Here is a 72,089-nt window from a genome sequence, read left to right as displayed (position 1 = left end):
ACGCTTGAGATTGAGTTTTTTCAATTTTCTGGATATTTCCTTTTTTTGCACATCGATGGACGAATTCAATAACGAGGAAAACGGCTTTTCTGGGGTGACTCGTTTAATTCCCGATTAACGTCTGCCGATGACAGAAAGCGTCCTTATTTTCCCCCAGGGTTGATTCATTACGGAATTATTCATTACCCGGTCGGGGGTCGACGTGACCGGAACGGGATTAACATTCGTCCCAGCTGCGCATCTGCGGACAAGCATTTTCCGTAACAACCTGCAGCCACCTTTTAATTAACCCTCGGAAGTACAAGAACCGGAACTCGCTTCAAACCGTCCGAATATAAATGAAAAAAAAAATTGATTTCAGAGTATCGCCCTTAAATTTGAGATTCCCAGGATGAGGTGCCACCGGGTCGAGTCCCGCGGAAGCGTGGAATCTCGAGATGACCCTCGAATTTGCTCTCCGAATTTCGGTCCTGAATTCAACTCCCTTGGTTTGAGACCCAACAACTTGGGTCCCAAAACTCTACGGTCCGTCCCAGCAGCCGGTGGGAGCGTACACGGTAGCCTATCTAACATCTTAATACCAGAATTCAGCACCGCATTGGGAAAGGATCTGTAAAGCAAACAGACCGCGCAAACTCTGCTCCTGGGGGTCCTTCCGGCCGAATCCGAGGGTTTCCCTCTCTTTCCCGGTCCCTTTTCTCCGTAGGCGCACACAGGGAAGGCCACTCGACGTATCGTTGCCACCAATGCGACAATCCAAATATTTGCCAGTCAGATTAGCCACCCTCCGGGATGTCCCTTCTGGAGTCCGCAATGGCCGCGCGAAAGGAGCGCATTCACGCACCGGGATGTGCATCTGCCGTTGGACCGTCAGTCCCCGGCTAAGAGGGACCGGCAAACTCTTTCCGATTAGGACGATAATGGCCCCGTAATCTCGCCCGATGATCTTATTTCGCGTCAAAGCCGAGCCGAGCGTCTCGGCCGACGTGCATTCTTGCCAGGTGCATCCAGCTCGACCGTCACCTTTCGCCCCGCCATTTCGGCCCAGCACTCTTCGAGATAAATCGATTTTCGATCACCGCCATAGTTCGAATAGATGGACGAGCCAGAAATCCCCCCAAAAATCCAAATATCCCGTCTGGACCACGAATAAGCTCCCATTACCCATTTTTCCAAGATGGCCGCCTCCTTCAGCGGTGACTTCGATGCCTGGACGCCGAAGAGAAGGACCTTAAGGTGATATGAAATGGAATCTATACATACAAAGCGTCAAAATATTTATCAAACTTTCCTCCAAACTGGGGGCATCGAATCATTTAAAGCTACACGTGATTATGGAGGTTCAATGAGATAACCTGATGACACATGAAATTTCACAAAAAAAAATGTGCCCTTGGTTCTCTTTGGGATAAATGAAAAAATCTTTGAAAAGTGAAATTTCATGAACATAGCGTTCTTCCTTAGGGCCTCCGTTATCACATGCTGAAGCTTTCATTTCATTTAATTTCATTCAAAGTTTTATAATGATTTTTAGGTTTTATATTTATAGAATGACCCTTATAGAAAGGTTATGTCATCTTGAAAAAGGCACTTCTTTTTGTATGTGTAATTTGTCCGAAGCTTTGGTTTATCACTTAACGTGGTCGATTGTTAAATTTCAGGTCTCGTTAAAGGAAGGCGTCGAGAACCAGGTTTTCGTCGCGGCGTTTCGCGGTCTTTGGTCTCGCGTTTCCAAATCGGATTCGACTCGCTGTCAACGGCTGTCACCGATTGCCGGTTTCCGGAGGGGATTACTCGAAAACAGCTCGGTCCTGGTCGATATCGCCACGCCATCGCGAAATGCAACGCTTTGGTGAAATCCGCATCAACGATTGCAGGTATTCACCCGAGGGAAATTTCTCGGGGCGGAAATGGTAACGCGTTGTATCGGGCATTGTAATTGCCGAAGATGTTATCAGGGTAACCGGATCGAGTTTCGGCTGGAGGGAAATCAAGTACGGTCTTGCCGAACTCGAAGGGTGGTTGTCGAGGAGATCGAATTTCCTGCAGGACAGCCTCTGGAAGGGTTAAGCGTTGAAAGAGGGAGGATCCAACCTGGCACCGTTGTTAAGCCCTGAAGAGCCGTCTTCCGTTTCCGGATTGGCGCGCGAGCCGAGGAGCGCCCTGAAGAGGGTGTTCGTTGTCAAGGCTCCACTTGGGCACGTGGTCGCCAATGAAGGACCTCCGAAGAGACACCGAATCCCTCTGGATGTATCCCTTACGGGGAAGGTCCCTTGGAAAAAGGATACTCACGTTGAAGGAGCAGGCAATGCCCTGAAGAGCGTAAAACTTCCTGCCTATGGTGGTGCCGACTGGTTCTTTCTCCAAAATGAGATTTAATCCCGTTTACTTGTCAATTTTATTCCGGATCAATTTAGCGATTCAATGTTTTGCGACTACCTGGAGTTCGATCTTCTTCGTACCGCCAGGATCTATCAGGATCCACCAGGACTTCGTAAGCCCGAGTCCACGATTTCGTCCTGTTTGCCCTGCGCACGTGTCGCAGAATCTCGGGGGCTACCGGAACCTGAAAAAATAACAGGAATCTAATTATGTAAATCCCAATTTGAAGCACTCGACGGCCCGACAATGGCCACGGTGGAGCTTCTTCGAGAGGGAAGTCTTATCAAAATACTCGGGCGCACGTTCCGTGTGTTATCCCGGACTGACAAACAAATCTTCGTCTCTCTTCCAGTACTCCGTCAGATGGCTCGGTCTGGTGGCTGCGTTTCCAAAAACTTTAGGAACCCTTCCTGGCCCACTTCGGCACGTCGACCTGGCACGCGTTTTGAGGATTCCCTTCCGTCAGCTGTTTCCAAAACCACAAGCGATCATCTTACCCCGAGTCCGTCAGAAATTTCCGGTATATTAATATCGGTACATCAACTCGCGAATTACCACTTGTAATTCCGTTCAGTCCGAGCCCTGCAACATGAAGAAAGTTGTTCAACGGCGCAGCGAATTTCTAGGTAGTTCCTCTTCTGGTGGGGTACAACATCCGTTGTCAAATCGACGAGGAAGCAACGCGTCACAAAGAAACGCCAGTCACCATGGTTAATTAATGAACGGTTCGCGGTGCTGCACGCATATGAGCACGAGAGACTGACATGCACTCGGGTAGAAATTTCCTCCCGGGCCCGAGTGGGCCCAAAGTGGTCCTAGAGTGGTCGGATGTTCCCTGAAAAAGGAAGAAGAAATTAACCCTTGTTCCCATGGGCTTTGTTTCCCGGAAAGCGCGGGATATCGTTCGTCCGTCCAGGTGTCCGGCCCGATTCCGGGGCGTTCGATCATCTGGGCCCTACGGGCCCATTTCGGCGGATAGCCAATTACTCGGCGACTCGGCGTGTAAAGGCCAATCCTATTTGCATAACGCGTCGCGGGCCCCCGAGGAAGGATATCTTCATTACACGCTCTCGGGGGCTGCGGATCGGCGCTCGGGGCCTTAGGACCCGCGGGATATTTATTGAGCCGGGCCCTCTCCGACGGCCCCCCTCCGGGTCTCTGGAGTCCCCCGGGTTCCCCGGGGCCAGACCGGCCGCGAACTGGCCCGCGAACTGGCCGGGCCCTACGGGCGGTCATCGGGCCCCGTTCCTTATGACGTCATTTATTCTCGCACCTCGGACGCCCCGAGTCGCGTGCAGCGCGCCCGCTAATTGCAAACAGATTTATTGGCCGAAGAATTCCCTCGGAATTAATGTACCCATTGAGCTCTCCTTCTCTCCGACGATACACCTCGCGAATCGATCGCCAGAATGGGCCCGGAAACTACGGGCCCCGCGAAAACCCCGATTATTCGCGACACCGCCGAGGAGATTCACTCAGGAAATTATGGATTTTAACGCTCGGAATTATGCAGAAATCAGCTGAAAATCGTTGGAAATCATCGAATACTGTCGCAATTTTAAGGCCCAATGTCACTTGTTACTCAATCGCATTGTTGTTTATCATATGAAGTCAATGGCAATCAGCTCATAAAGAAGGAAATTGTTTTCACTTATTTCCAAGTGAATAATCCCTCGCCACCGCCGCCATGGGAATATCCGGTCTCGAGATATTTCTTTGAAATCGTAAAAAAAATTCCCAGATATTTTCTCGATATGGCATAAAATTTTGAGAGTCACGGAAACTCGTCGGGCCCCGTTAGATAGAGTACGGACAGAGTGGAGAAAAATTCCGACGACGTAAGGCCCAGGTCGGCCGATGATGCCAGGACGCGTTATTAGTGATTTGCAACGGGAATAAATATCTCGATCTCGATATTTCGTCGATATTCCATAAGATTTTGGGCATCGCGAAGACTCATCGGGCCCCGTTAATCTGTCGTTAGATAGAGTATGGACAGAGTGCAGAAAATTCCGTCTACGTAAGGCCCAGGTCGGCCAATGATGCCAGGACGCGTTATTAGTGACTAGCAACGGGAGTAAATATCTCGATCTCGATATTTTCCCAATATGCCATAAAATGTTGAGAGTCACAAAGACTCGTCGGGCCCCGTTAGATAGAGTACGGACAGAGTGGAAAAAAATTCCGTCGACGTAAGGCCCAGGTCCGCCAATGATGCCAGGACGCGTTATTAGTGACTAGCAACGGGAATAAATATCTCGATCTCGATATTTCGTCGATATTCCATAAGATTTTGGGCATCGCGAAGACTCGTCGGGCCCCGTTAATCTGTCGTTAGATAGAGTACGGACAGAGTGGAGAAAAATTCCGACGACGTAAGGCCCAGGTCGGCCGATGATGCCGAGACGCGTTATAGGTGTCTAGCGACGGGAATAAATATCTCGATCTCGGGCCTCGTTGGGCCCTTTCTGGGCCCGTCGGGGCCACGCGAGGTTGTGTCCCCTGGTGGGGGATTAAAGAGAGTTCGAAGACCAGCCGAGGATGAGGGAGGTGCGCATTAGCGGCTTTGATGTGCCGCGGGTCCGGCATGCCTCTTCTCATGCTGTGGCTCATAGCTTGTCGCTCAAACTTCGTACGAACAAGCCATTGAACTGTGTAACTGGATGTCTTACTTTTTATTAGGCTCTCGAATCATTTTCACGTCAAATACCTCGCGCTCCAGCTGCCCGCGGACCTTTCGGTGCGCATGATCATGCAATTACGATAACCAGCGACGCCGACGGGCCTCGCCCTCTTATCTCCGTTTATGCACTTTTCAGCCAACCGAGAACCACCCGGGAACCGCCTTATCACCTGTCTCTTGTATTTTGACGGGTTGCCTTCCTCGACTCCCAGGAAAAATCTGGAAAAGGCCCAGTTATCGTCACATCCGATATTTCGTTACCTAGCCTCATCGTTACGATACGTCACCGAGGTAATGAAGATTAGGTAACTTTATTAGGTAAGATTAGGCCATTAAGGTGATATAAAAGGGTCATTCTATATACATAAAACGTCAAAATATATATGAAACTTTTCTCCAAACTGGTGGCTCCAAAATCATTTGAAACTTCAGCGCGTGATTAGGAAGGCCCTAAGGGAAAACGTGATGCTCGTGAAATTTCATTGAAAAAAAGGAAACTTTATTTATTTAGCCTAGACTAGAACCAAGAGCATATTTTTTGTATAAAAATTAAATTTCACGAGCACCTCGATTTTCCTTAAGGCCTTCATAATCACGGGCTGAAGTTTCAAATGAATCGGTGCACCCAGTTTGGAGAAAATTGTTCTAATTTCTCTTTTTATTTATCGTCACATCGAAATAATCAATGATTGAATATGTAAATTTACATGGAGATTTTTATATATTTACGTTGTAACAAATGCCCGATTGTCGGAAGAGGATGGAAGCAAGAGGGAAATTGGGCCCTTCGTCCGTCCGCTCAGAAATCGGACACCGAGATTCGCGGTGATAATTGGGCCGTAATAAATTAATTCGCCAACAATGGCCGGGGCCCGAAACAGCCGGGGAAAACAGAACGCGGAGCTCAATGGAGTCTGCGTCGACAAAACTGCACCGGGGCCTGAGGCCCCGAGGGCTGAAAGACGTCGGGGCCGGCGCGGGGCCTCACGACAGGGATATAAGGTTACTTGTGGGAAAGACGCCTACGTCTTATTATGGCTTGTTTTGAGCCCTACCAACTCTTTGGTACTATAATTACGCGGTTATTGATAAGTCGATCAGGTTACCCCTACCGTCCTCTTTTCGGGGGGCGCACAATGTCTCGGACTCATTTCGGTCCGGTTCCTCCGGGAAAGAGCGGGGCCCACAATGGGGCCCGTCGCGCCGGATGGTAGATGGGCCCGGAGGGCCCAAAAATCGGGCCCGAAATCGGCGGAAACGCTATCACCGGAAAAAAGCTCAATGTCGAAACGGGGACGCGAGAGCTCTTCTTTCGCCTTATCATGAATTAATCATGAGGCCCATCAGCCGCGAGATAGCGCTCCCCTTTCTCCTCGCGTCTATTAAGGCTAATGGAAACACGTATAATTTTTTTCCTGCGTTCTCACGAGAAGGACAACCCCCGAGAGACACGGCGGGCCTTGGGGCCCCTTAGAGGCAGGCCGTGTCGACTTATCGTGCGTTAAAAGGATTTCTCCGACGTGGCTGCCGGGAGAAACGGACCGCCCCTTTGTTTCTGCGCCAGGAGATATATCCGTCCATCTCGATAAATCGATAGTGCTATTAACAAATTGAATTGTATAATGGGCCCAAAGGCCGCGAGCCGCGTTCTCGGGCACTCTCGAGTATCCGTGGGCTCCCTATCGGCGGGACCATCTTCGGGCCCTCCGAAGGGGCCCGTCAGCCGACGCACGACCTTACCGAAAGTAACAACGAACCTGCTAATCATAATGACGCTTCCGAAATCTACCTACGATAGCTTATTTATACCCTTCGTGACGCGCCCCGTCCGCTCGATTCATCTTCTCTTTTTCGGGACCGCCTTCGGGAGGTCCCGCTCGGACAACAGGTGGACATAAGCGATCGCTCCGAAAAGTCGCGATGTCGACTCCCGCGTCTCGTTCTTTACGAAATTACGAATCTTAGAAATAAATATGACGGTCATTCCGGTAGTTAATGTTTAACGACCTTAAAATCCTTTTCAGTTTGGTCTTGCTCGGACAACAGGTGGACATAAGCAATCACTCCGAAAAGTCGCAACGTCGATTGTCGAGTTTGGTTATCGTTCTGTACGAAATTACGGATTTTAAAGATAATAATAATTTGTTGAGTTTGGTCATCGTTCTGTATGTAATTACGGATTTTGAAGATAATAAAAAAAAATAAGGCGGTCATTCCTGTACTTAAGGGGGTGTGAAAGTGGTACTTGAGGAGACAATTGTTCATGAGACTTTTCTCTAAACTGAGTGTACCAAATCGTTTCAAACTGTACAACGTGAATATGGAGGCATAAGGAAGGTCCTGCCGCTCATGAAACTTCATTTTTTATAAAAAATTTTGAAAATGCCTATAGGCAAATTTTGAAAAAATTTAAATTTTAAAGGTGTCAAGACTTTCTTTACAGCCTCCATATTCACATTGTCAAGTTTGAAACAATTCGGTACACCCAGTTCGGAGAAAAGTTTCATAAACTAAAGCTCTTTGACGTCACTTTCAAATCATCTTAATGTTAACAATGTTAAGATCCTTTTCATTTTGATCCCGCACAGACAATAAACGGACATAAGGGAGCTTTTCGGAAATTCGCGACGTCGAAATCCAAGCCTGCTTATCGTTCCGTCCTAAATTTCGGATCTTAGATTTAAACAAGCCGATCATTCCGGTACTTGATATTTAACAATCTAAAAATCATTTTCATTTTGGGCCCCCCGGACTCGAGGGGGCCCGAGGAGGAAGAGAATGCGCGAAACGAAAGATGCCCGCGGGGATGATGGATGCCCTGCCACCTTCCGCCCTCTTCGGCCGAGGATTCCTGAAGAGGTCCTCTAATCTGATCCCCGAGTATGCGCACAGGTCGTCTCGGATGTGTCCAGGTCCCCGTTACCTCTAAGCCTGTGTAAACGCGTCTTTGTCGTGTCGCTCCTACCGGTGGACGTACCCTGGGGAAGAACTAGTCGTTAATTAATGACGGGAACCGAACCACCCGCGGAGAGAGATCATTGTTTAAAAACGGTTACCTTTCTCTTACTTCACCGTGGGGTCATTAATCACGCTATCGGTAGTGGGGCGAAATTAAGTTGCGACCATTAATAAGCGTTTCGGCTCGATACGGTCAAAATATTGGCTCCTGCTGGAAAACGAGGCCGAAGGTCCTCCGCGCTTCGGGCGCAACCCAAGATGGCGGTACCGTCGTTGGCGCGGTCTTTGAACCCCATATATGAAATAAAATCATCTCGGGTTCGGGGGCCGTTTTTCCCGCCCCCGGGTTTGGACGAGCGAGGACGGGCCGCGGTTCCTCGGCACGATCGATTAGCTTCTTTATTTGGGCCCGGTGCGTGAAAAGCGGACAGTGAGCGATCAGGTGTCGGCGCGTTTGACACCTCGCCATGTCGCCGGCGCGTCCTGGCATCTCGCACTTTGCGGCCCTGTGTCGGCACTTTTTTCGCCGCTCCACCCACGAAATAGGCACGCCATGGGACTCGCGATAATGGAACGAGACCATGAGCCTCTGAACCGTGACATCTCCTGGGCCCGACCTGTGTCGTGAGGAGATTTCCTCAAACTCGGGCGAAGGCGCAACTCTTCCCTCGCACCCGAACAGAAAGTCCCGCGAAGTAATCCAAGCTGCATTTCGGAATCCGTTACGCCTTGTAACCAAGGACTTACTAGAATACGTCATGTCGTTTACCGAGACTTTTCACGGGTATATTTCAACGTATACGTCCCTAGTTTCCACGCGAGCGCGATTAAACAGGTAATATTATATCCGGTTAGAAATTTGATATTAAACGGGGTTCATTCGAAAGGATTTCGAACACATGCGGCAAATTAATTATTCCTCAGAAATAAGTTTATACCCTGATGGATACATATATCGTGCATCCGCGACCTCTGCCATATTCGGAACGTAAAATTGTAAACAATTTTCAACGCAATCGCGAGATTAATTTATTATTTTCTTACGGATATTTATGTGTTTGACATTGTGGTAAAAGACGTTTACAAGGTAGCGGGTACAGTATATCGTATGTCGGTGGCATCCTTCGGATTGGAAACGTGATTTACGGGTTTTCTACGGTTTTGCACGGTAAGCTGCGTGGTTTCTGTGATATATGTCTAAAACTTCGAAAAATGTGAAATTACCAGGGGTGCTTGTAACGAAAAGGGGTGTGATTTAACGCAAGATGTGAAAAGGTGAATTCTCGAGACGTTCGGAGGCAAGATGGCGGCGGATGGGTAGTCGAGGGGGTCGAGGTGCGCACATGCGCCGGCAGGGCGCAGCATCGGCGCGCCACTCGACCAGGGGAGATGAAAGGCGCCGCCGAGAGCAGCTCCCACGCCTCCGACCCGGACCGCACAATGGACCCTCGTGATCTCTCGCTCTCACGAACTCGAGGAAACCTCCACCGGCCACCCGTCGGCCGAGTTGTGACTTCATTTCGACCGATCGCCTCGACTTTTCATTTTCCCGCCGACCCATTTCAGGGAAGCGACGCCATTTTGAATTTCGCCTTCTTTTGCAGCACCCGCTACGCGTCTCGTACGATTGGCCCAAATTACTCCGAAGAGAGTATGTATATACATGGAATAAAAAGTAGAATGGTAAGGACCATGAACTAGTATAAGGATATGTAACTCCAATTATCTATTCCACAGAAAGAAACCCCAAAGTCGGGACCCAAAATATCAGATCCTCCCTGATCTAACAATGTGAGCGCCACTTGCGGAAATTGAGGGAACTCCAACCCTGCGCGACTAAGGCATTTCCTACCGTCATAAATGACCTAAAATGCATTTAAGTCTGCAATTAAGGTACGCAACGTGTAACTTCACTCCGTATAATATACAGAATGTGGCGTTTTTAACGTGACAAAGACTAGCAGACGACATTTTTTAATTGTAAAATCTAATCGAGGAGGCGCTTTCGCTAAAGATCTTGGACTCCTAAAGTGGGAACGATATCAATGCATGGCGTTGTATTACCTTATACTTATAATAGTCAGTGGAAACGTTCCGATGTATCCATATGGTCAGACTTCGATGGACGATATTCCGACCTAACCTAGAGGAGTCGGATAATTTCTATCTACTCCCGAGATGGATTAACGTATTATACCGTTGAACGTGGCAACTGCCTGTATTTAACCAGGTGTTTTGACCGCTATTAAGTCGTTGTAGGTATAATGCTTCTTATTTGTCCCATTGGCCAGGTGGCGTTGTGTTTAGAATACAGATATACCCAATGCAGGCGTTAACCTACAAACGATTCGATCGCGCCAGTTATTAGGCAATTTATAACGGCGGCCGTAACATCGCGTCATGTTTAATATACGGACACTCAATGCAGACGTTAACCTACAAATGATTCGATCGAGCCAGTTATTACGCATTTTGTAACCGCGGCCAGAACGTCGCGGGGCGTCCGGAGGTCCGGGTGTCCAGGTGTTGGAGTTGTCCGTCAAAAAAGACAGGATCTCAGAGGCGTTTATCCGTTTTATCAACAGTCCGACCACCGCGGCCGGTATCTACCGAAGGACCACAATAAGAAGAGGCCGAGAGGAGCAAGGAACTCGGGAACGGACACAATGGACACGGTGACTTGCGAGAAGTCCTTACAAATCGACGCCGACGCCGAAGGAGCCGACTTAGAAAATGTCCTCCTTGTGTTTAGGTATTTACATAATCCCTATCTATATATTTACATAGTCCGCCGACGGGGGGAGAGACTTCCCCAGTTTTTTGGGGCCCTCCACTTAGTCGAAGGTGCCGATCGCAGGACGAACAAGTTGAAGGAGGGATCGGCGCCGAATTAAGTCGTAGGACACGGCGCATACGTTATGCGGGATACACAAAGGGTAAATATGCCCCGCGGAACGAACAAGGAGGTAAGATAAAGGACGGCGATCCCTTTGAAAATGAAATTCCATCTCTTGGAAGGGAGAATGCCCGCCGGTTCGTTTTTCTTTTTCAGGAATTATTGTGTACCTTCGTGCCATCGGCCAACCCGGTTACAAGATCGCTCCCCGGGCGACAAATGCCTGGCATACCGGGGAATCTGCATCGGGGACGAGCTTTGTCTCGGGGACAGCTCCCGGACGAGTTTTATTGGAGCGTGAGCGCGATGTGACGCGCGTAATGGACGCATTGTATCGTCCTTCGTGAGCGACGCACCTCCAATCTTGCCTGACGCAACGCTCTCTTCGTCAACCTCTAAGAGAACCTCACAAAGAACGCGTCCACGTGCCAGGAGTCGCAAAGTCGAGTACACGATAAATTCCCAACTCGATTTTACGTACCGATACGCGGCTTCCCTTTTTGGGGTATATCCCAGCCATCTCCGTTTCCATGAACGTTTTGTCGAGCACGATGCGTTGAGTTACCTCGCGACATTAAGGTGATGCGAAAGTGCCGAGAAGAGGTCTCGTTTATGAAACTTTTCTCCGAACTGAATGTACCGAACCCTTTCAAACTTGGCACTGTGAATATGGAAGCCATTAAGAAGATCCTGACGCCCGTAAAATTTCAATTTTTTAAAATATTTATTTATAGGTCTTCAAAATTTTGTATAAAAATCGACATTTCATGAGCTTCAGGACTTATCTTAAGGTCTCCACATTCACGTTGTAGAGTTTGAAGCGAATCGATACACCCAGTTCGGAGTAGTTTAATTAATGAGTTGTCTGTGATGCCACTTTCGCACCCCCTTAATGAGCCTTGTACTTCAGGGTCGAAGTTCCCCGATGGAGACTCATCGAGGACCTTGGAAGAGCGATCTTTGTCCAGAGAAGTCCGAGGAGCTAATCCGTCAGCATTGGTCCTGGTCTCCTTCAGAAGACAAAGACGAGTCCTGGCTGGTCCTCTGCTTAGACTGCGGCTTAATCCTTCGTACGATTGCACGGCAGATACCAGCTGGAAGATACGCGAGCTCTGACGGACCGTAAACCCTTTACCAGCTGCAGGGGTCCTCTTCTTCGTCCTGACGCGACTTTGACTCCTTTGGGATCCTGCCTTTTTCTTCTCCCTGGATTTCTCTCCTGCCCTCATCTTCGCCGAATCGGTACCAACCAAAAAACGCGCTCTTTGGCACTTCCAGGTGGAGGAGCCGAAAGGATAGCGGAGAAGGATGGCCCCTAGGTGGATGAATCCTTCGACCCTTGGTCGAGGACATCGGTTATCGCCCTCGGAAGAAGCTTCCTCGAAATCCCGCGCCAACCCGCGGTGGCAGTTCCAGGATCGATCGAACTCCTTTATCGATCCGCGATAAGATCGCAGACCCTGCTTGACCGTATCTATTCGACTGTGACAGGTATTAAGATCGATTTACGCTTATCCACGCGTGGATATAAATACGTAAAACTATTTACACCGCGCATATCTCTTATGCTCTAGGAAGGTTTTTCTTAATTCCAAAATGGCGGCCGGCATTCCAGCTCGAGCGCAAGAAACACTTTCCTTGGAGAGAGAGAAAGAGAGGGAGCTCGAACTGGATGCTGAAATTGGAGGATTCATGTTTTCAGCAAGGGCCCACCAAACCGGGCAAGTGGAAAGCAGTCATTAGCGGGTTTTGGCGGCGTTTACTAATAGCTGTAGCAGACCAAGACCAACATGTCGGAATTCGGTCCCGGACCAGTTTCGACGATGCGTCGCTCTAGCGTCGGCCCCTTTGAAGGCCGAGACGTCTCTCTTCGCTTCGCAGACTCCAAAAGGTCCACCGAGGGACACCTCTCCCTGGTATCTCCAGTGTGTGTCCCGATACGAGTCATCGATTGCCAACTTACTGGTACCTGTCCGAGGAGCGTCGAGCTCGGGTTCGTAATCTCTGTCTGAACGATCTCACGGACAACGAGCGATTACTCGTTATCTATGAATTACGCGTTTCCCCTTTCTCCGTCCACCATTCTCAGATTTCAGTGCCAGACGAGGATACGCATCCAGAGGGTCGTCCTTCGAGATTCTGAAACAAAGGACCCCTGATTTCGGGAATGCAATCGCCAGGGTCCTCTGTGCGGATGGAGGACTGGACGCGGCCAACAGCCGAAGAATAAGAAGCGTCTCCAGGAAAACCATCGGAGCATGGAGTGTCCACGTCCCCGGGAGGAGATCTCGCGTTTTGACAGGCTTCTCCTTTTAGTCCCGACCCGCAGGACCCTTTCCAGTCTCTCCCACAGGACGGGAGCCCTCGTCCCCCTCTGGTAGTCGGTTTACGAAATGACGAATGAACTGTTTACCGAAAAGCCTTTGGCAGGGATATCCATTACAGTCGAGGGGATATCTCGTAGGTTGTCGTCCATTAGGACTTTTTGCTATCGGACATCACCGCGAGCCTATCTTCGTCCCGCGATCTTCTTCCACCCCCCTCCTCTCGCCGTCCTTCCTCCTTGGGATCCTTGATCCTTGATCCCCGATCCTCGGTCGCGCTTCTACGCCGGCGTATGCGCATACCTGAGCCACGGTATTAAGAAGCGGTTAAAATATTTTCGCCGAAAATGTCAACTCGGCCCTGTCAGCTGGCTGGTTCCTTGACGGGAACCCCCTCGACTCCCCTGGGTTCCCACGGCGTCCTGACGGGACCTGGGACCCGGGAGGTCAGCGGTCCTCTTCGGAGAACCGCGCCTCCACCTCGACGATAGCGCCTCTCTTATCGCTCTCCTTCTCTCTCTTGAGGGCCTCTGTATCCACTCTCTTTCTCCCACCTGGTATGCCGGCCGACTTCTTGCACAACCAACGCCGATTAACCGAGGTCGCACCTCTCGGCCGGAATCGGTGGACGGATCGACTCGATCCATCCTCGATCTATTCTCGATCCATCCTCGAGGACACGCATTTCATTTTGTAATTAATTCGCGTTTGTTTTCGAACCACTCGGTGTAAACACGAGTCCAAAAAGTCCCCCCGAGTTAGGACTCGGTTTTGTTACTGCCACCCTGTTGAGAATAATCATAAAATTCATACACTTTTGGTAGATAAGATTGTGGTAAAAGTATAAATGTCGCGTCTCAAAAGTGAATTATCCTAAATTCATGATGAACTTCAAAGTGAATTCGTATTTTTGCAACATCGGATCGGAAGATTGTGAAACTTTGTAGGAAAATGAGTGGACTTATGTCTTAAATTTATAACACATGTTATAAAATTAGTATACCACGTCCGAATAAAACTTCCAACAAAAACCTTACTAAATTTCAATATTTTCTTTTTTAACAGTGCGCACTTAACATGAGCGTTTCTATTTGATTCGGTCCCCACTACAGAACTGTGTCGCTTCGGTCTTTTTTCTTGCCGTTTGTTTAAACACTGCTTTTATCCTCACCAAAATATATCGACTTCCAACAAAATACTCTGAGTATCAAATAAATACAGCCCAACAATTAATATATAGATTAACGTTGGTTAAGATTGCCTTTGTTTCCAGGAGTTCCGACAAGACGCCGAGGTGGCCAAGATGGCCGCCGTTTCCAAAGGCGCGGCAAATAGGCTGTTTTCAAAAATATTGGGAAAAATATTTATGGGATTAGAGTTCTACAAAGAGGGCTGAGGCGCTTTCATTAAGGACGATTAGCTGGACAGACGATTGTCCTGTCGGAGGTTTGCGCGAGGAGGTTAAGCCGTTTACGGGGTATTTCGGCCCCTGGCTATTTCCTACCTTCTTAGCTCGCGTGGCTGAACCTACGAAGAAGGGTTGGACGGCTGGGCAAATATTTATCGTAATTACCCGCCGGCCAGTAATTGTCCGGCGGATCTACTCGGGGATGAGGCTTTCGGGGATTTCGGAAAATCGAAAGGATTCGCCCGATACTCGAAATAATGCTCGCCTCTGAACCGGAAGTTGCCGCTCCTCTTCCCCTGCCGCCCTTACGGACTCGCCGGGTTGGAATAATAACATTATGTTTATTGTACCTCCTTTTTCCAGGACGAGGCCATTGACGAAAGGATTGCACTCTCTCTTTCTGCCAGGACCTCCTCCTGCATCCTGCCCACTCGAAATTCTCCCTTTTTAGAAAAGTCCAGTGAATTCCAATATGGCGGCGGCATCTTCCGAACGTACTCCCCGTGACTCCTTTGCATTTATTCGATCTCACTTCCTATCGGGTGCTGAATGTACGGGAAAGTGCAATTAAACGAGGGGGCGCAATTACCCCGGCACATATGTCGATAACGACGATAAGGCGCGTGTGCTGGCGGTATCAAAATGATTACGCCATCCTCGTCCTAATTACACGGCGGGCCTCGAACAGACGCGGGTCTGTTCGACGAATTTTTTATTAAACATAATTTCACCCTGGGTTCCTTTTCTCGAATTCATGAGGATTTTTTTCCGTGTGAATAGATTCGCATGAAAAAATTTTTCATTGTTGCGAAATTCATCATCGGTGAACGTTTGAAAGTCGTATACGAAATTGTGAATTTCGCATGCGACAATTCTACGGACTTTCAAGCGTTGACCAATGACGCGACTTCGCAACAATGTGACATTTTTCATGCGGATCTATTCGCATGCGAAAGAACAAAAATCCGTACGAATTTTTTCGCGTACGAATAAATTCGCATGAAAAAACATCCCATTGTTACGAAGTCGCGTCATTGGTCAACGTTTGAATATCGTACACGAAACTGTCAATTTCCCATCCGAAAGTGAATCGTATGAGCTGGAGAATCGGCTCCCTGATCTGGATTTTCAAATATTTAAATAGCTCCGGATTCGGGAAGGATTGACTCGTAGATCGGCGACGGCAGGTCGGATCGCTCTTTTTTTTCGGGGCTAAAAAAGTAGGGAGGGGGAAATCATTGCGATCGAATGATGATCGAGGACGACAGGCCGAACGGGCAGTGGCATCGCAGTCATCGAGTGCAGCGCCGCCATCCGGCGAGAGTTGGCAGCTAAGATCGATCACCGGCCGGCCGAGCGGCTCCGACTCCTCAAAGGCCGGATAACTCTATCCATTATTATAACCTCCTTAACATTTTATTGTACATTCGACAGGGGACCCGATGGCACCGCGGACGAGGCAGATAGGACTCCTCCACCCGTTCCCCCAGGACTCATCCCAAGACCAGGACCACGAGAAGACGATTCCCCGCAGCATCGAAAAAATCGCCAGTCGACATAAAACGATTGAAATTGAAAAAGTTCAATTGTACCATTTGATAGTCTTCGAAAAAAGAAAGGAAGAAGAAAAGACGGACGACTAAATGCAATATGCAATTTTTGTCAATCTCTTCACGTCACGCCAATCTACAATGTTTATACCCACTGGTTCGTACTGGCACGTGCGATCGAGTCGCGAAAGTGCGACACGCGCGAATTACGCACTCCTCGACTTTGAGCCGGCGATACCGATTGGGTGTAAATATAGAAGGCTCGGAAACGCGTCGCTTTCAATAAACAAATTAAGATAGGGACGACGACGACGCAAATTGCATGTATATATTCGATATGCAATGTTTATACGATGCACTTCCCACCCTCGTCCGATCGTCGCGGCCGCGCGTTTCGGGGGGAGCTCAAAATTAGGGTGGAGGGTCATGTCGGAATTTGAATTCGCGTAATAACCGACAGCCGATAGCACCGTAATAGTAATGGTAATTGGTGTAATGAGAGGCGTTTCACGCCCTGGACGCGTTATCCTCGCGGTCGATCTCCGACATCGGAGGGTCCATGTACTAACAACCGTTCATATATTAGTCCATATCGGTCCACATTAGACATGTTCCCGACGTATGTATATATACATCCTGCCCCTCCCCCCATCCACCTCGGTGAATTAGATCTCCATCTGTTCTCGCCCCGTAATGCTCTTTGATTGCTTTAATTGTAACTGCCGCTTGCGTGCTATAAGCAAATACCCTCCGTCACTATGCACCGCAAATGTTATACAGTCTACTATAAATCCTCTGAATTATGAAAAAAAAAAAAAAGCAATGAGAATTACATTTACGACTAAGATTTGTAGGAATTTTTAAAACTAGATAAGTGCAATTAGGGCGAAACCTTTTCTCCGATCTTCTTTCACGTCGTCGCATGGTTTTTCGCATTTTCCTCGAAAGCAGTTAGTTAAACAAGGAAAAGTCGTGGGAAATAATATGCCCATTTTAAACAGATCTACAACCTTTGTATAAAGCTTTTCGGCATATAATAAATATTTTGCAAGATAAACAAATAAGATTGATTTTCTTTCTTTAATTTCATGGCTCTTCCATTTTCACGGGCCCTTTCCCTTTGTCCGATTAAGCTGAAATTTTACAGGAATTATTTTGACATACATTCGAAGCAAACTTGGGGGTAGCGTGAAGAAAATTCAAGTTTTGAAAGTGTGAGATACATTTTCATATCACCTTAGTCAAGTTTGGACCGTGGTGGCGGTTTGTCTAACAGCCCTTGGTAGATGCGAGTCGCGATTTTCGGGCCGGAAACCACCCCTTTTGGGAAGGCCCGAGGCCTAGGCGCGAGTAACGATTCCAAGCCCGCAATTAAAGCGGTTTTGCGGTAACGAGGGAGGCAGAGTACTCCTCGCGTATATATTCGTTCCGGAATGTATATCCCATGTTGCGTGTACATACAGGCCGACATGCGTAGGGCCTCGGGCAACCCTTCTGCCAGCTCGTTTCCCGCTGTTTCTCTCATATCCTCGCTTATCCCCAGGGTGTCCACCCGTCCCTACGTATGTCGCTCCGCGTAAGGGGAGAGCCGACCCAAATTAGGACAGTTGTCACTTAAATATTTTTCCCCGCCGCGTCTTCGTCAACGAAACATAACTCCAACTTTTGACTATAACAGTATGGTCTGTAGCTTCCAACTTCCAACTGAGATAGCAGCGCTATCGCGGACCAAGAACAATCGATTTCGTGTAGGTACCCCGGAGTTGTAATTTAAATTCACGAGACAGATTTGCGTTTAAGATGGTATGAAAGGGTCGTTCTATATACATAAAACGTCAAAATATATACATAAAACATTTCTCCAAACTGAATGCACCGAATCATTTGAAATTTCAATAAGTGATTATGAAAGCCCCGAGGAAGAACGCAATGCTCATGAAATTTCATTTCTCGCAAAAAAATGTCTCCTTGGTTCTAGATTTGCATACACGGTAGAGGTCTTACATGCCACGAGAGAAATGACAATGTAACGTTAAATTTCATGCAAGTAAAACTGCACTAATGCAGGAAATATACAAGGTGACGTGCATTTATACATTTTCCATTTTAGATTTTTTTTTTTTTTTTCATGTAAAACTTCAGTTACGTTGTGTGTAGAAATGTACGTGAATTGCCATGGATTTTTTTCAGAGGGTAGAGTCAATGCGTCCAACGAATTTCCCACCTGTATTACTTTTTTTTTTTACAAACTGGAAGGAATATTCGCAGAGGGGCGACCGACCCTCGACGACGTCGTTCCTCGCCATTAGAGATCGAGGGTGTCCTCGAGAGGCGCTAGGAATTGGTTCCGGGGAATCGATCGAGAGTCCCCGTATCGATACGTATCGATACGCGATTCCCTCTCGGAAATCCTGCGGGGCCATTGATGCCCGATCACCCGTTAATCGCGAGCTCATTGTCGGAAAACAGCCCACTAGCGTTTTCTCACAGTGATCCCTCGTTAAAGGCACTGCCTCGATCTCGAGCAGTCGATCGGGAGAGTTCAACGAGTCGCTTATAAATCTTTCATGAGTTGCCTCGAGTAACCGTAAATTTTACGCAATGCCTCCCAGGGTACTTTTTCTAGGGAGCCTGGAAAACAATTACTCCACTCTTTTCGAAAATCCCTGGGAACGCGGAAAAAGTAAGAAATTCGCACTTTCAGAAAAGGACAGTATTGCGCTATGAAAAAAATAAGTTTACTGATATAAGTGTATACATAGCACATATGGTTGTTTGAATCATATATAATCCCAAGGAACAATTATTCTGCTGAGGCGCAAAAATCCATATCGTTGTTTTAAACTAATTGTTGATTTTAAATAATTTTCTTTACCCTTCCTGACATTTCTTTCGACGTATTTCATCGCAGGCTCTTGTTGTCGCGGTGCATATTTCTTCGAGTCGAACATCTTTATCTTCTCAATATGCTGATAAAGTTTGATTCCTGGAAGAACGAAATTCGCAATCATATTGAATTGTGGCCGTAACCATTGTTTTAGCTTCCTTTAAAGAAAACGCTTGCCGAATTAGCGAATGAATTTGTTGCAACGTGCGAAAATTGTCGTCGCCATTGTAACGAGCGAGCGAAGTACAATTTGTTGTTGCCAGAAAAGAACATAGGAATTATCAGTGGAATTTTTGTTCCCCCGGTAAAGTAGTCGCTTTCGTCGTCGTCGATATAACAAAATTGAATAACAAAAATGCTGCTGGTTCATTTTCAAGTGCTGTAGGTAAAATTTCTTGTTACAACCGTAAATTCCTTTTCCGCGCGAAGGGAACCTCAGGGTATGATAAAACATATTTCTATCTCGCTTTTTCTATCAAGAGACATGTTTACGGTCGACGGCGACGAGCGACTCCTTGCCCAAATCTTTTGACGCGTTTTGACGACGAGTCTTTCGGCGAGAGCAGAGCGACTGGCCCGAATGTCTCCTGGACGTATACAAATGTCTTTTACCACGTACACTATTGACTTTACGAGCGGGTCCGTTCGAAATTCCTTTACAAAGCCGCGGTGTAAAGATCGCCGCGCATTCTACGTTCGGGATTCGTCGAGCGAGAGGCAGGGCACCGACGTGACATCTTCACCGATCCTATTAAGCGAGGACGGTTATTATTAATTACCGGGATTACATTGAATCAACTGGACGTCCACTCTGAACTTTCGCTGCCGCCTCTCGAGTCCATTTGTCGGCGTCGAGTCGGCCCGACATGCATTGTTAAAAGAGATATTACAATTTTATAACATTTCCCCTGGATGTTTCGTTCAAACATTGGATACTAAGTTTACAATACATTTGCAATAGATTTATAAAACGTCTTTCGTTCAAATCAATTCAGTACATGAGTGTATTGAGGGGGCGTGAAAGTGGCACCTAAGGGGTCAGCTGTTCATAAAACTTTTCTCTGAACTACGTGTACCGAATCGCTTCACACATTACAACGTAAATATGGAGGCTATAAAGAAGGTACTGCCACCCATAAAATTTCATTTATTAGAAGAAATTTTAAAAATGCCTATAAACAAATTTACTAAAAATTGATATCTCATGGGAGTCAGTACCTTCCTTACAGCCTCCATGTTCACGTTGTAAAGTTCGAAACGATTGGTACACTGATTTCATAAAAGAGATCTCTTTGACGCTCCTTCCACGTCACCTTCATTTTCCGACGCAATTTCAGAAAATGATAACACGATGTCATGAAATTATACGTTTCTTTAGAAATTCGTAATAAATGTATATTCACTTTTAGATTCTACCATTTATAATTCCATTACAACCTTCCTACTAAAAGTGCATGATTGTCGTGAATATTTCAACAGGGGGGCAACTGGAATATTTAGGCCAGAATATGTAATAATTATCCATTTTTTATTCCGAGGGTAACAAGATCTCGTCGTTCCCGATTTTAGATGCTGGGTGGACCCATTGGGAATCCGAGGAGGGAGTCGTTCACATCGGTGGAAGGACCCCTTCGAGATGACTTTGAAGACGGAAATTCCACGGTCCCGATCGGAAGGAGTCGAAAGCTGGAATAAAGCGGCGATTAAGCGTTCCCTGGTGCTCACTGGAGCCGTTTTGCCGACGCATTCGAGCTCGTTCGGGCACGACGTGTCCTGTCGCGCAGGACCAGCAGGAAGTCTCGGCCGTGCAACAAGTGGGCCGCAGGACCTTCCAGATCCCCACCGAATCCGCGCCCCTCTCCAGGGAATCCGATTTCCAGGGGAGAGGAGTCATCCCGACTGGACTCCGCACTTTTTCAGGGATGTATGGGAGGCATCGATATTTTTAATAATTTTTTACGATCTGCAAATTCCTATCTGTAGTGTTGGCGACGTCGCCGGGCCGATGATCGACGACCCCAGGGGATGTCTTTCGGGTCACGACCCGACCTGACCTCGCTAACGAAGAGTCAACTTCACCCCCGAGCCGCGCCCATTCACGTAATGGGAACCACGACCCATTCATGATTCTCGACTCCCATCCTCCATTAAGTATCACCGAAGATGCGCCGAGATTAATTTACGAGCGGCCCAGTATCCCAGCGTCCTGGGAAAGTGAGTGACATGTGAGCAGGTTTCCTTTGCGATTCTTCCCGCAGGTGAGGTGTCAATCTCAAAGATGGTTGTACACAATTAAACAAAACACTACCCACGATATTTAATATAACAAAAGCATGAATTACGTGACTTTTTGCGCAGGCGCGGAGGACGAACGTGATTATCCTTCGAAGAAAATTTACATACACTTTTATATATTTCATAATTGCAAGTTTACATAGACAAACGGAAGAATGGAAGAATAACAAATAAGGAAATGTATAAATACACGTAACATTGTATATTTACCGTATTAGGGGGTTCTTACTTGAATTAGATGTGACATTGCGTTATGGTTTTCTTAATTTAGATCTCGAGTGTAGATATCAAGACGTGAAAACCATCCTAGGGTTGAATAAAAAATATAAATTTTAGTTTAACTAAGAGGTTATGTCAACCGCGACTCGCATCGGAGAGATCCGTCCACGTTGCGGCACAAAAGGCTCAGGCTTAACTCCCAGCATCTACATCTCTCACGTTCTCCGAGTACGAGCAGCCACGAGCACGCGTCTCATTTACGTATTTAAAAAAGCAAAGTACTTCGGCCCCGACACTCGTCCACCGGGAGACTTTCGGAGCGATTAGTAACGCGCGGAGATTTGTATGCTTTCGTCCCATACATCAGCGAGTCGGGACATTCGTATGCAAATTGGGCCTCGCGGAGTCGTCGGTAACCTCTTCTGGGTCTCGAAAAGTCCGATTTCACAAGGCCCTCGCTCCAGGGTTTGTTGTGATCCCCGATCGGAAATTGAAACGCCAGGAAACACGGGTTTCTCCTTCCCTCTCTATCGAGGTCCTTTTCCACCTGTGCGTGGCTGCGTTTCGCAATCGGCGTTGATTAATACACCTTCGATTAATCTCCTTTGCTTTGAATAGCTGCACGCATAATTTATCGGGAGACGGCGGTACCTGCCGACACTTTTGCGCTCCGCCGAGCGATTCGGATAAGGCTTATCACGAGAGAGAGAAAGCGGCCCGAATCCGCCACCTCCTGAGCAGTGGAACGAGAGAGGGGAGATAGTCCTGAATAATAGTTTCTCATATAAAATAATAAATGTATAGCTTGTCAAAATGTTATCCAGATTCCTGGGTTAAGGAAAATTTTCGAATAAGATAAACTGACGAGCGAGGGGGAGGGAAAAACTGGGCCGTTTCAAGGGGCAGGAGGGATTCCGCGTCTCGGGCTGCGACTTTGAGCACGAGTCGCGCACTCCGAGAGAGGCAAATTAATATATCCGCTTTTTAATCCCAATGTAGAGGTTAACTCAAGTCGAGGGAGACGAGAAAGCCAGATAACGCGAGGCCACGCGACAGGAAGACTCTCTTGAGTCGCGACCCCGTAAAAAACGCCCCAGTTGGCATAATCACGCGAGCAGCGATTAGCCAATCAAGGGGTCTTGGTAAACCACGTGGTCCAGCGACACTCTAATGCATTCACGTCGTCAACGGCCCTCAAGGATATCGTCCTCTCGGCGGTTCCTCTGCAACCTCTTTGATTAAGGTATTCTCCAAAAATCTACTTCGGGTCAAACGGAAGAAACCGTGAATTCTTTTCGAATCGGGAACGAAGAGGAATCTTTATAGCTCGATTAATACGATCCTTGGGATGGACCGTGTCCTTGGGCAGGAGTTAATCGAGCCCGGTTGGAGTAATGAAGATCCTTTCGGGGGGAGGGACCCAAGGGAGCATAAAGGAACGCGGGGCACGCACGCACGCTCACACGTCCCGGCAAAACATTATAATCTAGCCATGGGGTTTACTTTATGGCGTGTAATCTCCGTGTCGAGGTGCGAAAGGCTTGTAACTCTTTTGTTGACTCGGTGGGGTGTCCGCGCTCCCAAAGCAGCCGCTTAACTAATTCCTACGTGGATATATGGCCGACAAGACTGGCTCGAGAAGAGCGGCCATCCTTTAGGCCGACCTGCACAAAGAGCGCTTTCTCCGTGAAAGACTGCGCGTCTACGAAATTCACCTACGAGACGCATCTAAACAATTCATCTACAAAATTGGTCATCCACAAAATCCATCTACAGAATTCGTCGTCCACGAGATTCACCTACAAAACGCATCTAAACAATTCATCTACAAAATTCGTCATCCTCAAAATTCATCTACAAAACGCAACTAAAAAATTCGTCGTATACGAAATTCATATACAAAATTCACCCACAAAATCGAGCAGCGACCGTCCAGCTCGTGAGTTTCCTCCGAGTCCGTCAGTTTCAATGCGTTAACGAGCCAATTTGTCTGCGAACGCGTGTGTGAGGTACACACGTAATTCGCGGCGGTGTTATCGTTATCCGCGATGCGTGTGCGCCGTCCTGCGTTTCCTGCGAGCCCGCGAGTGGGCGCCCCTCGTCATTTCTGCGTACAAACAAAGCTGGGCCGTCTCTTCTCGTCATCGCCGTTCCATGCTACAACGAATTTCTTCCCCATGCTCGAAATCCCCGCGCCATTATTTCCCACGTAACAAAATTCCATTCGCCACCACCCCTGGCGGTGGGCGAAATTCCCGGAGACTTCGATGCGCGGGACCTGCACAGAAAAGACGCCCTCATATACACTGCATGCAATTTCTCGCGTTCTACCCTGTTAAAATAGGATTCATAAAATGTATACACATTTAGTACGTAAGGATGTAGTAAAATAGTAAATTCGATACCTTAATAAAGAATCAACATACCTTGATTATAAAATTCTCAATAAATTTAAAACGTCATAACATCAGGTTGTAATTTTGTGAGGTTCTCTATCCAAAATTCTAAATTTCATGTCCGGAAGTCATTTACTACGTATTGTTTATCATTTTGTTTAGGTGAGCTTTTAATTCTACGATTGTTTACGTCAGTTCATTTTTTAAACAAATTTCACCGAGAGAATCCGCTATGCATCTTTTGCTGTCCTTTCTTCATTGTAACTCCCCAAAATATTCATGTCTGGCCTTCATATATATATGAAAATACTCGGGACGACGGCCTCTGCAATATATAAAATTTATACGAATCGCCCTTTATGCATAATTACCATACATTTGATTTACAAACGTCTTCTAAGATTAGTATACCCTGAATAAAACTTCTAATAGAAGTGTCACCAAATTCTGATATTTCTCGTCAACGGTGCAGACGCCCTCGCGCGCTAATTCAGGGGATAGAGACCGAAATAGTTTGTCTTCGTCTTTCGTCGACCCCGAAGAGCGCAGGGGCCACGCGTCCCATCGGTCTCGGACGCGGCAATGGCCGAAGTAATGCCCGGAGTAATGCACCGACCCGAAGCGTAAAGTCACCCTTCGGGGAAGCGGGTACCGTGACTAATCGATGAATACGCAGCCGGTCTCGTCGGATCGACCAAATCCACGGTTCGAGCCGAGCTCGTGTGCGTGCACTCCATAAGTATATCTGGTGCCCGCGAGGACCAGGACCTCGCTAAACTGTTTACAGGTCACGTGACAAAGGGGTCCTGGACGCGCATCGAGGACGAAAGTCGAGGGAGAATAATGAAGAGCTCGACATGCGAATGGCGCTAGGTGCGCCGGACTGTAAGAGGTTAGGGTTTCCCATGACGACTTTAATTTCGCCCATTGTACGCCGGACCTCTTGACCGTTTGCTTTCAGACCTTATCTCCCGCCCCTCCTGGTGGAGGACCGTCGGAAATTGGAATTGGCGTCCATTTGATTTGCCTTATCGGAAGATGCAGAAGAGACCGGACGCGATGGCCTGCCAGTGATCCTGGAAAGGGAATGGGCCTAAGGGATTTATTTTTTACAGATTAAATTGTATATCTGTGCATTAAGGCGTTATGAAAGTGTCATATATATTTATAAAACTTTTCTCCAAACTGGATGCAGGAAATAATTTCAAGCTTACACGTGATTATAGAGGCCCTAAGAAAGAACGCGATGCTCGTGAAATTTCATTTGTCACTGAAAAATGCTTTTTTTCATCCCAGACTAGAACCAAGGACACCATTTTTTCTTGAAAAATGAAATTTCACGAGCATTGCGTTCTTCCTTATTGTTTGCATAATCACGTGCTGAACTTTCAGATGATTCGGTGTACTCGGTTTGAAAAAGAGTTATATATATGTATTTTTTTTTATGTTTTGGTATACATAGAGTGACACTTTCGTAACACGTTAAGAAGGGGATATCGATGGGTGTACATCGCTACATGGGTAAAGGGATTGGAACACGCGTCGGGACAAAGTGGAGGAAACGAGGACGAAGAGGTTGCCGGACGTCGAGACGCTTGGGAACCGATCGAGAGACCGATTGACGGAATTGGGTTTTAATCGGTCGACCGGGCGGAAAAAGCGGACTTCCGCGGGTCTTTCTCCGTTTTTTGCGGCGCGGCCGCCGCTTCCAATTTAACCGGTCAATTCGTGGAGAAAAATGGTGGCATCCGGCGCGCGCCTTGAGGTCAACTGGGCGACCTCGTATCCTGGGTCTTGGTTGGACCTTTCCTTCATTGGTCACTGTCCATGGGTCAACCTCGGTTGACTCCTTGACTCGCAGTCAAGACCAGCTGCCCCCTAGACTACTTCGGAATTACGCGCTACTCTACTACGCACCGAGTCCATTCATCGTTTCCTTCATTCATGTCTTCCGACGTCTTGAAGTTCTGGTGTCGTTAGGTGAAAAAAAAAAAAAATAGAAAAAAATATTCCCCACAACGGAGTAAGCTTGGAAAATGGATACCACTGGAGGTACCTCAACTGCTCGAGAAGATACACCCTGTCGAGGGGAAATCCGAAGACCTCGAGTGGATAAAAAAAAAGAAATTAAATAAAAATTTGCCTCTCGCGGGACACACGACCGAAGTAATACTTCAACAATTCACTTGCATTACGTAAAGACGAAGCTTCTATTCCCAAATTGAAAGGTCCAGCTTTACAAATTACCGAGTTTGTTTCCTTTTCACTTTCGCTTGTGATATTTATCCATTGTATATGTATATACACACTTATATATTCACCGATATATACGTGAAAGTCGACACAAAATACCACTCAGACTCACTAATGTACACACTCGTCCGGGTATGGAAGGAGGCAAACACGGTCTCCCGAGTTAGTATGGATAGCGTCGCTCCGTCGCCATGACAACGCACGTCGACCCGCCATATACTATATGCACACGTACGAGATACACGACGTACAGGCTTGGTATACGGGAAAGAGAGAGAGGATACTTTCCAATGCGTAACGCTTTTTTGTTACATCTCATCTTTCCCAGCATTTTACTCCCCGATAGTCGAGGCTCGGCGCAACATAAGATTTGCTTGAAAAATGAAAAAACAAAAATTTCAATTGAAGGAAGTGCATCCTCGAGTGCAACAAACGCACGCAACGTCCCATAGCCTTGCCAAGGCTATGACCCAGATGCCGAGGAATTGGGTGGACCGCGGAAGTGGAATTAGATGGGCCCTCGTTTCGGCTTCTTTGATGCGTTTTAAAAGGATTGATGTCAACAGGGAGAAACTGAATCATCAGCCGACAGGAAACGTTTAAACGCCGTGAATAATCACGCGATGCAGGAATTATTCTTCGCGCCCGGAACGATCTTTGTTTCCCCTTGGTTCCATTTAACCGAGCTTCTAAAAATTGAGCAAACGATCTCTTCGCGCGATCGTTTGCAAGTGGTCGGGATTCCAGGAGAATCACGGAGGAGCCGGAGGTGTGACGAACCGAAAGTGACGACAAACGCGATTCTCAGAGCGCAGGTTCAATTGGAGCAATTCCCGCCTTGAGTCACGACCCGGTCCGATCGGTTCCTCGGTCGACAGGAGACGAAGAGATGTCGTTTGCTCTCTGGAAACCCGAGAAATGCGAAAGGGATTCCTCTAATTGGCACTCGCGATAGATGGGCACGTAGAGGTCCGGTCACCCCCGAAGTCCGACCTCGACCTCGTCCTGGAGCCAGCAGCTGCACGGTCCTGCAACAATATTGTTCCAAGCGATTGATAACGGGAGCGAACGAAGAACCGCGATAATTGCCGCTTATTTTTAGTCCTCCATTCTTAAGGTGATCCGAAAGCGTCATTCTATATATACATAACAGAACATGAAAATATTGATAAAACTTTTCTCCAAACTAGGTGCACCGAATTATCTGAAATTCTAACACGTGATTTTGGAGGCCCTAAGGAAGAACGCGGTTTTCGTGAAATTTCATTTTTAAAAAAATAAATGTCCTTTCTTGGTTCTTGTCCGAGATATGTACATATTTTCTTTTTGTTCGATAAATGAAATTTCACGAGCTTCGCGTTATTTCTTAGGGCCTTCATGATCACGTGCTGAAGTTTCAAATTATTTAGTGCATCCAGTTCGGAGAAAAGTTACAGAAACAATGATAGACCCTTCGGATGTCACTTTCGTATCGCCTTAATATCTAGATTTAAGGCGAGCATTGGGCAAACGGTACCGGTACCAGAGACGAAAAGGGAATCGGGACGTCGCAGCAGCCCGAGTACCGGGATCCCGGCGGAGGGATTCGGCAGGATGACACGTGGCACGAGACACGCGTCATCCTTCCATCCATCACGGCCCGAGCCCGAAGGCGATTTCGAATTGCGGCTGTCTGCGATGACGAAAGGGCGCGTTTCCTGCTTAGCGGTCGCAGTCGCCTCCAGTGCTCCAGACGGCCGAAAGGAGAGGAGAGGAGGAGGAGAGAATTGGCCCGATAAGGCGCATCGTCCTCCTCCCTCTTATCTTCGGCCACCCCCGGAGGAGTGTGCGCGTGCTGGGCCGCTGGGAGGACGCAGAGGAGAGGAGAGCAAAACCGAGGCTGAGTGACCGATTGACACTCGGCTGACGTCCCTTCCGGCGTGTCTCGTGTTACATCGAGCCCATTAACCGCCGGCATTAAAGTTGCGGAATGGGCGCGTGCCACCTTTCTTTTCTACCTTTCCAATAACACCCGAACCTCTCTCGGTTCTTCCCATCCTCTCGTAAATTTGAATAAAATCGATAAAAATATCACTCGATTCTTTTTTACTCTCGTAAATTCGAATAAATTCGACAGACATATCACTCAATTCTTTTTACTCTCGTAAATTTGAATAAATTCGATAGAAATATCACTCGATTCTTTTTACTCCCGCAAATTCGAATAAATTCAATAGAAACATCACTCGATTCTTTTTACTCCTGTAAATTCGAATAAATTCGATAGAAATATCATTCGATTCTTTTTTACTCCCGTAAATTCCAATAAATCGATCGAAATATCACTCGATTCTTTTTACTCTTGTAAATTCGAATAAATTCGATAGAAATATCACTCGATTCTTTTTTACTCCCGTAAATTCCAATAAATCGATCGAAATATCACTCGATTCCTTTTACTCTCGTAAATTTGAATAAATTCGATAGAAATGTCACTCGATTCTTCCCACCCTCTTAAATTCGAATAAATTCGATCGAAATATCACTCGGTTCTTCCCACCCTCGTAAATTCGAATAAATTCGCTAGAAATATGACTCGATTCTTTATACTCTCGAAAATTCGAATAAATTCGATAGAAATATCACTCGATTCTTTTTTACTCTGGAAAATTCGAAAAAATTCGATAGAAATATCACTCGATTCTTCCCACCCTCGTAAATTCAAATAAATCGATCGAAATACTACTCGATTCTTCCCACCCTTGTAAATTCGAATGAATCCGATTCCTCCCACCGTCGTAAATTCCAAAATCATTTTCGCCGCATCGAGGATATCTCTTTAACGAGAAAAAAACTCCACGGTCGGGAATAATTCATCTCACCTTTCTAGGAAATTTCTAGTAATTTATTTCGCTCAGGGCAGAAGTGCCTCTGAGTTGTCCCCCCATCGGCCTCAAATATTCAATATTATTTAGTACCAGGATAAGCAGTTGTTTTCTACCGACCGCGTTAAATAATCGGGGGAAATTTCTCGCGACCTTTGGGGTCCGATTCGCAATTACGCGAGCCGGGTGGATAATGGCGGCATTGTTTCGCATCTGTGGTGCAGGGCCGCCACTTGGCGGACGCACTCATCGAATCGCTCCTCCGGGGCCCCTCTTCTTCGTGCTCGGTTTGGAATCTTTGTTCGATTCGCCGTGCTTGTTTTAAAGGGCCATAAGTGCCGTTCAAATGGGCAACGGGTTTACACGATGGGAGAACAAGATTTTGCGGGAGGGTCCCTTCGATCCGCGAGGGCTCCATTAAATCACGCGCTGATACGTCCGCGATTTGTTTGATTAACAATTAAACTCTCTTAGAGTACTCGCTCGAGCGAGTCCGAGAAAATGGCGACCGAAAAGTGGAGGGGTCGAAATTCTCGGTACCACGCATTGCAAGCTAATATCTCTCAATATATGATATTTACCCCGGCGGGCAAAAAGCTAAAAAAGAAATGGCGCGACACCTAAGTCGAGGGTGACAAATCTTAATAAAAATAACTAAGTAGTACACTATGTTATTATCGCTACTTACTATACACGCTTTACACAAAGTATTACTCTACCTGCGAAACTACTTCTCAGTCTGAGGTATTTCCCGTATAAAATTACGTAAAACATTTGTAATTTCGAGTGGTAAAACATTTTTTATGATATTACAGAGACAATGTAATTTGGCTGCATTGTATCGCGACGACCAAAGTAAGCAATAATCGAGGGTGTAAATTTACGTGGGCATTTTTGTCAGTGTAGACGGCAATTAAAAAAAAAATGAACAAATGGAAACAAGACGGAATCGTGGATATATGATTTTGTAAATTTTTGTGGGCATTTTTATCAGTGCAGGCGGAAATTGAAAAAAAAAATGAACGAATGAAAACAAAACGTAATCGTGGATATATCTCCGAGACGGGTCTGGTACAGAGGAGCTTCTTAACGCATCCCCGATAAAGGATAAGTCGAGGACCACCAACGGCAGACTCGGAAACTCAAGGAGCGACTTCCTGCGGAGAGACGAAAGGTCCTCTGGATACGAAGAGGAAGATCCCGGACCGGCAGAAATCTCAGGTGTCGATCCTCGAAGAGGAGCTCACCTCTCGGTTCTCTCGTGCGCGAGATCCGCGGCGCAGGAATTCTCAAGAAACAATTACGCGTCGTCTAACGAGGCTAATTGAACCCATTCAAGATCATGGCGCGCTTGGAGTAGTTAGTGGCCACCGACGAGTCACCAACACCACCTTCGGCCCTCGTCCTCAGCTCTTAGGAAGGCCTCGAATGGAATACACGCGAGAGCCCGGGGAGGTTGCGTCGCGCTGATACATTTCCGGCCACCACCATTCCTTCCTCCATTCACGGCGACACTCATTCATTCGTTCATTCGTCCATTCGCCCGTTCGCTCGTTCGTTTAACACTTTTGTGTGACGCGGAGATACGGGTCTTCTGTCGCCGATGGAAGCTGGGAACCTCTTAACCGTTTAGTGTCGCGTCGATGGGATAACGCGTCCTTCCTGTCTTTCCACCCCCTTAAGGTGAAGTAAAACCCCCCTCAAATCGGTCGATTCGAATAAAACACTTTTTCTTAAGATTATTGGACTAAACTTTCCGAAACATTGACACATGACTCGTGACCATCAAAGAATTGTCCTGACACATTCAAAATTTAATAACGCGTCTTTCCTGTCTGTCCACCCCCTTAAGGTGAAGTAAAACACTCTTTTTAAGGGTATTGGACCAAACTGTTCAAAACGTTGACACATGACTCGTGACCGTCAAAGAATGTCCTGACACATTCAAAATTTAATAATGCATCCTTCCTGTCTTTCTACCCCCTTAAGGTGAAGTGAAACCCCCCTCAAAACAGTCGATTCGAATAAAACACTTTTTTTAAGGGTATTGGACCAAACTGTCCGAAACGTTGACACATGACACGTGACCGTCAAAAAATTGTCCTGACACATTCAAGATTTGGATTTTGAACAAATTATTTAGATCAATCTTCTTTGCCAACGTCGATCAAGTTCCTCGACGTGTTTCACTTCACCTTAAGACGTCTGGTCCGCGATGTCGTTTCTCTGCATCGAAGAGTCAAATCGGTCCTGCCATTTTTTTTTTTCCGGCAATTTCATAAGGAAGATCGCTCTTCTGGAGGCGCGAGGGGCCTCCTCGTGGCGGTCTCTGGGAGGCTAAATCGGATACGAGGAAATTGCCGCATGCGGCGCAGGTAACGGTTAAGCGTTGTCGAGAGGACAGCATAATCATTGACGTAGGTGTTCATAGGTCGGATGAACCCCGCAAACCAGTTCGTTCCAGACGAGGTCTGAATTCGCTGCGAGAGGCGGAGGAATTGTCACCGCTCTTAACTCGAATTAGCGAGCCGTCATCGGGACGAGAATACGTAGGTACGAACTTACGTCATCCGAGTCGTCTCTTGCCATCTCGTGTTCTCGAATGCCAACCCTGTCAAAATCGTCGCCAATCGAAGTGGTCCAGTTTACCGGCGAGGACGAGGTCGCGTCGTTTGGACGCCTTCGCGCTAACACTATTTATACTTTACGGGTTACAACTAAATTAATCAAAAGGTCGATCGAACGAAATTAAATGAAATTTTGAACTAAACTCAAGTTTCGTCGAGGACGAGGTCGAGTCTTTTGGGTTGTCAAAAACGACCTTCTTTTGACGCCTTCGCGCTAACACTATTTATACTTTACGGGTTACGACTAAATTAATCAAAGGGTCGATCGAAGGAAATTAAATGAAATTTTGAACTAAACTCAAGTTTTGTGTGAAATAAAAAGTAGTTAAAGTTAAACCCATCACTTTATCGAAAAATTGGGACAATTATCGATAAAATTTCCTACACTGCAGCCGAATCTCGTGCACGAAATTCGTTTTACAAAATCATGTCCACCCGATGTTAATTTACCATCTTGGGATGCAATTCCAGCCAAATGAATTTTCCCGAAGCTTAGAAATACCGTCGAGGAGAAACGTCTCGATCGAAATTAATTTCATCTAGGAAGTGATTTAATTGCTCAGGGTAATTAAATCGCAAACATAAAAAGTCGCTACTTAAGGAAAGTAATGGACGGTTAAAAAGGCAAGAAATTCGTATTGCAAAATCATGTCCACTCGATGCTAATTTACCATCTTGGGATGCAATTCCAGCCAAATGAATTTTCCCAAAACTTAGAAATACCATCGAGGAGAAACATCTCGATCGCAAGTAATTAATTTCACCTAGGAAGTGATTTAATCGCTCAGGGTAATTAAATCGCAAACATAAAAAGTCGATACTTAAGGAAAGTAATGGACGGTTAAAAAGGGTAAGAAACTGAGTTATAAGGAGCTTCACCGAGGGAATACTGAAAACCTCGCGAGGCTCCTTTACGAAGTGCGGTGAGCAACGATCATGGGCCCTATGTGTCTCTATTAACCACAGGGCGACCACCATTACGGAACACGGTTCCCCATAGGGCGAAAATCCGTCCCCTCCCCCGTGGAAGTCCCCTGAAAGGGAGCATTTGAATCGAAACCAGTCACCAGGGTGCCGGGGCGCAGCACCCCAAGTGAAAATAATGTAACACACCATAGCCGAGGTCCATTGACGTGCCGCCTCCCTACATATGCGAGGAGGTACACAAATATGAAAACGTTCACCCATACGAAGTCACGGAGGCCCTGTAAGCGCGCGTATGGGTTCCCGTTGTCGCATTGGCTGGTGTGCCCCCGTAAACAGGCAACGTTCAAGATGGCGATGTCAAAATAACCGTAGCCGCTTTGCTCTGGACCGCTATCGATTTTTGTCACCGGGATGAACAAGTCAGCCGTGTTTTCTTTGTGGAGTCCCACCGTAGACGCGTCCACCTCTTCGGCAAAATGGCGGACTCGAAGGAAGACTCGACGGAAGACTCCACGCGCGTGGCGTCGTCATTTCCCTCGAAACTCGGCAAATTAAGAGTTGAAAATCACCGTAGATTGTCCAGACAATATAGAGAAACATGTTTCACGAAGTTTTCTGATGAACCCCGACATAACTTTAGTTTCTTTTGTTTTCGAGGTACGTCGAAGCGTCGCGGAGGACCTCGGGCGCAAGATGGCCGCGTCGAAGGTCGACAAAGGAAAGCCTGGAGACCGGCTATGGGAAATTCCGGAGCAGAGGCTGCTTTTCTAAATCGTCCCTAAACAACCGTCCTTATCGAACGTAATCGTAGGACATGTAGAGTTCGGTCGGCGTCTTGGACGCACACGCGAGCTCAATGGAGAACGCATTACGCGCCATGGACCACTCGCCACTTGGTACCAATTGCCCAACCAAGTGTTTACCGTCCCCCTCGGGCTACGTGACACTATGCAACTTTCGTCACGAGGACGTACACGGCTCGGTATCATCTTCGAGCAATGCTCCGACGTCGATAGGAGGTCCGTTCGTTTTATGCCTACACTTTTACGAAAAGTGTACACTTTGAGGTTCGTTTTGACGGAAGTGACGCAGACGACGACGAGGGCATCTACACCGAGTGTACTTTTTCTCTACACCATCTACCCTCGATCCCGAGCGAGTGGAAAATGTTATAAAAGTGTAGGCCGTGAATCCGGCGGCAAATTTCAAAATGGAAAAGACAACGTAATGTAAATATAAATAATGATTAATATACTTTTTCTTCATGTACAGAGCGATTTAGCGTTTTAACTTTCTACCGTAATCTTTGAAAGATTGTACATTATTTATTACAAATTATGTATTGACTTGCAATTTATTCATTTACCATTATCATGTATTACTGCATCATATATTATCCCTATCACCGTCATTCGATAGATGTAACGGAGGAAGCATTACATCTTCATTTTCATCATCCGATCCGAATAGCTCCAAAATCGCATACTGTCCCGCTAAAACGGACGTCTTGTACTTTCTTGAGCTTTCTGCCGTTCGGGACGTCGACGAAAGTGTATCTACCCTTCTGCACCTTTGGAGAAAAGTGTTACACCCTCGTTACCCTTGAGGGTAGGAACTGCAGACAACGCGACAAGTCTAGGGACGAAAAACAATATGGCGCGCTCCCGGAAGAGGAACCAAAGCCTGGACGCGAAGTCTCATTTCTCCCGGCCGAGTTAGGTCCTCTTCCAGGTTCCATCGGGATGGAAGTCGATATAATGGTCATCGGGGACCCTGCTGGGACCATTTAGCGAGAAGGTACTCGGGCCGATATGAGGATGCCGAGCACGTATGAGGATGGACGGGCTGGTTGGGTCACAATCCCATCTGCCGATCCGAATCGGCCGGTCTCGAGCCTCTCGGCCCTTCAAACGCTTAAACCTACTCGACGTACGCGAGTGTCCCCCATTATCTTATTTATACCTCATTGTCTCAATGTATCATACCAATATCGCGCCTGTGCCTGCCTGCCCCTCGCCCCTGCCCTCCGCCCCCTCGCAAGCTCTCGCGACGCGACGACGCATCACGGCACGAGTGTTCCTTCGATTAGGGCACAGGCATTAATGCGATTGTTTTGCGACTCGCTCAACGCTTGTTAAAAATATTTCCTGCCGGCCGCGCACCTCCGCCTCGACCAAAAGATCATGCGGAAAAAAAAGGAAAACAGAAATTCGCGCTTGTAACGCGGGACGACATTTCTGGTCATTCCTTCCCTCTTACCGTAGTACATGGAAAAAGGAAAAAAAAAAGAATGGTCAGGAAAACCTGGCTTCTGGTAATCGTTATTACGAATATACGCGTAAAAGGATGGGTCGAAAATTCTGGCGATTTTTTTCTTCTAAACATTTCAGCGGAGCATTTTAAACAAATACTAATATAAATTTGTACGTATCGCTTCGAAGACTCTTTCTATATTTGCCGTCACCTGTTTCAGAGATACCGTATAAAGTTAAACTTCGGTTTACGACGAGAGACTGTCCCAGGAAAGGGCGAGTAAAGTCGAAACGTCGAGTTCAATCGCACCCTAAACCGAAGACCAGCCCTAACTAGAAGGACCTCGCGAAGGTCGAGGACGGTTTATGGTTATCCGGAAAGCCGTAAAGTAATTCCATCGAAGCCGTCCAAGGACCTTTCGGACGTTCAGAGTAAAATTTTATACCGCATGTTTTGACAGTCGGCGGGTTCCGCCATTTACCATTTACAAGGTCGGCCAGTCGTCAAAATCCACCATTGCTTAAATCCACCAACGCGAGCCCAAACAACACCATTAATTCCACCTATCTTCATTACGCAAACGATCCAATTTACCAAAACCCCCGAAAGCTCCTGAAACGATATACAAGTGAAGGAAGGGAAGCAGCAACATCACAAGAAAGAATAGCCAGATTTTTAGAAAAAGGTTTGAACATTTATTTCTACTGACATACACATCCTCGCCGAGGTCGCCAAAGTTCCTTCGATTCATATCGATAACATTGTCGTTAGAGGTCCCGATCGAGTATTTACAAAGGACAAGCAGAATAACGATCGAACCTCGAACCTCGACCCGACGGGGACACCGTAAAGCTCTCATGGTTCATCCCGAGTCTCAAATCTATCTACAAGAATTCACCTAGTCCCGCCGTCAGAGATCACTTACTTAAAATCCTACGCCTATATACACAATATATCATTCCAGAGGCTCAAAAGCCCCCGAATATTTGGTAGAGTCGTCATCGCAGGTTTTACACCCCTTGCGACAGGGTTCCACAGTCGGCTACACCATAACGCATCGTCCTACGTGCTATACATTAATTCATATACATGTTATGTATAGATATATGTATATATTATCGTATCTACTATCTACCTAAGATGAGCGTCCATCGACAGGACCCCAACGGCCCAAGGTTAGGTCCAGACCCTCGTCGAGAGATCGTACCATCGAAGCCATGGCCCAAGTTGGCACGGATGCTCTCAAGTTGGAACCATCGAGAAACCAATTGCAAATCACGAGTTCCTGGGTTGATCGAGCACCAGGCGATACATCCAGTGGTCGCGTCTTAGGATCCAGAGCCGGTACCTAGGAAGATCCAGACCCGGTTATCCAGGACGGAGAGTCGTCGCTTCAGCTGTGTCTCCCGGTGAGGACGGTGATGGGTTTCAGCAGCAGCTGCGGTGGGCTGTGCGGAAGGGGTCTCTGCTGGACGGGATTGCAGATCGACGTTGGGGGAGAGTGTGGAGACATGGGCTCCGGACTGCTCCCCGGGGACGTCGTGCTGGACGGTGGCTGGCTGAGGATGGGCGCCTGGTTCAGGTGGTATCTCGGCTGCTGGTTGAAGAGACCCTGGTGCTGATGCGCCGCCAGGGACCTGAGCGTGGTGTAAAAGTCGTAGGGGTTCCCGGGAGCCGGGATCCCCGGAGCGGTGATTCCCGAAGGATACCCTGGTGGAGCCTGCAGTAGTCTTTCCATGGAGAAGGCTCCATGAGCCGGAGGTGCCACGGACGCCGGTAAAGGCTGAGGCTTGCAGGGTAGACTCGCGGTAGCGGTCCCGGCACCTGGGAGCAGACTGGCCGGGTATCCCGCAGGAGTCGGATAAGGACTCGTAGTCGGGGGATACCCAGCTCGCTGCAGATAAGGGAACGTGTACAACGACGCCGGCCACCCTGGAGGAGGGTACGGAGTCGGATACAGCCCGCCGAGAACCACGCTCCTCTTGAAGGCCGCCAGTCTGGACCTGGAAGCTGCGGTGGTTCTCCTCCTGAGTTTCCCCGTGGTCCCGCCGATGAAGACGTCCTCGGAGCTGGGGTCCAGCATCCAGTAGTTGCCTTTTCCCGGGTCGTCGTAGTGGCGCGGCACCTTCACGAAGCACTTGTTCAATGAGAGGTTGTGCCTGATCGAGTTCTGCCAGCCCTGCTTGTTGTTCTCGTAGTAGGGGAAGTGCCTCATGATGTACTCATAGATCCCGTTCAGGGTGAGCCGCTTCTCGGGGCTCTGCCGAATGGCCATCATGATCAGGGCGTTGTAGCTGTAGGGCGGCTTCTCGGACTTCTTCTTCTCCTCGCTCTGCTGCTCCCTGGAGTCCCTCTGCACCGGGCTGGAGGACGCGTTCCTGGAGCAGTCCAGGGGAGGGGTGTCGGCACCATCTCCGGTTACGTCCAAGTCGCTGGACTCATCACTGTCGTCCCCGTGTCCGCCATCCGGACTCATGGACTGGTTCACCGAGGGAGCTGGGGTACCCGCACAGGCCTCGGGAAGGATGCTGCGGATGCTGAAGTTGCTCTTCAGAGCGGCACGGGGCGGCGGGGGCGAGGCTGTCACTGTGTGCTGCTCGTTGGACCCTTCCATGTTCACCATGCTTCGGGACGGGCCTATGCCACCCTCGAGAACACCTCGACACGCCGGAGTCTGGAGAACGGGACCCACTCGCGATCGCGACCGGTGCTCTAATCTCTTTCCTCTACACCTTGATGACTACCGTTTAACTCACTTCTCGGAAGTCCACACTGGTCTTGATCGATTTTTTTTGCACTCCGATACTTTGTCTCAACCCTGTACGTAGAACCGTTGGCCTTACAACCCTCCTCTCTGTGCGGCCGCTACGGCAGAATCCAGCCGGGTACGATCGTGCCTGATGCAGCGGTCGCGCGTATCTGCGGGCCTCCCCGCCACCCTCCACCTTATATACTCTCGGCTTAGCCCCGCCCCCCGACCTCGGGCGCGCCCGGTCGGCGCCCGGATCTGGGCTCGACCAATCGCGACGCGCCGCCCCCGAGCCGCCGCGGAGTCGCCGTCATCCCCTCTCCCGTGTTTGCCTCCAATGTTTGACAGCAAACAATGCAAACAGAGGAACGCGGGCTGGCCGGACGGTAGTGGGGAGCGCAGCCGCAACAGCAACCTGAACACAAACAAATCCACGCCTCATGGCCGTACCGCGACAACGCCGCACTGCGCTCCTGCACTTGCCTTGCACTTTTTGGAACTCTCTCCTCTAACTGCGGGACTGGCGATGCACTGAAATAAAAAATCGATACTATCGCTGTACGTAGCTCGATAAAATGTCTTTTCAAATCACCATTTGTACCGTTACCCAGGACGCGTTACGGATTCAGTTGATAAATTAATCCGTCGCTTTAAGGTGATACGAAAGAGTCATTCTATATATATATGAAGAAAAAATATTTATAAAAGTTTTCTCCAATCCGAGTGCACCGAATCATTTGAAACTTTACCACGTGATTATGAGGGCCCTAAGAAAGAGCGTAGTGTTCACGAAATTTTACTTCAAAAGATATACATTTATGTGTCCTTGGCTCTAGTCTGCAATAAGTAAAAAAAATTGTTTTATTAAAAATGTAATTTCAAGAGCACGTTCTTCCTTGGGGTCTCTATAATCACGCGCTGACGTTTCCAACGATTCGGTGCATCCAGATTGGAGGACAGTTTTAGAAATATTTTGACGTTTTATATATGTAGAATGACTCGATATATCACGTTAAATCATTAACGATGATTCGATTCTAGGTGCTCTATATTAGTCATCTTGGGATTCGTCACCTAATTTGTTTTCGCTCGGTGTCGCCTTGAGTCGTTGACGCGCGACCGTTGTTGCGCGTTATCTGTAACGCCGTTTATAGTAAGTGGAAAATCCTTTCCGGGTAGTCGTAATCGGGGTGACGTACCTTCCTTGTAAATTGCACTTAGAGTCCCAGCCATCTGAAATCGGTCCAAACCTTGCCACCTTTGTTTCAGGGGCATTGTGCCCTAACTGGATTAACGGCCCTGCAGGAGAAAATGGCCGTCGGATTAGACCCACCTGCGTGCTCGGCAAGGCACCCCCGATAAAACGATATCCCTCGCCTGGAACTCCTTTATACCTTTCGAGGTCCTTTAACAACTGAAATGACATCGACTGATTTGTACATCCGACTCTATCCAATTCGTCGTTGGGGTTAGAAAGGCTTACCTTAGGCCGATACTTTCCTCCGAAGGAAATTTTTCTACTTACGGCTGAGTCCACTTCCTCGACGGACTCGAATGCCGAACTCTCGCACTTTCGCAATTTCGTACTTTCGCCGTTTCGTAATTTCACAATTTCGTAATTTCGTACTTTCACACTTTCGACCGAGGTTCTCGCCTAATCGAATTCAGACAGGGTTCGAAATTTCGCGGTTTTCAAGGTCGAGTCCGCAAGATTCTAAAACCGCAAACATATAAATAGACGTTGTAATAGTTTATGCGATGTTTCATGAAAAGATCCTTGGAAAATTCACCGACCCATTTCCTGAAACCGAGAGAAGGAAACCCGCGGGGGATTCATAAATCTCGGCGAGATCCGAATCTTCGGAGATAGATTCGACCTCTTGAAAGGAAAATGGCGCCGACAAAGAGGAACCTTTTCGGGATATGTGGCCTTTTAACGGAATCAACCACCCACGTCATGGCGAGGAATGGCATCGATCAGAGAATTCGACGAGTCAAGACATTCTACATGTGCATACCGAAATTTTCTGGAAATATACATGAAAAACCTATATTTGCAATTTTAGCAAAGGACGGCCTCGCCGATAAAGTTTCGCCCTTACTGCAGCAATGATTGCGTCAACTGGAAAAATAATTGCAATAGTAACGATCGTATATATATAATCATGGGAAAATGTTGTTAAGAAGAAATGCTTGCTAAATTAACAAATGAATTTTCAGGAAGAAGTAAAAATATATTCATGTCCCTACTCGATAGCATGAGTGACAGTTCGTTGTTGCTAGGAAAGAATGCCGCAGTTGTGAACAAAGTTTGTGTAATAGTTCTCTTATTATCTATGGACCACAAACGTTTATGGATAAAGGTTTAGCTAGCCCATTTTCTAACTGTTTACATTTGTCCAAGCGAGGGAAATTTCTGGTTTTCATTGGGAAGTAATTCTTCTGAGGGTAAGCATCGAAACGGGAGCGACTCGTTAGTACAACGAAACTCCCACATACCCCTCGTTTCCATTTTCCAGGAAGGGGGCAGGGAAGGGAAGCGAGAGCACCTCGTCGGCCAGAGAGAAAAGAAAGTCAAGAGACAAAGTAGCGGCCGAGGACTCGGACGGATGCTGCATCTTTGTGCCCGGGAACATCGGGAGCGGCCGCAAAGGAAAAGGCAAACGTGTCCTTTGCCGAAAGGTGGGACGTCTCTATACGACCGAGCAGCCCCCCACCGTGAAAACGTCGTCACCCCGTGGAGCCCCATAGATTTAGTTGCATCCCTTCTGCCAAGACATACTCCACACTTCCAGGAGACCCGCCGATGGGCTCGAACAGCTCACAAGATCCCTTGATCGGGCCTAAAAAAATCGCCACCCCGAAGCGATCTTCGCTTTCTTGCAATCTTCTCCCTCAAATGCGTATCATTTTAATTTTAGGCATATATTTGAAAAAAAAAAAAAAAACAAATACACGTGATTCTACCCTGATAAAGAAGTTAAATATTTCTGTTAATTGTATCAAAGGAATATCTTGGTAATTCAGAGAATAATTATTTCACTCGAATGAACTGGAATAAATTCTATGCAACGTTTCTTCGGAATTATTGTTCGTATTTGAGGTTCGTTCGACTTCATCGCTCCTCGTGGTGGGGAGCCGAGATCCAGGTAGGCGTAGCCAATCACAGGTACAGAGCACTCATTACGTCGTTATCGTAGGAGGGCACCGGATTCTCCACACCTCCGAAAGACTCGTTTTCTCGTTCCACCTCGACTCCAGACTTTTTCTCCTCCTCGACGAGACGATCACCGGGGTCCGGTTGCAGCTGCGAACAGAAATAAATTTGTCACGTATCGGGGTTATTTCTTTCGGGCGCCGTTAAGGTGATATGAAAGTGGCATCCGAGAGGACAATCGTTGATGACACTTTTCTCCGAACTGAGTGCACCGAATCGTTTAAAATTTTACATCGCGAATATAGAGGCTATAAGGAAGGTCCTGGCACCGATAAAAATTCTTTTTTTTTAAATAGATTTTAAAAATGCCTGAAAAGAAATTTTTAAAAATTTAAGGTGATATGAAAGTGGCCTCCGAGAGGTAAATCATTGATGACACTTTTCTCCGAACTGAGTGCACCGAATCGTTTAAAATTTTACATCGCGAATTTAGAGGCTATAAGGAAAATCCTGGCACCGATAAAATTTCATTTTTAGAACAGATTTTGAAAATGCCTATAAAGAAATTTTTAAAAATGTTAAATTGTCTGGGTTTTAAGACCTTGCTTGTGGCCTCCATATTCACGATGTGAAATTTTAAATCATTTGGTACACACGGTTCGGAAAAACGTCTCGTCAACGATGGACGTCCACTTTCGTATCACCTTAACGTCCGTACTTAGAAGACTCGTGTAAATCGCGTTAAGTCAAGAGTTGAGGTCGGAAATCCAAAGCCAAGCCTCCGGCGGTCAAACAGAGTGTCGAAATTGACATTAAGGAGCGAACGACAGACACGGAGACTCCGGATCATCCCGATCGAGTCCTGTCATGGATTTTGGCAAACCACGAATTTTCGAATTCACGAAACGCATCCCCTGTTCCTGGTCCACTGACTCCGTTGAATGTCGGCTCGACTTTCGGGCTTTAAGAAAGCTGGCTGAGATTTTGACGTCCCGATGAGACAAAGCACAAGGGCGAGAGCTAATCTCGGTTTTAACAGGGACGAGATGATCCGCGAGAGGGTTAAATCCGCGCGAAAAAGAGGAAAAAGGGGAAAGGGAAAAAGTCAAGCCGGTTCCGAGAAGTCAAAAGAAGGTCCTAGGTATAATGCGATTTGCCGACTTAAAAAGTTAAGCAGGTTAGCCTGTCGACGTGGGTGACCGATCTTTCAAAATCTGCCGATCAGCTGATTTGAGACCGAGTCGGGCGAGCGGCGATAAAATTGGACGTCATGGCTTACATTGTAACATTTATTAATAATTCAATTTCAGGGGAAACAATCTGATTTGAGATCCGAGTTGGACGAGCTGCGATAAAATTGGACGTCATGGCTTACATTGTAACATTTTTTAATAATTCAATATTAGATTTAAAAAATCAGCTGATTTGAGATCTGAGTCGAGCGACGGTATAATTGGATGTCATCGCTTACGTTATGGCATGTTTTTAGTAATTAAATTTCAGCGAAAAGTTTCAGGAAGTGGCGTCGGTCGGGCCTGGAATTTCCGAGTTCTTGCCTCGGGATTTCGGGATAAGAATTCCGGGACTCCGGGATTATCCCAGATGTCACGGCGACTCGCTAATCTGGATTTGGAGCCGGCAAGTGGAAATAAAAATAATACCGGCGAATTGAATGCCACGGGGTGGTCGGTAGAAAGGAACCCCTAAACACGTCGAAAGGCAGGACTTTGTCGGAATTAGAAAAGTTTTATGCGGTGCCGACGCGAGTCCAGAGACTGGTTATGAGAACCCGTGGCAAATAAGATCCCCTTTGAAAACCCCTTTGACGACTTAACTCCTAAGCTGACCGTCGACGGAAAGGAAATCCGAAATCTGGAATGCAGGGCCCGACTCTCGTATATATACATATAGCCCTTCGCCTTTAATCGAATTACTTCTTTAATCCGATTCCGAGGAAATCTCGGAATTCTCTCGATTTTCCCATAGAAATTCCAAAATGATCCGACCATCGAAACGACACCGACTGAAAGCGCTAATTCCCATAACACCTCGCATTACATTTATATTCCGATACTTTAATATTTTTTTTGCCGTGTTATCTCCACGGGTATTATTTTGTTAATCAATGAAATAATTTATGATTTTCTTGGAGCGTCCTTGGAGTATCATCAGCAGCGGTCCATACTAGATACTTAGCATTACATTTATATGTTCTCGATACTTTACAATTTTTTTTTAACCGCATTTACGTGATGTATATTATTTATTAATGAATGAAATGGTGTATCTTTTTCTTGGAGCATCCGCGAAGTATCGTCCAGTATGTACTGCGATCCATATTAGATACTTAGCATTACATTTATATGTTGTCGATACTTTAACATTTTTTTTCTACCGCATTTACACCACGTATATTATTTATTAATGAATGAAATGAGGTATCTTTTTCTTGGAGCGTCCGCGAAGTATCGTCCAGTATGTACTGCGGTCCATACTAGATACTTAGCCCTGACGAGACTTCATTGGCGGACAAAAGATGCTCAAAGCGAGCCTCGTTGGAGCCATAAAGCGTTTGAATTTAATGCAGTCAATGCGGCCAAAGAAAGGCAATATTTGCACGCACAAAGGAGCGATCGTTCGAGGTGTGTCGACAGACTAAACGATTTCGATTAATTCGTCGTCCGGCAACTGGTCGGTTCAAAATACCAGCGTTCCAATTTCGTACCCGTGCAAGTAGCCTCGCACTTGCGGCTCAATTTTCCATTTACGTCCGGTCGAATTATTCCACGTGTCACCTGAGTACCGGTGCTCGTAAAACTCTACATAAACGCGGGATTCCTTCCCCGGAACCCTCCGGATCTTATGAAAGGGTGTGTCGTGGATGTAACAACCCTCTATAAAACCTTGCCCGACCCCCTGAAGGGCTAATTCACCCTTTTTAAAACCTTACCTACGCATCTTCCCGCCTCGTTTCGTCTCGCTGCCCTCTCTTGCCCCTGAAGATCCTCGAAAATTATTCCACCCCAATCCCCACCGCAGGTTTATTCCCCCACCCCGAAAAATCTCGATTTCCCTCGTCCATTCCGGAAAAAAGAAAAGGTGGGCCGAGGTTTCTCTCCTAAAAATCCCCGGGACAAAAGTCCTTTTTTGCCACTGCGGGACTCAATTAGGGGGGTATAAATTTTTTCCGACCTAACCGAAAACGAAGGGTGTCGTAAAATTTGACTTCGGGCACCCCCTGTCCTTTCGGTGGTCCACACCCTGACCACGAAGACTCCCGTACGCGTCTCTTGGCATTTCTTCCGACCGCAATGCACATTTTTTACGGCACTACCTGAACCCTCGAAAGCCAACTTCTCGTCGCTCTTCGGCATCGAATGGGGCTTCGTCTTTCGCTCCTCGGAGACGCCGATAATTGGCGTTTGGTTACGCCGATAAAAGGATAGAATGACGTGTACATGGTCCGTGTACACGATACAGGGACATTCGGGGCGCATATCAATATTTATAGCACGCCATTAATTCCCAGGGTGGAGGGGCTTCGAGACGTCACCCGACCCCGGCAAGAATTCACGTTTTTCTCCCCTCCGAGGAATCCGTCGATGTCTAGTTTCGAGATGAACGCTTCACCGGGAGAAGAATCTGAAGGCGAAAGGGAAACACGCGGTCAGGAGCTTTCCAAGTGAAGTCCGACTTGAATTTATTTACACGGTCTTACCGCACGCTCCGTGTATCCAGCATCCTCCCATAAACACCATAACACCGACATCTCGGAGCACGTCTTCACTAATGGCTCGGGTTACCCTGTGGAACACTGAATCATTGCATTTTAAATATCTCTATAAACGTAAATATTTATTCAACGGCGTTGAAATATTTTTCTTAACGTTCGGCTTCAAAGAGATAAACTCGGGCCTTCTGGAGCGTAATTTTGTTGGGCAGATTCGAGGAAGGCCGTGGACCACGTGGCAGAAGCGATCTTGTAACTCGATACAAGTAGTTGCTCGAAAGGGTATAGGTAGGTGGATCCTAACCGACGCTACTTCTGGTTCTCCTCATCCTAAGACAGAGGATCCCTTGTGGGGCGAAAGGGTTGTTTGGAGGAAATTCTGGACCGACCGAGGAGGAGGGTGACTTCTGGCGCCGGCTGATCGGAGGAGGCCATCTTGGATTACCACATCGGAGGTTCACCTCTAGATAATGGATTTTCCTGGGGGATGAAAGAAAGAACACGAAGTGTAATCACAAAAAAAAAATTTTTAGCAACACCAGTCGACCCTCACAATGACGCATTTTTCTGGGAGGCGAAGAAAAAAAAACACACGAAGACTGATCACAGAATAATTGTTAGCAACACCAGGCATACCTCGACCAGGGTAACCAGGAGCGAACAAGTTTGTAAGAAAGGAGGAGCAGCTGAGGAGTCAGAAAATTGGAGCTGCCAGCAGGAAGTCGATCGCGTGAGAAGGGAGTCCATTTCCGAGGAGAGACGGATCCACTTCCACCGAGGTAGGAAGACCTCGCGACGTCGAAGACCTGGTCCATAGCTGAATGGGGAGATGATTGGATAAAGAAGCTGCGGCCTCTCCGTCGGGATCCTGCAGCCAATAAGCGAGGCAACAATGAACCACTCTGCGAATCTTTGAGTCTCCGAAAACCCGACGTCGCGTCGCCGTCCCTTTGAGGACGCGCGCGAGTCACAGGGGCCGGACAATGTCGGCGCGTTTCGGCCGCCTCGTGGTCGCGTTACGGGAAATCATTTGGTCGGTCATTGTCGTGGGAGTGATGCCTCCAGTCCATTGTATCTCCCGGTTGGCGATTTATCCGTCACGCCGCCATTATTCCGGTCGCGTGACTAGCGGAAGCGAGGGAACTACCCCTAGCGTCTCTCCGAGCGCCGCCATTTTGGAGAACGCTCGGAAGTCCCCCGCAACCTCGAAAACTGGAACGCGTGCTAAAGGCGATGCAAAATTGGGAAGAAACAATTGAGATCGATATTAACAACTAACAAGGAACATTAATTAACGCTAATCCCGGGACTATATCGGCCAATAAGTGCGGAATCTCGCTCCCAGCAACCAGGCGGCGTGCCGCGGCGGTTCAAAGCGTGTCCTCGTGTTTAGTTAGCAGCTCTAAAAAAAACACAAAAATGAAGTAAGAAGCCTAAAACTGATCAAAAATTCATAAGAAATCATTATAGTCGATATTAATAACTAACAAGCGATGTTTATTAACACTAACCTGAGCATTATGTCGGCCAATAAGCGAGGAATCTCGCTCCCAGCAACCAGGCGGCGTGCCGCGGCGGTTCAAAGCGTGTCCTCGTGTTTAGCTAGCAGCTCTAAAACAAAGTGTAAACTAACTGGCTGTCCAGAGCATGTTTATTCAACTCGAAGAGCGCTTTCGAGCGGCCGAAACTCGATCGGCGGCGGGTCCGCGCGCCAGGGGCCAATCGGGAGTCGGTTTCCGTTGGAGCGGGCCAATGGGCGCCGGCTTTCCGTTGGGCCGGAGAAGGTACGTACCTCCGTGGACCAGAAGCGGGCTGCTGCGCGTCATTCGGGCTCTCGGTAGACCGATTAGGCTGCAACGAGATTCCAGGAAGACTCGGCTCGGTCCCGGTGGGCTCGAAACAAGGAGCGCCGCCACGCTCGACGATAAACAAACTCCTCGAGCCTTGGCGGGTCTTTGATGCCGGGGCGTTGATTAATTCCAGCGTGAGAGACGATCCACCGAAGTCGCCGATGAAACGGGGAGCGTCGCTTCCGGCCGGGACGCTCCCACGACGTTGAAGTTCCCATTTAATTTTAGAGAATCGGAAATCGGAGCCCATTGCAACGTGGACGGAAAAAAGTCGAGTCGAGGAGGTATTCGCCTAAAAAAATCAGGGAACATGATTTCCCTTTCTTCAGGGCGATTGCCTTTAATTTAATATGATAAGCATCAATGCCATTCGGTAACAAGTGACGTTCGGCATTAAGATTGTGACACGAAGTAGTATGAGATACAACATTATCTATTAAAATCGCCCCCACTTTAGCGGTCAGATCTTCAGATTTTTTTCCGATCTAGGGCCGGGCGCTTCCTCGATGACATTTTACAATTAAAAAATGATCGTCTGCTAGTAGGTCCGATAGTCTTTGTCACGTTAAAAACATCACATTCTGTATATCATACGTGGATTATCGCTTGCGTACCTTAGTTGAAAAATTAAATGCATTTTAGGTCATTTACATCGGTAGGAAATGTTTCGGTCACGTAGGTTTGGAGTTCCCTGATTTTCCGCAAGTGGCGCTCGCATCGTTAGATCAGCGAAAATCTGAGATCCTGGGTCCGCTTTCTGTGGAACCGACAATAGGCGTCATGTCTCCTTGTACTATTGGGTTGATGGATAAGTAATGGCTTTTTTTTACACGTAACGTAATGTGTTGAAAAACGCCATTACTTGTGCATCAACCCAATACTTCATGATTGTGACGGTGTTTTGGTGATTGCCAGTGACTTCTGTTTGCGACTTTCTGATTCGCACATGATTTCGAGCATTAAAATCCATGATTTCCTGAATGAAAAGCCTCTCGAATCCTGCGTCGGTCCTCGGGACGAATTTGACGATCCGCGGTCGTTGATAACCTGGGTTCTTTAAACAGGACCTCTTCAGGATGCGAGAGCGAGGATGGCCGCGATCCGTGGCTAACTCGGGGTTAATCAAGACCTCTGGAGGATCCACCGCTGAATAATGTCCGAGGTGAGCAACGGGCCCCACGCTGCGACATTCTGCCGGGTTCCTCGACGGACACGCGCCCCAAAGTCCGTTTCGACCGTCTTGCACATTACCCGGCCCATTCTGGGGCGATAATCGGCTCTCGGGCCTTATTGTGCAAGGGACGTCGACGCGCACGAGGACGGGGACCAGGGCGACCAACGGGGCCCCGCCAGGGGGGGTCCTGGGACCGATGGGTCCGTTCGGGACCCCATGAGACAAGTGGGAACCAGCGGGCATCACCGGCTCCGGCACGCACCAGCGGGATGCAGGGTCCCTGGAAAAGTCGACTGCAGAAAGGACGCTCCGGAACGGGCGCGACTTCCTGGGGAGAGACGTTCATGTACCCCGAAATTGCGCGTCAACGCCGCAGCCGAGCGTGACCGCTTCCCTTCATGCCTTTACGACGCAACGTGAAACGGCCCTTTAGGATTTCGGCAAGGGTGGCCCAGCAGGGTCGCCAAAAAGGACCAGTTCCTGCCCGTCCTGGGTCGATCCTCCTTCTAGGGACCTCCGCGTTTCCGCAGGAAGTCCAATCCTCGTAACGCGACGCGGACGAGTTCGCTCCTCGGTAATTCCGTGAAATTCATAATCGGCGCTACCAGAGGGTGTGCACTCAGGAGATGATGGACTTTAGTTCGAGAAGTCACGTGGAAGTCAGCTGGAAATCCTGAAAATTACCGAAACATTTTCAGGATTTTAAGGTGAAGTGAAATACGTCGAGGAACTTGATCGACGTCGATAAAGATTTTTCTAAATGCCTACGTTGCCACGCTTGTTTTTATATTGACAGCTGTGTCGAATTATATTGGGTATCGTACCAAATGGCATACTCCACCTGTCGTTTTCGTACAATAATTATAAAGAAATTGAAGTCAAACTTCAGAAATCCTCTGGATTCGTGCTGTATGAAGCCCTAATTAACTGCAGAGGGACCTCTTGCGCCATCTGTGATTTCCAGGTCAATTAAATTTTCACTCCGACACCTCGTATTCCTATCGTTTAGCATAGAAGCGCATACAACACGTTTTTTGCCATTTTTACATGAAATCCCAATCGGTTATCAAAGAAGGAAATCGTTTTCACTGATTTCCGAGTGATTAGCCCCTCACGACGGTGTACGAAGTGGAGGACTTTCGTCAGGACGACTTCTCTGGTTTTTCCTCCTAAGGACGATTAGCGGGGTAAGCCGATATCCAGCTACCGAGTAGGGCCGGTTTGGGCCCAAAAAGGACCCCGCTCGTGGGAGACTTTCCCCCGGGCGAGATTCATCCGGGCAATTCAAAAGCAATCAGCATGTATTCATACCGAGCGAGCATGCAAATCGGCCCTACAATGCTCCTCTCTCTCTCTCTCCCTCTCCTTTCGCGTCCTCGCCGAAGAATCGCGGAGCGATCCATCACCTCTCTCCTCGTGAGACCTCGAAGACTCGACCCGGACAAATGAGACCAGGTCCTCCGGAGGTGTCAACCGAGGGTCCTTCCCGCAGGAAGTGTCGTAGAAATCGAGACACCCAGCACGTGGGAAGGACCTCGCCTCCTGGACACCCCAAATCTCCGGCAAATCCCAGGGACGAGTTCCACCTTGCCGACGTCTCCTCGAGACTCGTCCTTTGGCAGCCACGAGTTAACTACATCGTACGTCAAGCAGGATCATCGTCCTCTCCTAATTCCTCGTGCTTTATCACCGAGTGTTAAGTCAACGTTGAACGTCTTCCGGGAACGTCCTCGTTGCGTCCATATGGAACCCGCCTGGCTGGTGAAGAAATGGACACGTGAGTTTTTCCACTCGCTTTTGACGATACTCTTGTATGGGTGATGGTAGATCGTGGTTGTCACTTGGGATCAGTCAAAAGTGGAAGGCCCGACGAGGCGACGTGGGAAGGTATGGAAAAAGGAGAGACGGCGAATCCGAGGTTCTTCGAATAAACAAGTTATTTCGGTAAGACCTCGACACCCCTTGCGTCTAATTAGTTTGTACAAGGTGCTTCGTCGCACGTCGCTGACGTCTCCTTTCCGCACACAAGCCCCGACTGATATCCCTTAATTAAGGCCCTCAGTTGCCATCGATCACGTCAAATCAAGAGTATCTAAACTCCGCCACCTGGAGGTCCAAATTCAGAAAACATTTTCATTCTTTAAGGGGATGTGAAAGTGGCATCCGAAAGCTCAATCGTTCATGACACGTTTCTCCAAACTGAGAGTATCGAATCGTTTCAAACTTTGCAACGTGAATATGGAAGTTATAAGATAGGTCCTAAAACTGATGAGAATTTATTTCCAATAGAAAATGTAAGAAATACCTATAAACGAGTATTTAAAGAATTCAAAGGCGGCCGACGTTTGGTCCATTATTGCCTGCACGGTCAGACGAATTTCGCCCATATGTCGAATTGACTCCGTGTTCCAAGAGTTAAGGAGTCGACGTAAACCTAATTCCATCTCCGCTAATCATCTCCCCACCGTAATATATCCAACCACCCGGGAAGAGCGCCATAAAGTCACCCCTTAAGAACGAGCCTCCACCCCGAAGAACCCCTGCGACGACCCGCGAGGATCCCCCTGAACAAGGTACGAGTCGTCACCTGCGCTCCGTCGTTACTCTCGGAGCCGGCTTACGAAGGATGTACCGCGCCCACGTAAAGGCCTCGGCTCGTTAAGGGGATCAGCTGGGGCACATTGTGCGGACTAACAAGCGGTAAATAGAGTATGTACACGTACAAGTTGCGTGTTACATGCCCGCCGCCATGTACGTACCTCGGGGTGCCGTGGGCCTATGTACGTCACGTAGGTGCGAGCAACCCCGAAGAGGCGAGATCCGCGGGGCGTCTCATGGTGTCCCCCGGAGTTGTAACGGAGCGGCTCCTGCACCCCCTTGTCCGTCCAGGGTGTACAAATAGTGCACCACCGGGCGGCGGGCCGGTGTATTTACGGCTACACCGTGTCGCACCCTCTGGGGCACAAGGGGGTGCCTCGGACCGAGCTGTCCGACAGATGTCTCACCGCGTGAACCCCCGCTTTAAATGCCGACCCCCCCGCCGACACGTATTCTCGCCTCTCCAAATCCAATTCTTCCCAGCCACCCCTCCATTTCCGAGGTGACGAGTGTTTGCCGGAATTGGAACATCGTTTCCTTCGGTCCATGGGGTGTGGATGGAGTTGCCAAAAAATCGGGCTCAAAATTGCACCAGGGGGTGCGACGTCGTTTCCTCCGGCTCATCCCTTTTTTATACCACCAGGGACCGGGGATTGAATGAAAGTGGACCAACAATCGTGCGCTGATCGGGAGAGATCAAATGGGGAGGCTGATATCGTGGAAGCTGCGGGAGATCCGGGCTCGTTACGCCAGGGTGGCTGCAACCACTGGAAAACGTTGCAAAGTAAATTATTATCCTTCCGAAGAAACGTTGCAACTTATTCCAGTTCACTCGTGTCAAATAATTCCTGGAATTATCGGAATATTCTTTAGGAAAATTATTTTCGATCGCTGGTGGTTTTTTTATTTATTTTTTGGAAGGTGTTAAAGAGGCGAGCCACTGGGGGCATTTCGAGGGTTAAAAATCTGGGCTTGGCTTTGTGAGCTTCGCCGACACCGTGACACCATTGTCGAGATCGCGTCCGTAAAATATTTACAACTCATGGGGGGGCAGGTCGACTTTTCTTCTTCCGAAAACACGTCCGGATCACCTGGTGCCCAGTCCACGCGCTCCTCTTGCGGGGGCGTTAACGACTTCCTGGCGATCGGCCCTCTTTGTGGGGATTGTAAGATCGCGGCCGAATGCGTCAATGCCAGGACTCGGGAGGACAAGGAGTCGAGTCTCCCGTGGGGACAGAAATGCCGAATTGTGAAAACGAACGAGCGCGCGTCCCATTATGTCGCAACTCGCACTTCGATCACCTGCCAACCTCCGTCGGTGGACCGAGATCCGCTCTCGTGCTTTTTAACGAGCCCTTAATGCCTCCTGGAATTTTCGAGAACGACCGACTCGTGCTACCACGTCGGAAGACCTCAATGAAGACCTCGAGGAACCCACGTCTCCTGGGCCCCAAAAGAAGTCCCTGCCGCCTCCAGTCACAATTTTCCCGGGGCACCTGAGCTTCCTAGAGGAAAACGTTTCCTACAAATATCGCTTAGAATTTAATTCGCTCTAACTTTTATTTAAGACTTTTTTACGTATCTCGCTCGGTTTCGACGTTCTTCGCGGATTTCTTTCGCACAACGTCGAGGTGGCTCGAGAGTGGACGCCATGTCTGAGTCGTGTGTTGCGGGAAGCGTTTCGTTAGTTTCTTCGTTTTTTAGGCTAGTGCCCAATTTTATGGTGGACTTCCTCCTACTCGGGGTTGCCGAACGCGGCGCGGTTTGACTCTGATTTATAGGAATCTGGGGAACGCCTAAGAGAGCGATAAACCGCCAAGAAACTCATTGAAAACAAGTCGTAAAGCTCGTAAACGTGAAATTAATACATTGTAGCAGGAATTCAGAGCAGCGGCCAAAGGTTCTCGGTGAAACACAAAATCGTTCTTGTTCCCGTGCCGTAAATCCGATCCCCGCTCCTTAACCTGCGGAGCGTTGCCCGAAACGGCCTTTAAAATTCCCATTATATCTAGCCCTCGAATCCGAGACTGCGTCTTATGGCCTCGTAAAGGAAATCGGACCTTGCCACTTTGACGCGCAATATTCCGACACCCTTTTGACACCCATTAAACTTGCGCGACTTCTTCGCCCTTCCCTCTTCCTCTCTTACACCTTCCACGAGAAGTCTCTATCTCCTTTGCACCAATTTTCCCATTAAACGTTATAGAGATTCTCTTCCTAAAACCGCAAGGTCGAGGCCGCTCACCATGGTCTCGGTTCCCTCTTGTTTTCCAGGACAATTAACGTAATCGGCGGCGAATCGGCGAGCCGTGAACCGAAAACACCCAGGGGGGCCAATAGGAGTGATTTTAATGCAAAAATAAGAGAGCCGGAGGGACACTAACGACCCCGAAGCACGCATCATTGGCCAGCATCCTCTTGTCGCGCTCGTGTCGCTCGCGTGTATCTCCAAGTTGTAACTACTGGAAAACGGCGAGTCGCGTGGCTCCCTTTCTGTTTTATCTGCGGGGTACGAGCAGCGCCACGTGCCGGACGCTCCGCGAGGCTTGTTCGCAGCTGCAACTGCACTCCGGGATGACTCGTCCTGCAAGACCAGCTCTTTTTATCTTCTTTTACCTTCCAATCCTCCCGAACGATACGTCACCACCTTACATACTTCCGCTTACTGATGATATAATAGTTAAGGTGATATAAAAGGGTTATTATATATATAAATTTATAAACGTAAAAACTTTTCTCCAAACTGAGTGCAGCGAATAATCTGAAACATTAACACGTGATTATGGAGGTCCTAATGAAAGTCTTGTAACTCAGGAAATTTCATGTTTAGAAAAAGTGTTCCTATTGTGGCTCTTATCCGGGATAAATACAAAAGTGTTTCCCTCGAAAAATGAAATTTCCCCATTAGGACCTCCATAATCGCGTATCAGAGTTTCGAATTATTCGGTGCAGCCAGTTTGGAGAAAAGTTTTATAAATATTTTGACTTTTTGGTGTATGTATATGACCTTTTTATACCACCTCAAGGCTCTAGTACCATCTTGAATTATGACGTCAGCGGCGAGAAAATCTCACAAAATTCCCCTCTGGTATTTTTCCAGACTGTTTATTTTTTCGTTATGTTAATGGTTCCAAAGTAATCAGTGGATGCGTAAAATGTGTCGGATAGTCTGGGTTAAGTAATGTGACATTTTTGATGACACTCGAATGAAGGTACAGCGGTAATTAATGGATATTAAATAATGATCTCTATTTTGAGGCATCGATCCGACTCTTTGTAGACGCAGAGAGCATCAAAACAGTTGCCCGGTTCCCGGGGCGTCGGGACGCCTCGTCCACGTGTCCACGTCGGCGTCGACGCTGTCATTAAACTCCTCGTTACCGGGCTCGACCAGGGCGCGAGGGTCCGACCCAACTCTACCCGACCTAACCTAACTTCCGACGAGCTGCGCCTCGTGATTGGTTACATTACCGATACGCGCGTCCCCTGTCACGGCTTCGCTGTTACTGCGATCGCGGTGTACCCCCTGCCACCCCTTCCTCGAGGAAAACAACGTCGGACTGGATTTCCACCCTCACCCCTTTCGGGATCGCGCCAATCATTTCCGAAACGTTTCCTCTCGAAATGTCTTTTTCCATTTTTCTCGACGTTGATCGCTTACGGCGATTATTCTCTATGATTTAATTACGGCATGAAGAGAGTGAGGGGCTATCCACTCGGGAATCAGTGAACACGATTTCCTTCTTTAAGAACCGATTTTTTTTTTTTATGTCGTATGATAAATTTAGTGATTTTCGACGATTTCCAGGGATTTCCGCTTACGATTTCCAGCTGATTTCCACGTGGTTTTTTTTATATTAAAATATTTTTAAATATTAAAAACCATGATTTCTTGAGTGAATACTCCATTGGAAGGGGTTTGGTTATAGCTGGGGAAAAGAATATCTCGATTGGGTCGAGGGAGTCTTCGGATCTTCCGAGAACGTCGAAGAAAACGACGACCCCGAAAACAATGGGTCCCCTTCAAGGGGATGGTCGTTACAGGTTTTTCTCGGACTTGAAACAGGAAGCTGGCATCAGGACATCGTTATAGGAGCCCTCGCACGTAGGAGCCCTCGTGTTCTGCAAATAAAGCTCTCCTGGAAACAAACAGGGCTTGCCGGACCTCGCCTGGACAAATTGTGCTCCCGGGAGAACGACCCAGAAGAGAGAAGTTGGAGGTAACAGCCTCCAGATTCAGGATAAAAATTGGAGCTCCAACTCCTTGACTCCTTTCAAAGGAGAGAACTTTTTTACAAGAGATGGATCATTTGCATCTACGTTTTGAGCTTAGGGAGAGTTCTAGGATTCGTCCTTGTATCCCAAAAACAGGGTATTGGGCAATAACTCAAAATTCCACGATGTTTTGGAAATCTGCGGCTGTCGGCGCATTCACTGAGGCGAGGATCCGCATCCTTGGATGAGGCGCATAAATCATAAACCTCGAATTTACGGGTCGATTTACTTAGGGCGAGCCGAGGGTAAACCTGGCTTTCTCCTCGGCATTTTCCTTTTCCCGCAGAGGACGCAATAAAAGTGCATTTACCCACTTTCCAGTGGACCTTGGGGACATTTTCCGACTCCTCTTCCGGGCCCTCGACCAGGCGCTCCCTTGACCACGGTCTCTAATAAATCCGGGGTTTCTACCTCATCGGTAAGAGATATCGAAAACGACGTCCTTATGAAACTTCCTCGAAATAGTACTAGCTACAGTTTTTGTTTCAAGCATTTTTCGATATCTCGTCCGATATTCTCTAAATGTGTGGAAATATGCATCAAGTCGGCTAAGGGGAGGGACCCCGATCTTTGCACTTGCGAAGAACTGGTGCAGAGACTTCGACGAGCAATCAAGGAGGTTTGGGGGCAAATAAATTTCTCCTTTGATTAGTCCAGGGAAAGTGTCATAACTCGTAACCCAAGGGCCATTCGGGAGGACCACGAGATGCGGCCGAACTCGGGTCGATGGCAATAAAACTGCACAACGTGTTTACGCCATTCTGCGGCCGTATACTTTCGGGCCGCCTCAGACCTCGGCCTTAACCCAGGCACATCTACGGAGGAGTGTAAAAATTCGCAGTCGTAAATTTTTCTTATTTACGACCGACCAGCCACGAGGTGACCATCGGCCGTCCACAAGGTGCGCCCCTCGTTGCGCGAAACTGGAGTAAAACCTGCAAAATCGGTCCCGCGAGCCGGGCGGAATTACGTAACGTGCTTCTCTACCGAGCCCTACCGTCATTACAGGGAAGGATCATTGGAAATAATTTCAATTTCAAATTATAGAGCCCATGGGAGACCAAATCATTATGAGTGACAGGATGGACCGATTTGTGTGGCGGGAGTCCCCATAGGTGGCGGTGCACAAATTGCACATACGTGCGCAAACCGTACACGATTTCGACGCGAATGACAGAAGCCAAATGCGATTATGATCGCACTCGGGCTCGTTTGATTTACCGGGGAGCCGTAATAAAGTGGTGTGCCGGGATTCATGTCGAGAGCCACGCGACGAGTCGTGTGTACATCCGCGCAAGGGGTAGATCACCGTATCGCACCACGCCACGTGGCTGTCACTTCATAAATGTACATCGAGTACATCGTGCGTTTATCCAGACAGCTCGATGCTCGTCGGCGATTTTCCCTTGTACGGGGAGTTTCCTAAAAAAGAAGCGAATGTCATATCGGATTTCCAGGCGACGCGATATCAGAGATGCTGGGAGATCAATTTTGTCAACAATAAGATCGAATCCGAGGGTAACAAAGATCCCACGAACCCGCATCTTGACGAGGTGCACTTCTCGTATTTAACAATAACTTAAATACTTGACCACCTCCGAACACTATAACGCTTTCTCCTGTATTAACGTCCTTCGGTCAATCCCGAGGGGTGCATTGTTGTCCAATGATACGTCCACTCGATAGGAAATATGGGGTGTAAATACGCCCGTATCGCAGTAATCGAGATACATTCTCGATTGTTGGATTTTCTCAACAAGGGAACGGTGTGAGAAAAATCCTAGCTTCCTTGTCAAGCGCTCCCAATTTCCGCGGCCAAATGCTCCGTTAATATAACCCAGATAGAAATTCATGATCATATGATGAGGGAAATCGATTGACAAACAATTGACAGACCATTTCCTGCACGAAAGATTTGCAATATATGTACACATATTGCACAACAAATTCGAAGAAAAATGTACGGTTAATTTGTCACCCCATGGCTCAAGTATGAGCTACAGGCGCTGCAATTATTCATCGACAATGCGTGAGATAAATTTAGCAGTACACATGCGGATAAACATTTAGATATTGCGTGTACTTAACTTTATTTAATATTTCAATGGTTTTAATTCACCATTGTGTACTGCGGATATAAGTTCCAAATAAGGAATCATAAGCAGCGTCCTCATGACTCATTTCATGATCCTTTATGGTGCAAATCAGATGCAAAATTTGCATCTCTTTGTCTATCTGAGAACTGGCCAATGGGAATTGTTAAAATGTAATCCTCAAAGTGTATCCCTGATTTTCCTGCGATGAAAGAAAAACTTCAGATATGATATGGACACTTTTTTGGGGTGATATTTATGTCCTCACCTGACGCAAAGTTTCCCTTAATCGATTCCACCATAAGTCAGAGTTCCTCCCTCTTGGGGTCGGCATTCTTCGGCAATTCGGGCTTTACAGGGTAAAATTTGAGATATTACATCCGTCTCCCTGGCCACCGACGACGTCTTTTAAGACTCTTCGGCGGCCATTGACGAGGAGACAACCCTTCGCCTCGGCCCGGAAAAAGTGTACATCCCGTCTTTCGAAAAATGCCCCAAAGCATTTCGGATTTATCAATCAGGCCGCCTTTGTGTGGAGGAAGTCTCCCCGCCAGAGAGAAATGTTATTCAAGGAGGGACGTTGACGAATTTCCCGAGGAAATTGCGCCGAGCGTGTCAACTGACTAACCGTGGGATTAACATGGCATTCTGGAGGGTTTAGGTCCTCTTCGACCTCTCGAATCGACGTCTTTCGTTTGCTCTTTCCAGAGGCCGCGACTCGCACGATTTTTCAAGAATTCTCCATAAATGTTCCATTCTCCGTAACCGACGAACCGTGGACTTCAAACGTCGTTCCAAAATTCCCCCACGCGGGAGAAATCATTAAGGTGATATGAAAGTCTTACACATATGTACATACGAAAAAGTGAAAATATTTATAAAACTTTTCTCCAAACTGGGTGCATCGAAATATCTAAAACTTTAACACGTGATTGTGGAGGCCCTAAGGAAGAATGCGCTGCCCGTAAAATTTCATTTATAAAAAAAAAAATACCTTTTTTGGTTCTCGTCCGAGATAAGTATTTTTTTTTTTTAAGAAATTTCACGAGCTGCGCGTTATTCTTTACGGCCTCTGTAATCACGTGTTAAGGTTTCAGATAATTCGGTGCACCCAGTTTGGAGGAAAGTTTTCATAAATATTTTAACTTTTTGTTATGTTAATATCAAACTTTCATATCACCTTAAGGAGCTAACGAGGCCGCTTCCATTTTACAGAAAATTGTCTCTAGCCCGGGGGAGTTTCCCGTTCCGCGAGGATCGGGTCTTGGGAGAGAAAATACGTTCAAAAGAGAAACGGAAAATTGCACAGAAAGGGAGTCCTCGGACCTGGATCTGATCGATCCACCCCGGAGCTTAAAAGGACCGATTCGACACAGAAAGCGTTCGAGGGCCCGTGAATAAAGATTGGAATCGCTAATGCCAGGCTGGGGAGAGAAAGCTCCAGGATTTGGCGCCTAAATTTGGAAAATCGGACGCCAAGAGAGGCTTCTTGGGGAAAATTAGAAATCGAGAGGAGAGGGAACCGTCCAAGATGACGTCGAACGGCGGGTGGTGCACCAAAATGGCGGCCACAGGCGTGACCGATGGAAACCGGCTACCGAAAGCCCAAACTTGACGACCGAGTAACCCGGATCCTTCGGCACCGCTTTCCATTATTTACAGGGCATTATCCACAGACCGGAGGACTGGCCTTTAAGGTGATGTGAAAGTAGCGTCAAAGAGTTCATGAAACTTTTCTCCGAACAGGATGTATCAAATTATTTCAAATTTTAAGACGTGAATATGGAGGCTATGAGGAAAGTCCTAACACCCGTGAAGTTTCAGTTTTTAAAAATTTGTTTAGACATTTAAAAATTCATCGTAACAAATCAATGTTCATGGGTATCAGGACCTTCCTTATAATTCACGTTGTAAATTTTGCAACGATTCGGTTCACCCACTTAGGAGAAAAGTTTCATGAACGATTGATCCCACGGATGCCACTTTCACATCCCCTTAAATCGACAGCTGATTTCGATTTCGATTCGTGCCTCTTCGGTGTCGGGTCCATTGATTTACGGCGCGTGGTCTGAACGCGCAAGGAAAGGTACATAAATTTTCCCAGGAGGAGCGAAAGGAGCAGGAGAAATTTCAGGGGCTCCAGGATCGACCTTTCTCTTTCTCGGGAGCGATTCGAGGAGCGCCACGAGGTCCTCCGGAACCAGCCACCCACCGGGGCTTGCCACAACAATTTCTATGTTCACGATGTAGGTTACCGAGGCGAACTTTTAAGACTTACCTACTGCTTTACTGCCCCACAATAAATCAACTGCTTCCAGGTTCCTTCTCGGGCCTTTTCGAAAGTCGGTCCCCGGGACGAACTCGAGGACCCGGATCTTCGGGATGGGCTTCGTCTTCGGCCACCCTCCTCTTGGCTCCGCAAGGTGGAACTCCGCGTCCTGAAAATCCTCGTCACACAAAGAGTCCGTCAAGTCTGTCAAAAAAACATTGACAAACCGATCGTAACGTCATTTTCTTCGATTCGGAATTAAGAAATCTCCTCGTATGCAAAGACACTTTTATTACTAAACAATGAACACCGTGCAAAGTATATTAACGTTATGAAATAAAGAATATATGCGCATATACAGGAGATTATCAAGTCTGGCAGGAAACATTGACAAACCGATCGTAATCTCATTTTCTTTCGTTTCGGAAATGAGAAGTCTCCTCGAACGCAAAGAGACTCTTATCACTAAATAATGAACAACGTGCAAAGTATATTAACGTTATGGAATATAGAATATATGTACGCCGCGGGATAAACTGACAGATCGACCTCGATTTCTGGAGGAAATATGAATATCGTATCACAGTAAGATTTAAAGGAACGAGGAGACAGGGGTTTATCAGTCCAGATATCCTTTGTCGTTCATCGTGGTGATGAGTTTCCGAAAAACGGTGACGACGTCTGGGTTCTTAAAGATATCCATCTTCGTGTCGCCGGTCTCGAGGAACTCGTCGAAACTTTCGATGTCATCGTTGTCGGCGACCATTCTAGGGAAATATATTAATCCTGACATGACCGCATAAACGCGTCTCTTCAACATCGCCCTCTTCAGCTGCTCCATCGTGGGCGGCTCGGTCTTGCAGCCGATCGACTTCATGTACTTCTTCAGCACCTTCAGATAATGTTCCAGGAAGAAGTCATCCATATCGCACTTCAGTTTGGCCTCCGGGCAAATGTTGATGAAGTACAGGAGGTCTATCGCAGGAGACGTGTAGACGGAATATTGAAAATCAACCTGCCAAGGGAAAGAAAGTGTAAACAAAATACTTCTTCGGGGTATCCGATAAATAAATCATGTTCTCCATTCCGGAAATCCGAAGTCACCAAGGTCGCTGAAATTACCATCAAGAGATCGATCGGCTCGCCTTTGCCGTTTTCCCGGAAGAGCATGTTGTTTATCCAGCAATCTCCATGGTTCAGCACGCAAAACTCATCAGGGTCGTATTTACACACGTTAAGTAGCCGAGATGTAATAGTACTCGCCAAAGCCTTCAGTTTTCCACAAGCTCGGTCGCCGCCGTACTCTGGCCACGTTTCGCTCAATTTTTCCAGACTAATTTCCATCAGTCGAAATATGTTCGCATGACTCTTCTCCGATATGACCCCCCTCTTGAAAGACCGGATGAGATCGGGCTCCTGAAGAGGGAAAATTATGAATAATATTATATAGGTAGGTATTATAATTTTATAATTTTAATATTATATATAATATTCACCTCCTCGTACAGTGCCACAGATCCAGCGTGGAATTTAGCGATGGTCTCGATGGTCATGACGGTATGAGCCATGGACAAGCCCTTCTGCCTGTTCTTCAAGGCGAACCCACGAGTCCCAAGGTCCTCCATGACGATGAGCATGGGATTTTCGCTGCCGTAAAGCAACGTGGGACCTAACTTCTGCTCGACGAATTTTTCGATCCTCGGGAGGACGTACCTGAGGACCTTCAGCTCGTTGGAGAACAGTTCCTGGTCGCGAATCAGCTTCAAACCAGCTCCAATCGTCGCAGGTTCGAGCTTCACGATGAAGTTGATGGTCTCCTCGATTTGTTTCCTGTCGTGGCCCTCGGAGGTCCTGGAGTACCTCAAGGAGACCCTGAAGAGCTCGCTGAGCAGGTTGTCGCCCTTTTTGCAAGCCTGCTCCTTCTTCAGCCACAGGACTCGGGCGCTCCGGTCCCGCAGGACCTCCTGGAGGATCCTCTCCAGGAAAGCCTTGTCTAGACTAGGCTGGCCTGGATTCGTCCTTCCCTCCACTTCTTCGGGAAGCTCGAATCTACCCTCTTGCGCCACCGTCGTCGCCATTGCGTTACATGTGCGTTCTTTTAGGACCTGTAATATTAAATTGCACTCCATTCAAACTGTCTTCCCATCCCGGTGTTCTTCCCTATCCCTGGGAATTGTATTTTCGACGTACTCGAATTATGCAAGAAAATCCTGACTGCGCCGGAAAATAATTTAACGATAATGCGACGCGACCTCTTTTGCAGACTCCGCGGTGAACAATGGCGTGGAAACGTCGAGAGCTCTTCGTCTTGGGGTATCATTATTAATGAGAGACTCTTAATCATGAAACCTCGCGATAAAAGCTTCATAAAAGTGCCGGAGGGATGACCACCGAGGGATAGAGGAAAATGTTTTAAAAGAGTAAGTGCGCAGAATGGTTACCGCGACCTCTGATAATATTATTACGCATACTCGATAATTCTCGAGGAGAAAGAATTTCTTCCGTCAACATACATCATGAGTACCCACGGAATTATAAGTTAATGTTTAATACAATGGCGAATCCGTGATTTTCTTATTAAATGGAGTCGAGGTTAAGGCCCTGATTTCCTCTTGCCTGATAACGGTCAGACGGTGATCATCTGAATAAATGGAAGTGCAACGTTCGTCTGTATGGGTATGTACGGGTTATGTATTATATTTGTATCAACAATGCGATGACCATGACACAACTCGCGCAACAATCGTTTAATTAATCCCGAAGTCGGACCGATATCGACATTTTGTAACACACTTATAAACGTACATATGGATGAAATGTAAAAATATTATCCAATATATTCTGGCGCTTATTAATTATTTCTTACGAATTTCCTGGGAGTCTCTCCGAGCTCTTCGGATTGCGAGATCCAATATTCTTGGGCATCGAAGCGAAAATGAGCTCTCTTCTAGTTTGACATTTTATAAGTACCACGTATTTGGTCTTATCCGAGTGTGTACACATAGGTACGTCTAAGAGAGAGAGAGAGAATGAGAGAAGTGGTAACCCAATTCGCTCAAGAATTTCCATTACGTTGCCGACAAGCAATCGAGACACTGTCAACACATGATCTCTTGTCAAGGAGAATCAACAAGAAACATTCGACAGACACCACGGTATTGCGCAGTTCTCAACAACTTGTACATCATTATCGGTAATTCGGGATTAATCACATATATCCACGTATATCGATTATGCCTGATTCAGTAAAAAATCTGTCTTTCGTGGAAAATTTTAACCCCGGTCGAATCGACGTGTAAATGATCTGGAGCAAAATAAACGCAATTGCGAAAAACTTAACATCTCCGAGAAGTTCCAGTTTCCATTTCAATTGAATTCGGCAAATCGTCAATTTTTTTAGATTAGATTATTTAACAATTTATGGGATATTAATTAAGAGGGATTGAAGGTCGGCTCGATCGGGTAGAAACTTGGTCGTATTTCCGATTTCTAAACAAATAATCATGGAAATTTCTTATCGCGCGGAGCCTTCAAACCTATCGAACTAAACAAATGTATACACACGTTATCGATGCATTTACGAAAAAAAAAAGAAAAAAAGGCGATCGAGAAGGTTATGCTCGAGAGGTGAGTAATATTTCCTTCAATACTCCATTTCCGGGATCGAGAGGTAAATGCGGTATTTCCCCAGTTTTGCGGTGACATTATAAAACGAAGCTCGGTTAACCGAGGGTCGGCTTCGACTCCAGAAGTTTCGGGTTTTCTAAGTGAAAAGACGGTAGCCGCTTTGTTGCAGGTTATAAAATTATATGGCAGCCTCTGGCCCGACTTCTGGCCACTCGCCGTTTTGAAAATTGCACACCGAAAAATCTCACCCTGAAGTGATTTACGACCTGCCTCGGATCTCGGATTTTCAGCGACGAGCCCAAAACGGCGTCGAAGCCTTCTTGCACATCTCGCTCTAAATTCCACTTAACAAACTAATTAATCTTCATATTGCAGCTCGCACTTCCCAGGGAAGCTTTTCAGTCGGAAAACGTCGACTTTCCCCGGGATCCCGAGGAAGGGGTGAGTTCGCGTTGTCCCCGAAAGTCGCGCGCCTCCACCTTCCGAGTCGTCCATCTCTCGACGGGCGCACCCCTACCTCGCTCTTGTCTTTTGTTCGCCGGGTATCTTTACAGCCCTGCTGTGCCAGGAAATTTACGAAGCCCTCTTAAAACCGATATAAACACGTTCCTGGGACCGTCGTGGTCGGTCCTGGTCGCTGGTCGGCCACGCGCAGCTCCGAAGGGGAGAATTCTTCAGCGCGTGCAACTTTCCCCCGGGGACCGGAAGTGCCCTCCAGTTCCTGAAAAACGTGTTGAAATGATATTACCGATGGTACAAACGAGACGAAATTTAAAATATGTATCCATCCAATAGACAAAAGATGATGATGATATCACGTCTATTCTACGATTATTAAACCTCCGTTCCAGTCGTGTAACGTGAACGTCGTTTAAACGGAGTTTATACATATAATAATCGTTCATAATCATTTACTATACGTTCGAATAACGTTAAAGTACACGTTCCTTCTCAACAAAGGATAGACGCACCGAAAATTTAACGCGTAAAATCGACGTTTCTTATAAATGTATATTTTACATATAGAAAAAAACGTATAATTCTTAGATAAACGTTTGATTTTTACCACCTTATTTCCGGTAGTTTGACGGGTATAAAATGTATAAGTTCTATTAGTTTGTGTTTATTGGACAGGCTCCGTACGAAGTCGTCCTTAAGGTTCTCTTCAGGGTGTCAAGAGAAAAGTCAATTTTGTCCTCCTCTTGGCACGCGCTCTTCCATGCACCCCCCGGAAGAAAGGTGTCTCTCCGCTTTCTCCAGCTTTCCCCCGAATCAGGGTCTCTCTTCTATTTCTCGACCTGCAAACACATTCTGATAAGTGTACGTGTCGGGTGATAGCGGCACAAAGCATCGGCGAAAGCGAGACACGTTACAAATTGAAGGGTCCTCCAAAAAGAAGGGTGGTCCCGCACAGCTTGGCGCCGGTTTTTGCACGCTGATTGCAAGTTGTAGATAAACGTGCCCACTCTTGCAGATTAAATACAGTCTTGTATTTATTTGGAGCATAATGTCGCCACACGCGGGGCGGCGAGCAAACAGAGGCCGCTTAGAAAAGCACGGCGTGCCCGCTGAGCCTTTCAATTTTATGCATCAAAGAGCGACATATTGAGCCCTGAGGAGCGCACTCCCTCCAGGATTTTTACGGAAAACTTACCAGCGGAAGAAAATTTCAGTGAGCGGTAATTTAAGGGAACGTAAAAGTGGCATCTGAAATGTCCATCGTTCATGCAAAATTTTCGCTGAACTGGATGTCCCGAATCGTTTCAAACTTTACCAACATGGGGTCTATAAAGAAGATCCTCACACTCATGAAATTTCACTTCTTATAGAAAATGTTCAGGTAATACCTAATTTTTCAAAAGGAAATGTCTTTTTTTCATCCTTCTCCGAGATAATAGAAATTTTTCTTCAGAAAATGACATTTCACGAGCATCGCGTTCTTCCTTAGGGCCTCCATAATCTCGTGATAAAGTTTCAAATGACGGTACGCCCAGTTTGGAGAAATGTTTTATCAATATTTTGACGTTTTGGTATGTATATGTGACACTTTCATATCACCTTAAAAATACCTATCAACTAATTAAGAAAAAGAATTGAAATTTCATGGGGGTTAGGACCTTCTTTATAGTCTCTATATTCACGATACGAAATTTATAAAGATTCGGTAAACCCAGTTCAGGGAAAAGTTTCGTAAGCAAGACTTCTTCGAGGCCACTTTCGTATCACCTTAACGCGTTCCGTAATTATCGTTAATCAGGAGATAGCTATGACCAATGGCCACAACCGATGGAATTGTCCACAATAAACTACTGATCGCCTGTAACGAGCCAGTACGGTTTTACAGCTGGATGGGAATTGCGGAAAAGGTCGATCGAGGGTCGGGCAATAACGCGATTATCCCGGCAGGCCGCCATTTTGGTCACGATCATGACCTAGTTACGATTTTCACGATTTTCAGGGACACCGAGGGCCAGGACCGAGCAGAAGGCCTCCGCAAACCGAATTACCGTGACAATGGTCCCGACACCCCGTGTCCATGGTGTACCATGGACGTACCATGACCATGGCCGGCCATAGGGATCCGATCTCGCCGGTTTACGATTCAAAGGATCGCGAGACCACGAACGAGGTCGAGGACAATGCTGGCAGAAATTTCACCCAATAAATTCCGGGCATCCGCACCCCGCAAACTCGGGTTTCTCTCCCCCGAAGGAAGGGAGTCCTGACCGAGAGCCTAGACTTTCCAATTTATTGTTACGGTCATATTTCTTCGGGCCCGAGGCGAGACTGGCTCCTGGGTACTAGAAGTCGAAACACCGGGACGAGAAAATTGGAGCCTCGTCGTATCCTGCAGGATGTGCAGGATCAGGGGATTCCGGGGACGGAGATACTTTTTCCCTGAAGGGGGTTTACGTTGAAAAAGTTGGACGCGTTTTCGGAAACGGGGGAAGTTCCTTTTCGAGAAGGACTTCCTCTCCTCCTTCGACCGTCCCTGCGCTTAGCTTTTCACGTAAAAATGTCTATTACCTTGTACCGTCACTTTTCGGTCATACCTTTTTGCACGGTTTTTGCATACTTTTTGCATACTTTTTGCATAGCAAAGGCACTACCTTTCCCAGGGGTTCGTTTTGAGTTATTTTACAAACGCACGAGGGCGTAGTAAAACTATATTGCCGAGACGTGGGGATGTTTCACGGTTTTCGAAATCCGGTGGCAGTCCGGCCACCCTGCACCCCTTTTTTGCATGTCAAGTAAAGAAGCAGCGGGATTTTTGGCCTCGGGTTTTGGTTGCAAAAACGGGAAGACCTCGTCGACAACCAAAAAAATGCGGACGAAGAGCCGCGAGAAAACGCTTAAAGTCAGCTTTTTGAGTAACGGGCTTTGCTTTACGCCTTTACGACCAGGACTCGAAAATCTCCGGGTAACAGGGGTAAAGAGTTACCGCAACTTTTTTGCATAACGGCTCTCCTCCGGTTCGCTTTTCCCCGATGCCCGACTGAATAAAAAAACACGAGTTTTTCCCGCTGCTTCACTTTTTAACGGGGTTTTCGGACAACAATCCGTAACGGGCAAAAACCGTCCCACTTCTCCTAACGGAAAAACTTCGGAAAGCGGCAAGAAAAACGCCCGAAGAAAAGAATTTTACAGCCGCCAGTATTTATTCCAAGCGAGGACAAAAACAGAAAGCCGTCTCGAAAATATCTTGAAAAAGAACATACTTTTTAAACAAAAGCTCTTTTTTCTTTCTGCGCCCTCGACCGCCACGTTTCTCCATTTTCATCCTACCCCGAGAAATAAAAATTCGTCGAACCTACGAAATATTTCTTTAGATAGTACGAAAGAAACATTATTCTTAATTCGAAGTATCATTATTTGACTCCGATAAACTCAAATAAATTATCCTAATTCCGAAGACACGTTGCATCCTATTTATTCGAGCTTATCAGAATCAAATATAATTATTCTTTGTATGAAGAAAATATTTCGTCGGGTCAATAAGAATTTTTTATCAAGGTAGAACGTTCGAAATTTATCGCAGTCCAATACAACCTAGAATCGTTCGAAATAATGGTCGGAAAAAAATGATTAAGAACCTGCGGTTGCAATAAATAAAATAAAAACGTTTAACCCCCCCAGCGAAATCTGCGGAGCATAAATTATCCTAACTCCGAAGAAACGTTGCATCCAATTTATTCGAACTTATTTCGATGAAATATAATTATTTTTTAAATTAACAAAATAGACCTTCGATTCACTGAAAATTTTTTCTCAAGGTAGAATGTTCGAAATTTGTCGCGCTCCATCTTTACAATCTAGAATCGTTCTAAATAATGGTCGGAAAAAAATGATTAAGAACCTGCGCTTGCAATAAATAAAATAAAAACGTTTAACCCCCCTCAGCGAAGTCTGCAGAGCTCCAGGCTCTAATTAAAAGAGCCAACGGAGGAGCGAGGGCGCGTCTCCGGGGTTCCCTGGAAGGGGTGCAACATTTCAGTTCCCGGTCTGTGTATAAATGTTTCCATATTATATGACGAGCGCCAGTTCTCGCGAAGGCGCTCTCGGCTGAGTCTGGGGTGGCGGTTCGGGGGTCGGGGGTCGGGGTTGGGGCTCGAGGGGTTGGCTTTGGAGTCTCGTTACAGCGGTTGGCTCCCGAGGGTGGCGGCGAGGACGGCGCAGCCCCGGGGAGAGCCGGCCGCCGTGTTTTTCACCGATTGAATCAATTAAAGTGGAAAAACTCGGCGCCCCGCGAACGCACCCCGGAACGTTCCGCTACCGCGGGACCGCGCGGAAAAATCACCCCGACAGCTCCCGGGGTGCGGAACGGGCCGTGCGTGCCGCTGCACCTCCTCCTTGGCACCGCCCTTTAAGCCCTGACGCGTCCTCCCTCCCTCCGGATTCGCCGGGTAGGTTTCCTCCAGGTTTCCTCCGGGTTTCCTCGTTTCTTCCGCACCGAAAGAAAAATCCACGTAAGTTAACCATTTTTTTTTTTAATCGATTTTCATAGTTCAAGAAGGACTCGGATATCTCAGACCGAGAAAAAAAGTGCACGGAACCAAAGAAATATTCCTTCGAACGGCACCTATGAAATATTTAGTCAAGTCAATGAATTATTTCTCTCAAATAAATTCTCATAATTCCGAAGAAATATTCCATCCAATTTATTGGAATTTATTTGAGTTCAATAATTTGTTCCTTGAATCGACCGAATATATTCTTTGGGACTAAACAGAAATATTTCTTTCGTTCGATGACATTTCTTTCTCAGGGTAGTAAAATGAACTTTTCTATGTTCACTATACCTTCCTGGCAAGAATAACGAGCATTTTTACTGTTTATATAGTGAATTTTCACTTTGTTATCGTTAACGTAACTGATATGTCATCCTAAGTTTTGCACGCCCAGATAGTATTGTTAACTGTTGTGAATAGTTTCCGTTAATCATTTTTTGTAATTATGGACATTTATTATATAAGATATATAAATTCTATAAATTAATATAGATGCTGAACGTGATATTACAGAGACAATTGAATTTCACTGCCATTTATTTTAGCCTCAAAATAACGAATGATTATGTAAATTTACATGGGCATTTTTATCAGTGTAGTCAAAGCTATGCTGGGAGAAGTTTTGCCTAGACCACATCGAGGAAGTCGACTATTTGACCGATTCGAGAGGCGAGATCGGAAGCGCCTCGAGAACGAGGACTCGTATTCCTTGGCGCTCGGTAAGGCGATCCGGATAAGGAGCTAGGACTAAGGACTGCCAGTGGATAGGAACAGTGTCAGGCAACAGGGTTTAATCTCTTAATTACCGCCGGTGGACCGGCTAAGGTTCCGCCGAATTAGACGTAACTTTACTCCCCTAAGCCTGCCATCCGGCTTGTTTGTTAAATAATATCATCGCTACCCGGATCGAGCTTACGCAAACCACTTGTTCCTCGGATTCGCAGCCCACGCTAGTTTTTCCTTTTCTTCAACACGCCCCCAAAATAGAATTCAGTGATAACCAGAAATTTTACTTGGCTTGATAATCGTGATCACATAAAAATAACCCAGCAAGACTATTCAGAAATATTTTTCGTCATATTAAGAACACAAAAGTGATTACTGAGACAATACAAATCCAATTCATTTTTACGATACTCTTCTTCGGCAACGACAAATTGTATATCGTTCATTTGTTCGAGTAGTTCAACAATATTTTCTGAGCGTTGCTGCGAATTCATTTGCTCATTCAGGAAGCAATTTTTTATAAAGAAAGCTTCCCATTATTTACATCTATGTTCTATATAATTGCAAACATTTTTGCGGTTGGTGCAACTATTCCTACAGTAAGAGGAAAGAATGAGCAATGTTGTCCTTTGTCAAACGTGCAAATTCCTTTATTTATTTTCGTTTTTCTTTGCGAACCGAACCTTTCCGTGAAACGTAATTCCCGATGAACGGAAAATTTCAAAGTATGTCGCTTTTGAAAACTATTTGTAATCCTGGGTATATCTAAGTTCTCGCTGGCATTATTTTATATAAAGCGGGAGTGCTGTCCGTTTGGTGAGAATATTTTTCCCAACGTCGGGGAAATTAACGCGGAAATGTTCAAAAGCTCCTCGTTCCGTGAAAAATCTGGATTCGTGGAAAACGGGGATTCTGGGTGGCGGTACGTGTATAAGTTTGTCGTCAGCAGCACGGTAAGCCGGTGGGTGCGACAACCAGCAAATTGCTGCAGAAAAGCCGATTCAGCGAATCAGGCTTTCACCCTGGCGGATTCCTAATTGACAGTCCCGCTTTTCATGCCATTCCGTTGTCCTCCAGGACACGTCGGTCCGTTCTTGCGAGCGAAAAACGAGGGAAAAGTCGATCGGCACTTTCCTGAAATTTATAGTTCGCTCTTGTTACCGTAGAAACAAAATGGCAGCGAAGAATACAACGCTCATCGATGGACTCCCATTATAAATATAATTCTACCGTAAACAAAATTCTTTATTTAAACCGTACCTACGAAGAGGCTATAAATGGATTCACAATTTTCTTTTTTTTCCTGCCTAGCACCGGTAGGAAGACAGTATAATCTCTGTTATCCAAGAGCACAGAAGGACGTAGGGTAGAGCTCGTCAGAGGGACACCCTACAAGCGCGTTACACGCGTCTGTAATCAAGTTAGTCATTTATATAAAACAGCGCGAGAGATCATGACTGTTCGTGCCGCACTACATGATGCAAACTCGGTTACATAAACAGATGCATCGAGAAGCCCCTGGCAAGTGACAGGGCCAGCAAGCGTGTCGTGAAACCTTTCCGAAATCTTTACATATGCATGCCCCCTTGCCGATACCATAGAAAATCCCAACGCATCAACGATGAAACGTTGCTTCTCTCACCGTAGTCGATTCTCCACGTAGAAACCACAAGGAAAACCGTCGCTTTACCTGCCTGGAGATAAATATTAACGAAATGAGTAAGTTACATTAATATAATAATGAAATACGGTACATTGAGACACGAGGTGGCCGTTTCTAGGGCCTCCCGATGAAGACAAGATGGCGACGCTGCGCTACCTCTCGACTGGAATATAAACGACGGCGAGATTCAAAATCTTGAAATCGGCGGTAGGGACCACCAGGACAACCGTCACTTTACCTGCCTGGAGATAAATATTAACGAAATGAGTAAATTACGTTAATATTATAATGAAATACGGTACACTGAGACATGGGGTAGTCGTTTTTGAGAGCTTCCTGCTGAAGACAAGATGGCGGCGCCGCGCTACCTCTCGATTGGGATCTAAAAGGCGGCGAGATTAGAAATCTTGAAATCCCTTTTGTGCCCGTCGCAGGACAAAGCGGAGACCCGGGTGGGTGGAGCCAATATTGATAAAATAGCGCGCGGAATATTTTGAAATCGGATCTTTTAATTTGTAAATAGAGATATTATTCCCTTTACGAGGGCATTGTTGCGGCGGGGCCGGCATCAGAGAGACCGCTTTTAACGACCCGGATGCGGATGGCTCCTCCTGGCAGTGTCGTATTCGATTCCAAAGCTTCTCTTCACGATTCGGAGGCTCCCTCTCGATTGTCGACCCTCTCTACCCTTGCTCGGATCTCGGATCTTTCGTCCCGATTTGCGAGAATAGCAAGATTCCATGATTATTATATGAGTTATGTACGACACGCGGTACCCAGCAGAGTATAAACGTCTTTTAACACCGTAATCTAAAATAATGCAAGTTCTACCTTAAGATTCACAGTTAAAATACCTCTTGAAGTATATTAAGGTATCATTGGTAAAGAGGAGCCAAAAACAAGAATAACATGTCAGATGTGATGAAGAACCTTAGAATATGAAAATAAAATTTGCGGGATGACGTCATTGACATGCGCAATTCCCACGGGGGACCCTATATAAGGCCGAGCGCGCGATCGGAACATCATTTTGCCTCAGATCGCCGCGGTGTTAACATCGATCTTTTTTGGACTAACTATGCTGAAATCCATATTCTTTCACTCCCTTTCCTCTCCTAACATATCATCGTAATTAATTTAACTGTTCAGAGGGTTCCGATGCGCAGTAATCTCCACGTAGTGGGTCTGGGGGATCAATGCCATCCCTTAAGGATTGCCCGATCCGCGAACACGCTGCGAAGAAGAATTGAATTAAAATTAAGTTTCACTTTCCGATGTTTAGAAAATATGACGTATATTATCTAGGGTATTTTACTTGCCCAACGTTGATGGAATGGGGAGAAAATATGACGGTGCTTTCAATGCAGCAACTTGCATTAGATGGTAACGCCATCTCACGAATTTATCACAAACTAAAAGGAGTTCTCCAAGATTTACAGAGCACTACAATATTTCCCTTACCAAAAGAAGTGAGTAGTTATCTACAGTATCGAAGAGAACATTGTTTAACCAGAGATGAGTTGGGAGATTGCTCATGGGCAGGGTGGCGCGATCGCATCCTGTGCTGCCCTCTGGTTTCGTACGTTAGCTTTCACCGTTTTTTGCCCCAAGGGCGGCGCAACGAATTTCTGGTAGGGGATCGCGCACTCGCGATGGCGGTGCCATCTACCAGTCGCCATTAGCGGCTCACGTACCCGTGATGGTAATACCATGAGGCACTTGACGGTGGTGGCTTACCTACGCTTACCGACACTGCACGCTTTTGATGGTAAGGGAAGAACACACGTGGCGCCCTCTTTACTGTAAGTACATAGTTGTCCCGAAGTCGACATGATACGGAACTTTGGGGCACGCGTCGATGTCACGTACGGAACTCGCATGCAGCGAATCTGTCGAGTGCGATCATTCCTAGAAATCTTCGCGCGTCCCAACCAGCCAAGCGCCAAGCTACGGGTCGAGGCGTTGAGTATGTGTGTGTTCGGCACTACACTCATAACGAGTATGTGTGAGAGGCGAATGCTGCGAAAAATCCTCCCTAGCCGCGGATATAAGCCGAGTCATTTCACGTATGATTTTTACATTTCCCTACTAGCGCTATCGAACATTTTTCGAGCGTTATCGAGCGTTTCTCGTCCGTTTCCTCGCGCTGTTAGAGCGTTTTCGAGCATTATCAAGTCCCGTAGTGTTCCGTAGAGTCCCGTAGAGTCCCGTATAGTCCCGTAGTGTGCCCGTATAGTCCCGTATAGT

The 72,089-nt window shown here is 47.0% G+C and overlaps 2 protein-coding genes across 3 annotated transcripts; both read right to left on the bottom strand.

The window, feature by feature from the left end:
• Nucleotides 1–35,610: 35,610 nt before the first annotated feature.
• On the bottom strand, nt 35,611–37,812 carry LOC105702568 (fork head domain transcription factor slp1). Its single transcript, XM_012430222.2, has one exon. It carries the CDS (start codon nt 37,543–37,545, stop codon nt 36,316–36,318), a length of 1,230 nt encoding a protein of 409 aa, XP_012285645.1. The 5' UTR covers nt 37,546–37,812; the 3' UTR covers nt 35,611–36,315.
• A 21,279-nt stretch (nt 37,813–59,091) lies between these two features.
• On the bottom strand, nt 59,092–61,783 carry LOC105702567. 2 transcript variants are annotated; one of them, XM_012430220.2, is made up of 4 exons: nt 61,684–61,783; nt 60,314–60,922; nt 59,940–60,233; nt 59,092–59,832 (listed from the first exon to the last, which is right to left on the bottom strand). In XM_012430220.2, exons 2-4 carry the CDS (start codon nt 60,893–60,895, stop codon nt 59,437–59,439), a joined length of 1,272 nt encoding a protein of 423 aa, XP_012285643.1. In that variant the 5' UTR covers nt 60,896–60,922; nt 61,684–61,783; the 3' UTR covers nt 59,092–59,436. The 2 variants fall into 2 exon arrangements, with proteins under 2 accessions (XP_012285643.1, XP_012285644.1); XM_012430221.2 differs by lacking the exon at nt 61,684–61,783 and adding an exon at nt 61,008–61,104.
• Between the last annotated feature and the right edge of the window lie 10,306 nt (nt 61,784–72,089).

The sequence above is a fragment of the Orussus abietinus genome, unplaced genomic scaffold, assembly GCF_000612105.2.
Source record: "Orussus abietinus isolate OABI.00-Male unplaced genomic scaffold, Oabi_2.0 scaffold278, whole genome shotgun sequence".
Taxonomy (NCBI): domain Eukaryota; kingdom Metazoa; phylum Arthropoda; class Insecta; order Hymenoptera; family Orussidae; genus Orussus; species Orussus abietinus.
Note: the sequence above shows the minus strand (reverse complement) of the source record. Positions and strands in the feature narration are given on the sequence as shown.

What these genes read in the sequence shown, in the direction of transcription:
- LOC105702567 (XM_012430220.2), bottom strand. Translation starts at nt 60,895, where the DNA reads ATGGCGACGACGGTGGCGCAAGAGGGTAGATTCGAGCTTCCCGAAGAA. An exon ending in CTGTGGCACTGTACGAGGAG is followed by an intron (nt 60,234 to 60,313) that starts GTGAATATTATA and finishes TTCCCTCTTCAG; the next exon opens with GAGCCCGATCTCATCCGGTC. An exon ending in AGCCGATCGATCTCTTGATG is followed by an intron (nt 59,833 to 59,939) that starts GTAATTTCAGCG and finishes TTCCCTTGGCAG; the next exon opens with GTTGATTTTCAATATTCCGT.
- LOC105702568 (XM_012430222.2), bottom strand. Translation starts at nt 37,545, where the DNA reads ATGGTGAACATGGAAGGGTCCAACGAGCAGCACACAGTGACAGCCTCG.